Below are 70870 nucleotides of genomic sequence, written 5' to 3'. Positions count from 1 at the left end.
AAAAAATGTTGTTGGAAAGGATGCTTGCAAGAAGAAATGTGGTTTATAAATTTTCTTCGTCTCTACAAAAAATGGATCATCTTAAAACATTTAAATAGACTAACAAAATGTGCTGTTCAAATGGCAGAATCATTAAGAAATAAGTGAATCAAAGGAGAGAACTAAACTAAGCAAAGCTAGAAAATATACAAACAGACTACCTGAGAGAGGGCATAGTGTACCAATTAATAGACAGCCACTTCAGCCCTACACTGAGACACAGGAATCTAAATTAACCCAATTGCACCAACAACCTTCTCCCATATATCCAAATCAGAACCAGAATGCATTGGGACAGCATGTCGTGGTTTATCAATTACAGGATGCTTATAAAATAATGGATGACAGGTGAGCAACAAAGGTCAGAAGCAGATCCATTACCAAAGAATGGCTGATAACCATGTGGATGACTCATATGGCCGTATAATTGGAGAATAAATGGATCAGATTATCCAGAGCTTCAGGATAAAATTTCCTGGCAAATAAATAACATGGTCTTTTCGCCCCATTCCACAAACAAGGTCTCCATGTTGCGACTTTCTGCAGGAAAAGAAAAACAGGAAATAAAAGATTATCCACTTGGCATAAAAAGGACACACAAATTGCACCTTATTAATCTTCACACGTTTTTACATGCATATTTTGATCTAGAATCCATTTTGTCCTTTAGTTCCTCTGATGTACCAATAACTGATAGCTCACTTGGTTGGCAACTCTTTGAGGTAACACAAAAAGAATTGCAGGTCAAACATGTGGTGAGGAAATTGCGGTAAGATTGATTCAGAAGCTATATTGCGCCAGTGACAGATTTTTCCACTGCATTCAAGAGGTGAGGTTGCTTGGGTTACTGACCCTCTTCTAAGAGTTTGCAAGAAATGGTATAATATCCATACGCTTGGAAATAGTAGGGACACCAAATGCAGTGTCAAATATGAATATGCTTATGTGTAGCAATCCTTCTCAATACAAATATGTTACTCAAATGTGTGTATAATGCATGTATTTGTGTTTATATATCATCCCTCAAATTTATGAGTTCCAACCCTCTTCCCCCATCTAGTGGTTTTGGTGCCTGGGTGCAGCTTTTGTTAGCTGGGGTTTTGCTACCTGTTTGAAAATTCTTTTGCAGGGGTAGGGTGCTGTTTGTTGTTTTAACTTGGGGAACCATTTTTTATTCTCTTTCCTAGACTGTTCTCACATACTGTCAATATTTTTTGGGTTGTAGTCTGAGCTTCCATCCTGCTTCCTTACCTTGCAAATAAGGTGGCTTCACAGCCTTTCACTGAAAATGGAAGACTATATAATGAGCAAGCACTTACAACCAGTTAAAAGATTTAGCATGGACTAAGTCAAAGGGAACAGAGCGAACCCATGGAACAAGATGTCCTAATATAAACTAGATTCATCAATGTACCAAGTCAAGATCATTTATATGTATCACAATTATATTTGATGTGTTTCGGAATATTACCCAGTGTTTCTTATCTATGTTCTAGCATAATCCAACTGTTGAAGGAAGTAATGAATAAAAGATAAATTCAGATTCTCCAGGAGTTGTTTTGTAGTATTTATATTTTGATTTCTAATAAAATCAAAATTCTTTATTGGGAACAATAAAAAAACTTCTCACTAACATCCAGTAAAAATCAAAATACATTATAGCTTGTAATCTCGTCAATAAGAAAGAATTGAATAGGCTTCAAAACATTTTATGGTTCCAAAAATTGGGTGATGAGGGGGTTCAAGCAAACAAGATGACCACGGAAGAAACAAGAATTATGAGATAGATGCATGGAAAAAGTATCAAGAATAGAATGTGGAAAGATTAGCTTATAGAAGCTGTAGGAATTGCAACGATTTGAGGACAAAGTGATTGAAAATTGATCAAGGTGCACAACATGTGCAACAAGGAGGCCCCAGGGGGGAGAGGCCTATGAATCTTTGTCAAAGAGTCTAGAATGCTTAGCAGGAGACTAAAGATTACTAGATGAAAATTGTGAGAATTTGGGAAAGCATGGAACAAAACAAGAGGTATCCCTAATAAGAATGATCAGCAAAAAAGGGATTTAGAAGGTCGACAACAATTTATTGGACAAAGGCTTGATGGTCATGATTTAATCACATCAATACAAGACGATCCACATGTACCTTAAATATGGATGCTGTAAACTAAATTTCAGTTTATCAAAAAATCTATCTGTTTTCAATCATGAAAAAGGTGATGATACATTCCTATCCATCTGGGTATGAGGACATAGTTTACCATTCAAGAATGACAAAGTAAAAAAAAAAAAAGAATGCCCATGTAAAGTTTGAATGGTAGTGTACACGTGATGTCCCATCACACATACACATTTTTTGTAAGGGGCTGCCTACTAGGTCAGATGACATGGGCAATTTGCGTGAACCTCACACAAAAAAAAAACACAACACTGTTTGGGCTGTACAGTCCATCTATATGGTTTTAAGCAACACAGCCCTGTGGATCGAGCATTTCGCCTGCTATGACCCAACCATTTGGCTGCAGCTTGCCCTGAGAATCCATGTCAGAATTTTGAAGACAGAATTGTTGCCTGATGCCAGTCTATAGCACATACACATGCAGAGGCAACTCTGGACAATAAAAACCATTAAAAACATGAATGTCATCTTCCAAATATTATGCAACACTTACCTAACTGAACATCTTTCGCAATATCAGTTTCGATACCCATACTAGTACCATGTCGATACAGTGCCAGTACAGGTCGGTTTGTTATACCAACACTCGGTACACCCCCGTACTAAGTATGGGTTCACCACCGGTACAATATTGTATGCCCAATACTGGGTGGTATGGTCTGGTGTGGCGAACTATGATCTACAATTCTTATGCACACCATAAATTATAGAGACCCTTCAGAGCAAGAAAAGAATGACCTTTTGCTGGTTAAAATAAAACTGTAAGAAAAACATATAGGAAACAAAATTTGCTAGCATTACCTTTGCATCACTTGTAACATGATAACTCGCATCAATAGACTGCAATTGAATCCAAATTAGAAGAATTAAATTAAAATCCGTGAACCTCAGATTAAGTTGAACCTGTGATGAAAAGGGCAACATTTTTCTGGGGGAAAAACACACTGTTATATTCTTCAGGAGTTCGTAGGTAACATCTCGAGCTCGATACGCTTTTGGGTGCCACTTTCCTTCAGACCAATCTACATGTGTTGCTGACCAATTGGCAATTCCAGAAGGATCAACCATCTAAGAATGCATAAATAAGTTCATGTAGTTAGCAGCAATATTAAACTGCTTTTCCAAAAGGAACTTAGCAAAGCCCACACTGTAAATGGTCTTATGTGCTAACATGGAAAAGGGTTGGCAAGTAATGCTCATCAGCATAGCAATTGCGTCCATCCATATTTGGCTGTGAAAAACAAAATAGATGGAATATCAGTATATGTTTCATTAAACTATGATCCACCAAAAAAATTCTACAGGCAAAGATTTATCTTATATTTAGAAGGTGAAGAACTACAATCGCATGGTTGTAGATGTCCCGATGGGACCCAAAAGGAACATGACACAAACTTAACAGATTACATAAAAGTATATGCATGCTCTACAAACAAGTGGTTGCAATTACATACAGTCACCCATTTTTCTGAACCATTTTGCTTTTCACAAGTGGCAGAAATTTAACCAAAAGAATGAGAAGAAATGGGAAATTACAGCCGAGCTCCAACCAATAATGCTAATCAAGGCAACATGGTGGCTACAAAAGGCACATATCTACTGACATTATCTCTTGGAGGAGAATCTGCAAAAAGACTGGCCTCTCAGAAAAAATCCCAACTAATCCTTGATTTGTGAAGCAATATCTGGTAGGAAGTCATGATTTGCTGCTACTACCATCCTATAAGGTGGCTAAGAAATTGGTAAATTCGGACTAGCTGTTTATTGGGAATGTCATGGGTAACTTGTATCATATAAACATACAGAATAGTTTCAAAACCATGATGAAAGTTTGTCAATAGATCTTGTGTTGCAAAAATAGTACTTGCTTCGAATTAATAAGGCGGCTCTCTAAAGTTTGAATATTGATAGCAAAAGCCTTCCATATAGATCAAGAGTGCATAAAATAAATTAAAATAAAATTTGTCTCAGATGCTCTTAGAGGAGCTAGACACCTAAGCAGTAGGTTGCATATACTGGAATGAACTTAAAGATCCTAGTCAGAAACTTGATCTAAGTGGACCTTTATTATATCTCTAATCTGATAAGCCCAGCTGTCATGTAGTAATACCCAGTGCAAACTCAATTTTCTGTTGCTATTGGATGATCTTCTTCTCCTAGGTCCTAACCGCATTGGCACTTGGCTAGATTATTTGACACAGAGAAAATTGAAGAAGAAAATATTTACCTTGCAATAACGCTTGAATTTCATGTAGTAAAGGCTGTCTGCTAAAATTAACAAAGCATGTTGCCGCTTGACTGAGAACCACTGCAATATGCATAAGACATAATTTTTGTCACACCAATAATATAGATAAAAGCTCCTACATAATTAAAGTGTGATTTCATCAACACAAAAAGCAAGAACGATTCTATCTTCAAAAGTTATTGATAGAAATAACATAAGCATAAGAAAGATAATATATCATTTTGGTATCAAAAGAAATTAATATGAGCATTTTCAGCCGAACAGAGACTCATTCAGTAGGATATGCAAATTGTTAATAGCTACAACGGCATCTTGAGGGCGCATAACTTAATTATAATGCATTCTCTTTTCTCGGTGCATCGTTAGTTTCTGGACAGTATTGTCCCATGTTTCTTCTTTCTTCTACTCATTATTTTTCTTGTGCTCTGAGTACACAACTACTTTAAGCATCCAACAATGAAAGTGTTAATTTTTGGGGCAGCAACCAAGAAAAGTTGATTGTGAAGTAAACATCAATCACTTGGTCTGCAAACTATCGAGCTGCTAATGGTGGGTTTGTAGTCTGGACTGATTCTTTTGCTAAAAATGTCTTATATTGTGTTATGTTTGATGCTTTAGGTTGTATTTATAAGAAACAAGTAGAGGATCCTAGCTACATTTGGCTAAAAAAGAAACACCTCAATCACAGTGTATCAACTAAGAAACAACTGCTCCAGAGCAAATTAACTTTTAGCATATAGAATATGTGTAGAAAAACTTCAGCAAGCTTGAATACAACCTCCATCTGCTAGGGAAATGAAAAAACTTCTTCTACAACTAAAGACTACAAAATTCCAAAGATGTCTAAATAGGACAATGTCCATTGATTAAGACAGTAAAGCACAACTGGTAAAAATTTTGTTATATAGAAGTTTTGCATGCCAAAGCAAAGTGGATCTCAAACTCCCATAACTGATAATATCCTACATACTTGAAGAGAGGAGGCAGAAAGTTGAAAACACAAAGTAGAGATAAAAAACAATGATGTATTGATAACACTAGGTCGCTAACAGAAACCATGATTAGCAAGCAAACAATGCATTGTTTGACTATTTGTGGCCACCTTATGAATCTTGCTTAGCTAATCATCATGACAACAAATAGCATAAGTCCAATACAAACTTTATTCTGTATGCCAAACATCAATACTGCTGGAGAAACAAAAATAAACTAATTTACCAAAAGTGCCCCTTAGCAAGTAAATTTTAAACATCTAATAAGATGCTCAAGCATCTTGTCCTTATATCACATGAAGGAGGATCCTTGTCAAATAGATTTAGCCCATGATTATGCTCATTCCAATGTCTACTTCAATCATTTATGATCGCAGAAAGCACCACTTCTTAAAATAGAAGGCAGCACTATGTGGCCACCTTTCACTCCTAAATGAAGAAATATGATGCTCCACATGATACACAATCAGCTAATAAGGATTGGATTAGCTTCAGTGAAAGCAGATATGAGATACTCTGAGACATTCCACTTCCCACTTCTACCAATACCAATAACCAAGGCTGCAGTCAGTTACTTCAGATATTACCAATCATCTTGCCCAAGGAAGAATGCTAAGTGCCAAGTGTAAAGGTTTACATCTTCCAATAATAGCAAATTGCCTCTTTATTTATTTATTTATGAGAACACCCAAAATCCAGAACTAAAAACACCACTACCAAAATTGTCCAAAGTCCGAACTTTTGTCTTCTATATGGCCCATGAGGCCAAGATTATTCATGTGCTTCGCAAGGGGCTAACATAAATGCTAAGTTAGGACTACACAAAAAATGGAACTCAAAGAAAGGATCAGGTGCTAGGTTCCCCTTTTTTTTTGAACATGCTGTCTTAATTACCTCTGGACAAATTAGACTCATAAGATCTTATCATGCAAGAGTCCACTAACAGAAAGAAGTTCGCTAGTAACTTAACTGAGCAAAAAAGCAGAGAGAGAGAGAGAGAGAGAGAGAGAGAGAAGAGTGAAGCATTTTCAAACTGAGAATAGATGTTAGAGCAAGCTCATATATTTGCAAATGTGTCATTATTGTTAAAGGTAGTTGCAAATATTTACATTTCTTTCAAGAAATTCTCTTTTGACAAAAATCTAGCAGTTTGGCTGACTTGGTAGATACAATATTTGAAAAAAGTAGGATACAATATAGCCCAACTTGATGTATTTATACTTATATACATTCACATATAATATATAAACTATATATAAACTTAAGCATGTGTATAGCACATATATGCTAATAAACAGTTGACAAATAATAAAGTTAAGTGGAAAAGGAATGCTCCGCAACACAATTTAGAATGCAGCCTGCCATAAGTCCAACATTATGCTTGAGTTAAGGAGGCAATGGAAACTGATGTAACACAAGGTGCGGCTAGCAAGTACTATGACCAGTTCGACCATGCCAAGCTTCTCAAGAGCCATTGGATTCATAGGCAAAGACTTTGACAAGAAAATATTTGATTTTATTTCTTATAAATTTTCCATTGGAGATAGTGTCAAATTTTGGCAAGGTTTCCATATTTGCAGTGAATAATTGTAGCATGTTTCCTTATTACAAAGTCCTGTTTTGAGTATAATGTTGTATTGGTTTTAATGCCCGAATAAGGTTAGGGGTCAGGTCCTATATACACTTCTAATACATTGTACGAAGGCAGCCTTTTGACATAAAAATAAAAAATTTCTTGGAAAGAACTTCATCAAACGAAGGGTTCTTCAATCCAGTTTGTTTCAATTATGTGTTGAACTTCGAAGTGTAATCACAGTGATCAGATCCTTCTTCACCCTTCTTGCCATGTCAGAAACCACATGCAAAGAGTGGATGGCTTAAGCCGTGGCGAAATTGTCCATGTTAGTTATAATTTCTTTAAGGAAGCAATTGCCAGCATCATTACAATATATTTGGAGAAACATTTTTTATTTCAGGAGTTACTTTTCTAGTCTCACATCATTGCGATTTGCATAATCTTGGTCAACTCAGTAATTGGTATCTCATTCTCCCTTGATATATTCTTAGATACTGCAACATTTATGGCAGATCGTATAAGATGCATAAAAAGGAGCATTTTCATTGATTAAACATAAAAACCTAAACAAAGTTACACTCATTACTGTCAAAAATGGATTGATTAACAGAACTTATGGCCTCATTAATAGGCTTCAACAGGTATAACAGTTGCTGAATTGGAAATACTTGCATAAAATATCGTGGTTTCTTTTTTTGTTTACATTCCTCTTTTTGGTTAGTTGATTAGGTTCATCACTTTGTTGCATCTTTAAGCCATTTGGGCACACTGATCTTTCATTTTCAATGAATAAAATCTTTATGACCAAATATAAATTAAGTTTACCTGTGCACCCTTTCTAAAGTCCCTTTCTTCAACCTCAGGCAACATATGCTTAGAGTACCTTCCATTTCCATGTGGGCCAGGATCCTGAAAGCTGACAATAGAGACAATTTCGAACAAGAATTGGAGATCGCCATCCTCAATAACCACGTTAAGATTATGCAGCAACAAGAAAAGATTATTTATTGAAGTGGTAAAAACACAGAAGTGCTTGGTAGAGTGGTCATCATGAATTTGTAAGAGAAATCGTCCGAATTTCAGTAAACAAAATTCAAAACATCCCACTGAATGAAATTAAAACAGGTTAAAATGCAAAAGTTTTAATGCTCTTACCAGTCAATAAAGCTGACGTTTGTTCCCATCAGATAATTATACACATAATCAAAATCACGTAGTGGAACACAACTGTCATATAAGAAAAATAAGCATTCAATGTACTGATAAATGCATGAAAAAAAAGAACCACAGCAATGAAAGATTTATTCAATCACCTGTCAGAAAGCAATACAAAACGCTGATTATCAGTGTCCTGGAGTGCATTTGCCAATAGTCTCTTCTCTGCATCAACCATAGAAATCGTCCCCCACACCACCTATATGTACAAGTGCTTATTCCAACACTAGTTTTAAATGAGAATATAAAGCAAAGTTCACAAATTAATTATTAAATAGTTCAATCAATTAATTGATGAAACAACCATTCTAGTTAATATGACAGCTACAACTAGTAGTTGCATTGCATCAATTTATATGACTTCAACATTTAAGTCCCAAATGTTTATGTAGTTCAAGATCTCAAAAAAAGGAAATTAAGGTCCTTCCAGTCTAGCTGTATCGTTGCTCAAAAATATCCAAGTCATGATCTACAATTATTTTCACTGTTAAAAATAGAAGAAAGCAGATTTTTAAAGTTAGAGAAACCTGCTAACAAGACCTGATTAGACCCAAACTTATCCCTCTTTAAGGAAGCCCATAACCAAAGGATCTATCATATTGTTTTACTCTGTTGCAACCATAGACTCTTCTACCTTTGCACTGAAGTGTACTATTGCTAACTTATTTCATAGACTTCTCAGAACCCCGCTGTCTGCTCCTTAATTATTCTCAATTCTGCTGATTGTTGTCCTCTAGGATATTGAACAGTTGGGTTGCTACTTCTTAAATATTTAGGTGGCTTTCCGACCATAAAAGGGTAATCATTGTTAAGGAGAAATCCTAATTCCTAATTTACTCATCATTTCTGTTTTACTGCTAGACAAACTAATGACGCCCACTGGAATTTCACCTAAAGCCTTGCTCCGCTGAAATCAAACCCTCCCTAATTACACTGAATATCCTTAATTAGTTATATGGCCTAATCCACGGTATCATATCTCTTCCAGACAAACAGATATGCTGCTCATTTGCTCATTTGGCAAGCCAACTCTCTGTATCCATCATGCGGCTTCCACAATATATAATATCTCAGGAGGCTCTACCTACACCCTCCTCTTCTTTAATGCCTCCCTGTTAAAGGTTTGGCCTTCACTAATTCTATTGGTGATCCTATTGATTAACATCATATCGCTACATATGCGTCTTCCTAAAAGACTATCATCTACTCAACAAGAAAAAGGTGAAAAATTATCTCTGACTCTTTCTAGTGTCAATGCTCGGTAACATGCAATGGCCCATGCAATCATAACAATCATCTAATTAGGGCACTGTACTCATAACATAACATTTAATTGTGATAATTGAAGTTTTATTCAGATTGCTTGTAGAATATAATGTTTTGCATAGCATACCTATTCTCTTAACGAGTATATTATGATCTATGATAGTTTTTCTGTAACTATTATCCTAGCACTTCATCATTTCCTTCCATCTTGTTTGTCGAACAGCTAGCAGATTTCTTCATGAGGGCCTACCAAGATGAGGCCACCCATATAATATACCAATGCCTCAGCCACAAGCAAATATCGTTAACACCAGCTAATTACTTGAGATCTGTTAGCCAATACAATAGGTAATTTGTTAACATAACCTACCTTATTATATTGACATACATCTTCATAAATTGTTCTAAGATGGATCAACAGTAAAACTAAAAGAGAGTGGGAAAGCAAAGTAGACAGGAAGAGTGAAAATGAAAAGAAGAAACTATGACATTCAGAGGGAACAGATGGCTTTTTATAAGAAGTGAATAAAAGGGTCCTTTTAGAGGAGAAATAATAAGAGAAGCACATAAATAATATTCAATGTTTAGAGAGAACTTGGTATGTATCAAATTGATGCGTCAAGAAGGAATACAAGTACACAAGTGAAATGCCTTCTTAACTTCATGCTTAAAGTTGCACAATGTCATGATATTTATACCTATCAGCTTGGATACCATGATAAAGCACAAAATCTTGGATAACACCAGTAAGTGAAATGTGCAACCTGGAACAGTGCAATTGTATTGCTTGTTTTTTCAATTTTACGGTTTAGGCTGCAAAAAAGCATCATAAAATATATGATTACAACACCTATATATAAATAAAGCTTTTTATCTACAGTCTACTAACATGACATACTTGCCCTGACACCTAAAGTTTGCACGCCACACTGCAAAAAGAGTTTTTAGCCATTAATGTAACTTGCTAACTTCTTAGTCAAATGCATTCATACACTGACATAAATAACTGAGCAAGATAGGTCATCTCGGTACTGGGGTTCCGTACTGGTGCCACGCTATCATAGTGTCAGTACGGTACGGTACGAGGCCGTTCGACATACCGAGCGTCCATGCGCCTCCGTACTATGTACCGGTGCCAAACCAGTATGGTACGATATGCTCCATACCGTCCAGTTTGGTAAGGTATGGCATACCATGCAACTGATTAACTTTCCATGGTTCATATATGATACAAGCAACAAATGGTATCCATGCTGATCTTTTTTTTTCCTTTCTCATTGGGATACCAATTCCTAGAGACAGAAAGATAATTCTTCCTTCCCCTCACATTCTTTTCCTCATGTTTGCATGTGTACAATGCATGTGTTTAGTTGAAAGAAGCAAGCAGAACATGTGGTGAAAAACTTATACAAGAATATCAGAAAATAGAGGGGTTGGAGTACCTTTTCACTTCGAATGTCTCGACCAATAAATAAGGGACTCGCATGTTCTGGCTTTTCCCTTGATGCATGTATGTAGATGGAGAATCTTCCCTCATTGCCCTGGAAAACAGATAACTTAAATATATAAAAAGCACATATATCCCGTTACAAATTGTATTATTGGAGGATATTCTTTCAGTTCATTTTATTCTGACTACTATAACTGCAATTAGCCACCTACAGAGAAATGACCTGGTCTGGATCAAGACATTGTCTCATGCAGATACTTCCTGTAGTAGGTAGTTTTGGGCATAGAAAACTATTGATCCTGATATATTTTATATATTACTCTCCATATTACCATTTTATGTATCAGATGACAAGATTTTTAGATGAATAACTCCATACCCTTTTCTTCCTTTTGCTAAAAGATCTACCGTGCACGGAGGAGTGAAGCTTTGCTTTGAAATTTTCACCAGTGCATGATCAGATTTTTGTAGGCGATGAGGTACAAGAGAGAGCACTTGAGGCTTTCCCAAGTTTCCAGAGATAAATGAAAGCTCTAAGATCTTCACTTGAAGAATGGGTTTTGTGTTCAGTCCTACAATGTGCAAATTGGATAAGATCCTAATTCCTTCTACTAGGTTAACCAATTCCAAGCATGAACAAGTCCTTCAAGGCACCTCCTTCAGGGTTCAGACGAAGCACCAAATCTCCAGCATTTGGACATGAGGCTTCATTCATATATGAAGGAAAGAGGTCAACTAACAAAGAGTTCTGGCAATTTTCTTTTCAGAGTTGTGATTCATGATGGTGACATCAGGCCATTTTTTTTAATTAATATCCTTATACAGAAGGTAATCTTCTTAATGTACAGACAACCACTGCATCAACGGACTGTTATATGTTTTTTATGTCTGTTTTGTATGTTTCATACATTCGAACAAGTAGAAGCCATTTCCACTTTATGACAAAATTCTAAGCAACCTGAGGAAATGCCTGTAATAGTTCTGTCCATCCCTCTGAATTGAATATGAAAACACACAAACAAATAATAAATGCAAGCATTATAGCATGGGGAAAAGGGCCTAAACATAAATATAGTCAAATTTAGAGCCTTACCAGGAAGAATTTCTCCCACAGCCTTTCAAAGGGCAAGGATCCTGGTGTCAAGAACATGAAAGCAATTTTGGGATTCTTTGATGGAACCAATGGCATTGAAAGGATGTCTTTAATGACAACACGAGAAACCATCTCATCATCAGTAAGTATCCGAGCAGGCATAGCAGGATACCAGTCCTTAAAAGGAGCGCAAACACTAGAAGCAAAGAAATAGCACTCTGGATAATGCCGAGCTGGATAGATATAGGCCCCTATCAATAAGACGCAAACAAGAGATATTAAAACAATTATCCAGAGAGGCCTTCTTGAGGTGGGTCTGTGGCGCGGGGCCGGCATTTTATATTGATCCCCAATGCATAGCTGCCACGCCTGAGGTATCTTCATTTGTTCTCCTCATGACAACAACCTGAACATCATCATTCCTTCTAATCTCATCAGCTTTAACCATCAGACACCAAAATACAGAACATTATGCAGAATCTACAGAGTAGCACCAATGCAGCGTGTGTTATTGATTAATTATAAATTTACTGCAAAAATGAAAAGAGAACATGTCTCACTGATCAGAGCTCTGGAAAACTGCATTTTTCTATTATGAGGAAGCTAGTAAAAAAGTGAGAAAAAGATAGCAAAACATGAGGGAGAAAAAGCTATCCCATCAAACAAATAGTTAGTGTCCATATAATTCCTCCTCCTACAGGAGGTTGCAACTCCTTATGAAACATAGGTAGCAAGTCTGTTATCTTTAGTCCACTGGAAAAGAGAAAATAACCCCATAAGAAATCATACTAGTCCGTTACAATTCTTTTTCGGAGTTCTTCTCCTCTCTAGATGAATCTTTTTCTATAAGAGGTTCTTGAGAGTCTGCAAAACCCTTGAGAAGTCAACTCCAACCCAAACCGTCGGACCAAAACTCCGAGCCAAGAAATTCCTTTCTATTTCTTTCTAAAGAGTAAAATCCCTTCTGATAAACATTTCCAGCTGCCAAACCTAAAATTTCAAATGCAATGCAAGAAAGGCACCAAGAGATCAAACCAACATTCCACGAACACCCACCCAGCGTAACGTGAAAGAAACCTCTCAAAACCCCCCAAAGCTCCCTCCTTTCCAGCTCCCAACAACCAGATACCAACCCCCAAACAACAAGCCGAGCAAGAACCCCACAAATCCAATCCAAGTTAACTTTCCCGCAAAAAGAACCACAAGAACTGATCTTTACGCTCTCCGGATCGACTTGAAGCGCCAATCACATCAGAATCCAGACTGAATCCGCAGGAAAAAACAAACACAGGAATAAAGAACCAAAAAGAAAAAGCAATGGGCAAGGGCAAAGAGAAGGAGATCGATTACCTTGGAAGCTGCCACAGCGGTGGAGATCATCGGACAAGAAGATCTGGAGTGGAATCGAGAGAAGCTAGCGGGGAGAGCGATCCGTCAACTCTCGAGGCATCCGTTAGGGTAGTAGGAGAGACGAGATCAAATACAGAGAGCGGATTTGAGGGCGGAGATTTCAAAAAATCGGGAAGCCTTTTTTCTTTTCTTCTCTCTTGTTCTTATGGTTCTCTATGTCGCGGTCTCTCTCCTCCGCTTTTTTCGCACGGCGGAAGCAGTCGTTCGGCTGGCTCGCTCGCTCTCCCTCCAATAAGAAAAATTTTACCCGGAGGAGGCGGCTTAACGTATATATATAATTACCATGCTACGATCCTTATAGCCGTAGGTGGATATATAACGGAAACAAAGGGAATGTGGACCAAGAATCGACGAATAAATTGTACTCCTAGTGGTGCGAGAAAGCGGAAACACAACGTAGCCAACCAAAAAAAAAGAAGAAAAATATCTTATATTTGGTTAATTTTTTTAAAAAATTAAAATAATATTTTTATATTTTATAAAAAAATATTTATTAAGATAATGGAAAAATTAAATTCTTACCGGCTAAGAAATAGGGTTTTTTTTAAGAAAAATATACTTCTATTTTTAGATAAAATAAATAAAATATTTTTTTAATTAAGAGTATAGTAAGTATTTTATATAAATTTTAAAAAAAAAAGTAGATGTTTGATAAAATATAAGTTATTCTGGAATATGTTATTTTTCATTGTCAATCAAATATGTAAAAATACTTTTTCAGATATCATATGTTCATGCATCAGCTTTTCAAAAAAATATATTTGAGTGATGAAATTTTTCATAAGAACCCAATTTTGGTTTGAGCTTCTTAAAGGACAGTAAATTTGGGTTTTTTTTTCTAGACCGCATTCATCCTCGAATAAAACAAGTGATCTACCGGTCGAGCAACCATCAAAAAATGAGCATAAGAAAAGAAATTTGCATGCGTTAGAGATAAGGAACTACCTACTTGCAATTTTTTTAATAGACAAAAATGTAGTCAATTATGCGCGAAATGAAAAAAGTATTACCTTCTGGAATAATTCCAGATGTCTGAAGAATGTTCATTTTTTAATTCCTAAAACCGAATGCAGCCTTGCATATGATTCTTGGAAAAATTCTTATTTGGAACTTTGTTCGGACTTTATGGAGGGCTTGTAGTTAGGGCTGAAATCGGATCAGATACTAGTATCCATATTGATATTTGTTTTGTTTGGCGAATACAAATATGGATATAGATATTAGTCGGATGTAAAGATTCATATCTATATTTATTTTAAGCGCATGTGGATACAAATCGGATATTGAGAGTATGGATATAAATACAAATATAAATCAGATAATTAAACTTTATGGCCATAAAATCAAAGATATTACTAAATGGATTATAAATCATGTTAATATCATGGTCAATTATTTTTTAAAAAACTTTTTAATTGTTATATAAAATTAAATAGGATTACAAATAAAATTAGATATTCAGATAGCTGTCTGTCCATATTCATATATATTTTTGTTTGACGGATAGGGATACGAATAAGGATATTAGTCGGATACTCAAATTTCCATCTATATCCAGATAGATTCGGATACAAAAGTAGATCCAGACGGATATTATCTGATCCACTTTTATCTCTACTTATGGTATAACAGTTACATGAGTTATGCGGGAGGAACTAGGGATCCACATTCCATCATGTGTTTCCATCTTGGCCAATCCAAACCATGGGTCTCCGCATGAGAAATGCTGAAGTTACCCTCTTATTATTTTGGTGGGTAGATGTGGTTAAGGTTGTGGTGTTTATAGTTGTCTCTTTTTATTTCTCGCAGGCACCTGTGTCCTCTTTTGCAAGTCACACGCAGGGATCTTGGCAATGTTCGTCAAGTGTCGAAACTGGAAATAATATTGCTTTTCAAGTTCAAAAGTAGTAGATTAATTTTATCTATAAAATAAATAAAGAAAAAAAATAGAAAAGTGTTATTATTTGCTGCCGAAGAGGCAAGCATAACTGCAGCCTTTAGCTTCAAAAGCAGCTTCTGTCTTCCACCGCATCTCTGGTCCAAAAAATATTTTACACTGCATTGTAGTCAAGATCTGGATTTATTTATCATTTATCGAGATCTAGTAATCATACATTAACAATTACACATATCTTAACATGATTTAATCCAAGTGGATATGGAAGGATGCGAGAGTGCACTTGATTATATAATTTTTAATCATAAATTCAGTCCAAATGGATATCAAGGCATCATCATCTGAGATTGTATTCAAGGTTCCCTGAGTCAATCACCTTGCCTATGTTATCATCCATATTTCTGGCTGCTATTAAATTCATCACCTTGAAATTCTAGAGAGAGATTCAAATCTTCGACTTTGAAATAATGATAGAAGATGGAGCAGAGGAGGGGTGACGGATCTGCCTTTGTAACCATTCTTCTTCATCACAAAGACTGTATTTGATGTGATGCTTCTATTTTTTTATTTCTTGCTAATGTCGGAGGGGTCCCCTAGCTGCAGCTATAGAAATAAGATTGTGTTTGGCCTACAACCAGAATCGAAAATTCGAAATCCAGTTCATAATCTATACAGATTGAAATAGAAATCGGAATGATTACATTCTTCAACGTGTTTGGAATCGAAATCAAAATAGATTTAAATAATAGGTGAGACTCTGGATTGAATTTTGAGAGATCGAGAAATTCTCATTCTTTCTGAAATCGGAATAGAAATAAGACTCCCCAACTAAACTGTTAGAATAGGAGTCACTCAGTTTCATTTCTATTTTAGAGCCTAACTCTCCCAACCAAACATGCCCTAGGTTCCGATAACACCATTATTTGCAAGTTGGAGCAAGTTACAAGATTATCAGGTAGACAGTGAATTGAGGGAGACTGCCAAATTGGTAAGATGGCCAGCCAGCTCGTTCCCTTCTCTGCAAACGTGAGAGGTATGGAAGGACGGGAGGCTAGAAATAATATGACGGAGATCATGCATGCAGGTATGGATGTTCATGAGAACTTCCATGTTATCTCCCAAAACCCACGCAACGACCGTTGTTAAATAACCCTCTTGCCAAATTCGGGAGCTTAAGAAACGGTGGTGGCTGCCGTCATTCCCTCTCGAGCTGCAGTGACATCTACCAAAAAGCCCTCAAATGCTTTTTTTTTTTTTTTAATGTTACGGACAGACTAACTAAGAAGAGCAAGAAGAAGAAGAATGACGTGCCCTTTAAATCTTATTGTGTACGTGGTTGCTAAAGATGAGAACGAGTGGTGACCCAAGGAAGCTATTCCAAAGGGTTAGAGGCTGCTTCTTTTTTCTTTTTCTTTCTCTTTTTCTTTTTGACTCGAGCATATAGCGTTTCAAATTCGATTGTTACAAAAAGGAATTGGCCGGCAGAAAGATGAAAATATTATGAAAAATTTATAAGTTGCACATATAAACCATTCATTCAAAATATTGCTAAAGAAAAGGAAAACTAGAAAAAGAAGCAAATGCTCCATATACTTTGTCATGTTTGACACAGACAAACTGTTAAGACTTTTCAAAAGCAAAAAAATGAATAATATATTATGATATGATCCAAGCTGCTATAGCTTAGTCCATTTGTGCACCATTGATCTTGTTTTCATGAACCATACTCAGACGTATAAATGATACCCGAAAACTCAGTAACCCGGCTTGGTTATTTTAAAATAATTAAGTATGGATCCAAAATTCCAAATTAAGCTTTTGATAGCTTTATTGGATCAAATTCGGATTCTATACAGGATCTAATTTCTTAGCACATATTCAAATTCAAAATCCTGATATCCCATACTAAAAATCAAAGGATACATGTGTAATATATGTAAAAATAGAAGTATAAAGAAAATTAGCTACATGATTTGTGTTAATCCATTTTCTCCATATTTGGATTTACAGTTTTTATTTCTTGTGCAACCTTTCTTTAACTCTCACTCATTGATATTTTAGTTCCAAAATCCCAACCAACATTTAGATTTTGATATATTTCAATCAAACTAAACATTAAAAAAATCAATTTTATTTTAAAAGTGATCGAATTTTTTTTTAAAACTAATAATTGACTTTCAATATCATGCTCCTTTCATGCATATTGTAATATATCCCAAACTATCATGATAAAGAGTCCTTTTGGTTTTGGAAAATATTAGTCCCCCGCTAATTGGTCCATTAAAATCATGTACTAAATTTAACATCTTAAATACTCGAAACTGATTATTAATTGAGTTTGCATGTTAGTTTGGAGCTTGCTTATTTTGATGGATTTGAACTCGATTTCTTTTATCAAGTTTGGATGGGATACAGCACGGATCTGACCCAAATCTAATTTGTTTACGGTCATATTTATAGCACCTAAATCAAAATCGGAAAGGGAAATAAAAAGACAAAGCACTCAGAAACCAGGAGATCATGGGTTGTTTTATCACGCTTTTTCAAAAGAAAACAACCATGGGGGACCACCAATCATCCCAATTTTCAAATAAATAATATTAGAATTTTTCTATCCCGACATGGAACCTCTTGTGCATGGTGGATTGTTGGGCAATAGCCACTTTAACAAACGGAAATCTATCCAAGTTTAAGTATAATAAATTGAAAATGAACGAAAATTTTAGGCATTATCTTAGATTATTTTTTAGGTTTCATATTGTAATTCCATTTTAGCAAAAACATATATACTTCAATTGCATGCATGCACTTTCAATTTATCTGGAATTGGGCATCTAGAAGCCTATAGAAGAACACATATAGTTCGCTCATTTAACTATCTCTACCATGCCAACATCATGCCATATACTGGAACATGACCACTGACTGTAAGGTGTTAGTGTTGGCCAAACTGCAAAGAACAGTGATGTTGCGGGGTTTCGCCTAGCCCCCACCGTCTGGACAGAGAAAGCGACTGCGTCCCTCCCGAGGTATTGTTCGCTCTGGAAGGTTCGTGGATCGTAGCCTGCGGAGGTCCGCGTAGGTACTGCCCCCTTTTTTTTTTTTTTTTGCTAAAAAATAGGGGAAGGGGGGAGGAAGGGACAAGCCCACCCCCGCGTAGCAGCTCCGACCACTGGGCCCCCACCCCGCCAGGAGAATGTTCGATGCGGGTAGACCGAGTCGTGTGTTGGGCACTCCGACCTATTTTACTCATACCCTCCCCACCCGTGGGCCGGCTCAGTTACCCGACCCGACCCTCCGTGTGAGTACGTCACACCTGGCACCACCCAGGCTACCAGCCGACCAGTAGCGCTTCCAGACCCCGTGTCCAGGCATGGGGCATCCGGTCCCCAAATTTAATCGACGCCCGCGCGTTTCGAACCTGGAACCACTTGGTTGGAAGCAAACGCTCCGTTCCAACTGGGCTACCACCTTGGTACTGCCCCTTTTTTGACAGGAGCCACCAGCCCTCCCCTCACGATTTTGCCCCAAAGGGCGCCTCGAGAGGAAAGGTTTTAGCCTCCTCATTATAAGACACAGACCTTTCCGCTATCCGGCGATGTGGGACTAAATTCGAGAACCCATCCCACAGCAAGTGAAGTCGCTACAAATAGCTTGGCATGCATAGTGGTCAAGTACACAATAGAACCAGCAGCCCCACACGTATTTTACTTGGGATTCTGGTGAGGACGGCTTCGTACTGCACTTTGATCTGCAAGCCATGCTCCTACCAAGCTTCTCTTGTGCTCTTCTATTGTATGGCCAAATGCTATTGTCTTAGATCTGCACAAAGCCTCACTATCTCTGAGTAGAAGGCTTTGATGAAATTCCACTAGAGTCACATAATCAGACTGTGCCGGACAACTTGAACATGGTGAACATAATCATTAAAACAAGAAATGCCATGGAGGACCTGCTCCTGTTTGGTGCTCTACAAGAAGCTAATCATCCAGCTGATTGGTTAACTATGAGAAGTTTTTTTTCTAAAAGCTGGGAAATTTAATTTTTCAATCCTGAGCCCGATTAAGCACGGCAAGTAACATCTCTTCAATGGTTTTAATGGATTTCTGAACTCAGGTATATACTCCATCTCTTTTCTCTTCTGTTGGAACTGGCAATGTCCAAATCACTGGACTCGCATGTCCAAGCGCAAGCAAGATGCTGGTATCATGCAATAATAAAGTGGCCCACCAGTTTTGGAAAGACTTGGCTGCTGGCAGAATTATACCGTTTGTTCCAGCTGAAAATTTGTAAAAGCTTGACCAAGTCACAGGTGACAGCACACTCGAAAGAGACGGATATGCGATCCTTTTCTTGCTACTAGTTGGATACCATAAATATTGAATTATGGACTAAGGTGATAAAATGCCACCATTACACAATGATTAAAGCTACAAGTCAGCTAACCAGTATTAATAACACCATCACACGATTATTAAAACTACAAATATGTTCTGACACTGCAAAGAAGGCTAAACTCTGGCCTAGATTAAATGAGGACGATGATAGAGATGCCTCGTTCTGGTGGATCCCAAGATAGAGGTGCCACCACTGGACAGGGCTGATAACCTGTGAGATCAAAGCCTGCTAGACTCGGATTCCAAACATCATTAGGCATTTTATTACAAAGCATGTATACTTGGTGTAGAGTAACATGTTAGCATCCAGCTGGTTCTAAAAATTAAAGAGGATGCTGCAACCCAAGCGTTCAACCAAATGGTCATTTCTTCATCGTTGTAAAAGGCCGTTTTTACTTGTTACATAAGCACTAGATACCTAGGGCATGGAATAGAAGAGAGTAAAAGTAGATTTATCCATTAGTTATTCTACCCTTTTTCCAGAAGGGCAAAATTCTAATATATTAGTACACAACCTTTTACCTTCTAAACCTACTTACTCCACTTAACTCATGAATGAATTACTCTACCGTACAGAGTGAAGTAATTTATCATAGAGTAAAAAGAGCAAATTACCATATTTATTATAAATTAACTTATTCACTTCCAAATAGAGCCAAAAAGTAGAATAAATATTCTAAATATTTACAAGAAGAAAATCCTACTACACGAAGCTCCCACTATTGTGAGTGTTGTGGTTCAGTTTCTGCCCGAGGGTGATCATGCCGGAGGAGTCGGGGGAGCTACCGGTCGGGATGGAGTGGGGATGCCGCTTCCTGCACACCGGCGGACCTACACAAAGTCTCACCGGTGGAATTCCGGTAAGAGCCCTCCAACGATTAAATTAGAGTGGATCTTAGGTGGTCCAGCTAAAAGTCTTTAGGCGTTACCTGATGAGACTATTTATAGTCCCTGCGGAGGTGCCCAGGTAGCGTGTGGCCACGGCTTGCTTTGGGCACAAGTTTCGAGCTGTTCCTGCGCACGGTATGGCGCTGCAGGCATTAACAGGGTATGGCCCTTGGCAGCAGGGTATGGCCCCTGGTCGTCATGTCGTAGAGTGGCCAGCAAGCAAAGCATGACGCAGTGAGGTTGTAATGTACGGCCACATATGCGGACGTAGGGGCGTGCATGTATACGCGGCCGTAGGCGAGATCAAGCTCGCTTAGAGACCACAGCCTTTACTTGGTGAAGTTAGCTTGATGAGCACTGAGGTCAGGACGATTTGGAGGGCCGCGGCATACGTTCGGTGAGGTCGGCTCGGTGGACTCTGAGGTTGGCCCAGCCTCCGTGGCTTTGAAGTCAGCTCGGTAGGGGGCCCCGAGCTCGGACTGGGGCGTCATTGTGGATACCTACGGTCGATGGGGCCTCTTTGGCTCTTGGTCGATCTTGCAGAGCGCCCCGAACCCGGCTCAAGAGGCGTCATTGTAGATATCTGCGGTCGACGGAGCCTCTTCGGCTCTTGGTCGATCCTGCAGGGCGCCCCAAGCGGAGAGGTCTGGCCGAGGTCGACTCGGCCTTTTGTAAGGTCCGGGGTCGGACTGATGCTCAGCGAGACCGAGGTCTGGCCTGCTCCGTGTTAATATCTATTTGGCTGAAATTAGGTGGTCCCATGTTGTGAGAAGGACGATCCATTTTGCCCTCCATCATTTGCTCCCCAACTTCCAAGGTAGAGTCGCTCTTTGGCTCAGGCGAGGGAAGTAGCTGGACAGTTGGTCGTCCTGTCATAACCAAGTGCTTATGAAGATGTGGGCACTGAGCTGGGTATACTTTGCATAATTGAGGGCTGGTTACTTCAGGCCGACTCCTGCAAGCCGAGCTTGAGTGGATCAGGTTGCCACGTCAATTGAAGCGGGAGCGGCCACAGGAGCTCTTTGAAGTGTTGCGTGCATACTCCTTCTCAAGACGTCGCTGAGTGAAACGCGAGGAGTCAATCATTAATGCTCCGTTCTCCAAAGCGGCTCTCATGACCATTTTGGTCTTCAATGCTATGATCCAGAAAGATCCGCTGAGGGAGCTTCTAAATGAGGGTACTCCGGCCGAGGATGGAGCACGCTGTGTACCGGAGGCGGAAGGCCGAGGCTCGAGCAACGGCCGCCGAGCAATAGCAGCCAGAAGGCCGAAGAGCGGGCGACGACTGCCGAACAGCGGCAGCATGTGGCCAAGGAAAGGGCGGCGACTGCCGAGCAGCGGCAGCAGGAGGCCGAGAAGAAGGCAAGGGCAGCCGAAGTTCTGATCAAAGCCGGGCTCGTCCAAATCCGTGACATGGAGGTCGAGCATGCCCGAGCTTATTCGGCTGCTAAGGGCCGTATTTCTGAGCTTGAAGCTGCACTGGGCGGCCAGAGGCACGAAGCCGAGGTTATAAGGCTAAAAGCCGAGCGGCTTGAAAGGCGCATGGAGGAGCAAGTCCGGGAGGCCGTCCAGAACTTTGCCAGTCCGAGGAATATGTGAACGAGCTGGCGGAGGGGGCAATTGACGCTCTGATCCAAGGCTTTAAAAACTATTGGGATCAGGGAGTTGACCTCAGCGGCCTTCGTCCAAATCTGTGGGGTCGCCGAGGAAGCAATTTTGGCGGAGGTGAGTGAGCCAACCGAGGCATGCGAGCTCATCACCGATGCTGCGGATGAAGACGTCGCAAGAGCTACTTCCGAGGTCGGGACTGGAGCCGATCCTGAAGTTGCCGCTGGGACCGAGGCCGCTACTGAAGTCGAGCCCGAGGCTGCCCAAGAACCTAAGCTTTGTCCTTTGTACCCATTTTTCTTCTTTTTTGTGTATTCAATCCGGCCTCTTTTGTATTCGGCCTTCAGCCTTTAATCATCAATAGAACATACATCTTTAGCATTCCGTGTTTTTGAAATTTAGCCAAATACTTGGGCTTGCCTTGCTTTGCGCCTTGTGTCGAATCACTGTGCTCGACTAACAGAATCCGAACTTCATAACAGGGGCGCCGACTTAGTTTTTACGCTGTTAGATAACTTTGGCCAAGTTACTATGCCCGACCCTTACCTCCGACTTAGTCATAACCTTGGAAAGTTGGTAAAGAGCTAGCTGCTCCCAAGCTTACCCACTGGGGCACTTTGGGCACCCAAGTCGAGCATCAGGTTTGCTTTGGACCCTCCTATAAAAATCGAGATCAGGGTCTTTTCACTTCTGTACCACAGTGTGCCAGAGGACCTTTTAGACAGGGGGGTCATCATAAGCTTTTTTGCCTTGTAGATTTCCATAGGCTTTAACCGGGGCGCTCGATCTATGGTCGGGTCGCCCTCGAATATTTTTCTTGAAGTCGAAGGAGTCTTGTTGACTTGCGGCCGTTACAGCAGGGCGCCCGAGTTTGGGCTTGGGATGTCCTTCCATGCGATCAATGGGGCCTCTTCGGCTCTTAGTGCCTACGATCGCGGGAGCTCTTCGGCTCGCGATCAACACAACGCATGGCACCCCGAACTCAGGTCGGAGGGCATTGTCGAAAAATACTTGGTGCCCTGAGCTCGGGTCGGGGCGCATTGTCGAAGAATACTTGGTGCCCCGAGCTCGGGTCGGGGCGCATTGTCGAAGAATACTTGGTGCCCCGACCCGAGCTCGGGGCATATTGTTGGAGAATAATTGGTGCCCCGAGCTCGGGTCGAGGCGCGTCGTCGTAGATGGGCGCCCAGAACTCGGCCGAGGCGCGTCGCGTAGATGGGCGCCCCGAACTCGATCGGGGCGCATCGTCGTAGATGAGCACCCTAAACTCGGCCGGGGCATGTCGTCGTAGATAGGCACCTCGAACTTGACCTCTTCGGCTCTTAGTTGATTGTGCAGGATGCCCCCACTCAAATCAGGGCGCCTGTGTTGATGGGCCTCTTCGGCTCTTAGTTGATTTTGTAAGACGCCCCCACTCAGATCAGAATGCCTATGTTGATGGGCCTCTTCGACTCTTAATTAAGATCATTGTATGTCGTTGAATGTCGTCGAGATAGCGTCGAATGTCCTCGAAATACTCCTGTGATCGCAGAAGCTCCCTGGCTCGCGATCGACACAACGCAGGGCGCCCCGAACTCAGGTCGGTGTGCGTCGTCATGATATTTGGCGCCTCGAGCTCGGGTCGGGGTGCGTTTGTCGATAATATTTGGTGTCGTTATGTCGTAGTTATGAGCTCGTGCCGTGGAAACAACCAAGTCGTGTCGAATCCATTAAGGCATTTCAGAGACACATTCTTTAAGGCCTAAAGGACAATTTTCATTGATAATATACTTTTAAGATCAGAGTTCTAACCTAAAGGAGCTAAAATCTCATCTAGGGGTGACAGCCTGTGGGCCCTAGGCCGCTAGACCCAAGCTAGTGGGGATGAGGCCTTCGCCACTGCCCCCCGAGGTCAAGAAGTTGCCAGCACGTGGGATACATGGCTATGTTGTTGATGGTGCCCGCGATGGGGCGATTGTTGTTCTGCCCCTCGCGCAGCTCTGGGCTCTGTTCCTCAAGCTCTCACAAGTCGGCATGGGCACGGACAAACTGACCTAATATACCTCGACGGATAAATGCTTCGATCTCATCTCGGAGCTGGTAGCAGTCCTCCGTATCATAGCTAGGGCTGGAAGTGGGCTTCGGGTCGGGCCGCCCGCGGGGCGGGCTATGGGCTAGGCCCAATGCATTTCGGGCTGGGCTCGGGCTGAATGATTAAGCCCATTTCTATTTCGGGCCGGGCTCGGATATTTCATTGGCCCGGCCCGGGCCCGGCCCAGCCCGAATGTGTCTGGCTGTCTGCTAGGGCTGGAAGTGGGCTCGGGCCGCCCGCGGGCCGAGCTATGGGCTAGGCCCAATGCATTTCGGGCCAAGCTCGAGCTGAATGATTAAGCCCATTTCTATTTCGGGTTGGGCTCGGTATTTCATTGGCCCGGCCCGGGCCCGTCCCAGCCCGAATGTGTCTGGCTGTCTGCCGATTGCCGAATGGCCCGAATCACGGCTAAACCCAGTTGCCCGAGGGATTTGCAGAGGCGCAGAGGCAGAGCGATGGAGGCGACGAGGCGTGGAGCTAGGGTTTCTCCGCTTGTCGGCTAGTCGTCGGTCGCCACTCGCCAGTCGTCGTCCTCGACCGTCCAAGCTCGGCGAAGTGGTGAAGAGGAGTCCCGACCACCCTATCGTCGGCGAAGCTAAGTTTTGAGGTACGATTACGAATGAACTTCTTCCTTTTGGTTGAGATTTGCAGAGGCGCAGAGCGGACGAGCGGTGGAGGCGTGGAGCTAGGATTTCTCCGCTTCTCCTTGTCGGCTCGTCGTCGATCGCCAATCGTCGTCGTCGACCGTCCAAGCTCCGCGAAGTGGTGAAACCCTAGATCCGAGGGCTCGTCGACCGTCCAAGCTCGTCGACCGTACTCGACCGTCCTCACCCCCATCGCGATTTGAGGGCTTTCACCCCCATCGCAATCTGAGGGCTTCGATCCCTGAAATGCATTTGGTTCTGAACTCTGATCTCTCTGATCTCTGTCTGGAATTTTGGTTCTGGAGTCGGATGGTGGTGTTGTGTACTTGTGTTAGTCTAGCAATTCTTCTCATTATCTTAACAATGATTCTTTGCTATGGTGTTAGAGAATCATCAGTAGTGAACTCTGTTATGACAGTAACAAAGGTAATCCTTTATGAACTAGTATGATTCTCTTCCACCAGTTTGTTAAATGGGTAATATTTTGTCTATCGTGCAGCTTGGCTTCTTGCAATGGTCAAAAGAAGTTCTTCGGTAAATTTTTGTGTGGATTGATGTTCTGTAATAGTCATCTATGTGTAGGCAAAGTAATAGAAAATTGTGTGCAACATAATTAAACTATACAAGCCCTTTTCATAAAGATATTTGAACTTATCCACCAAATGGGTCCCTTTTTCATGAAGAGAGCTTTTCCTCTTTCCTCTCTCACATGAGCAGGCACATAAACACATATTATTTATTTTGTTATAGGTTAAATTTGTGATATTTATTTTGTTATTTGGGCAGGTTATTTTTACTAATGTCTCATTCTAAAATGGGTGAAAATGAGATTATTGAAGATTTAAGGGATGAGGATGATAGAAATGAAGTTACTGCTGAAAATGATTGTGACAATTCTTCTAGAAAAAAATCTTGGGTATGGAATCACTTTATCGAGGAAAAAAATTCTGAAGGGTCAATAGCTAAGTGCAAATATTGTAAAAAAATTTTAAGTGGGAGCACTAAAGGAGGAACGAGTCATCTAAAACGCCATCTTGAAAATGTTTGCAAGAAGTATAGAAAGAATCCGACTAATCAGTTGCTCTTACTACCAAGTTCAAAAAATCCGATAAAGTTTTTCAAATTCAATCAAGAAGAGAGTAGAAAAATTCTTGCAAAATTTATTATATGTGCTGAGCTTCCACTTCGTATTGTTGAGCACACTGTTTTTCTAGATTTTATGAGATCTCTTCAGCCATTATTCAAAATTATAGGTCGTAAGACCGTAAAACATGATTGTATGGCTTTATATCAAGAAGAGAGGAAAAAATTGCATGATGTATTCAAGAACCTAAGTTCTCAGGTTAGTTTCACTACTGATATTTGGACATCAAATCAAAAAATTGGTTACATTTCTTTCACAGCACATTATATTAATTCTGATTTTATTTTACATAAAAAGATTATTAATTTCAAGAAACTCTCATACCCTCACACCAGCTTTGCAATTGAAGATGCTATAAGAAAATGTCTTGTTGAATGGAAATTGGATTGTAAAATATGTTGTATTACTTTGGATAATTGCAGCACAAATGATACTGTAATGAGAAGGCTCTGAGATCACTTTTGTTATGCAACGTTGTTTGGTAGGGAGTATAGTCATATTAGATGTTGTACACATATGTTAAATACCATGGTTCAGGATGGAATGAAAATCATTCATGAAGCTATTGAATGTATAAGAGAAATTGTTAGATATGTCTCTGCATCCCCATCTCGAATGCAAGCATTTAATGAAATTGTACAACATATGAGACTTCCTGCTAGAAAAGGACTCACTTTGGATGTTCTTACAAGGTGGAATTCTACTTATGAAATGTTGCATGATGCATTTGGTTATAAAGATGCTCTTATTAGATATGCAACTGAGCATTCATGTGTATGCCCCACCAATGATGAATGGAAAAAGAATTCTATAATTCTTAAATTGTTAGAAGCCTTTCTTGATGCCACTAAAGTATTTTCTGGTTGTAAGTATCCCACATCCAATTTATACCTAAAAGAAGTTTGGGAAAATAGAGCTTTATTGATGGATGAAAGTATCGATACTGATGAAACAGTGAAGCAATTAACAAATGAGATGCTAAAGAAGTTTAACAAATATTGGTCTCGGTGCAATAATTTGTTGGTAATTGCTTCTATTTTGGATTCCAGATCAAAGTTGATATTTGTAGAGTTTTGTTATCAAAAGGCATTTGAGTTGGAGTGCAAGAAAAAGATTGATGATATTCGTGCTTGTCTTTTTAAATTGTATAATGAGTATGTAGATGCAACAAGGGTGCAGCCTTCTATGAGTTCAAGTGAGCGAACATCTAATTTTGGTGGACAAGGTGATATAAGTTCTGTTTCTTCCAAAAAGAAATTTGGTATGGATTTTGCTCAATTTAGAAGTCAGAGTTCTTCAAAACGCCCAAAGAGATCCGAGCTAGATAGTTATTTGGATGATGATGTGCTTCCTGATTTGGAGAATAAGGAGTTTGACATCTCAGCTTAGTGGAAGAGCAATGCAGCAGTCTATCCTATACTATCAAGAATGGCTCGAGATGTTCTAGCTATTCCAGTCTCCACTGTTTCATCTGAGTCGGCATTCAGCACTGATGGTAGAGTTGTGGATCAGTATCGAAGCTCTTTGAGCCCATCTACCGTAGAAGACTTAGTTTGTACCCAAAATTGGCTTCGTGAACAATATGATGAAGGTATATAAATCTTTTAAATTTATCTAATATTTTTTATTTGCTTATTGTACTTATAATTTAAACATTTATGATTGATTTGTGTGTTAACAGTTGCAAATTGCTCGAGTTCTATAACGTTGAATGTAGATGACGACACCCTGGAGTGGGCAATGTAGATGAACTTTTCAATTTTTCTCTATCTGATTGTAAGAGATGCTGCCAACTTATCGCCTTTAAAATTTATGTTTGCCATCTTGTACATGATATATTTTTCTAGACATCACTAATTGCTGTTTAGTGTTCCAATCATTATTATCTGCACTTTTATTCCTGAAAACTGTTATCACGATCAGGCTGTGTAGGCCTCTCTCCTCTAGCTGCAAATTACAGGTCAAGCATCACAGGTTAATATTTCTAGCGTGTTTGCATTGATTTTTTTTTGTTGATATTGACTTTTTTTTAGGCATCTAGCCTGCTATTGTGGTTAACCCTGACTCGTGAATTCATCTAATGGCTTGCTTGAACTTAATGTGCATGTTAGAGAGCACTATTTTTTTTAGCAACATTCAAGCTGTGAAAGCTTGGAAATGGTAGCCAATAAAAATTGGTGCGTTGAATCAAACGGGTGTGTGATTTTCCTGTGTGCGAACATGATAAATTTGTTAGCAAGCTTTATTCTGCACCCAAGGTTAAGGCAGTTGCAGTCAGAGAACATAGAGGAATTGAAGTGCTCGGGTCGGGCTCGTGATCGGGCCAGGCCCAATCGGGTTGGCCCAATCGGGCTCGGGCCGAGTTTCTGTAAAACTGTTCGGGCCTAGGCTCGGCCCGAAGCCCGAAAAATAATTCCGGGCCTAGCTTGGGTAGGGATGTGGCCCGGCCCGGCCCGGCTGGAAGCCGTGATCTTTGTGGAAGTGGCAATATTTGGCCGAGCGCTTCCGCAACTCGGACGGTTGCATCTCGGTGATGGTCAGAGGTAAGCTTGACCCTCGATTTCCATGAGGATCTCGGCTCGGGTAAAGATAAGGGAAGTGTATTTTCCAAACTTATGGAGAGACCTTGGACGAGCCGAGCTCTTAGGCCGAGGAAAATTTCTCTCAAGCCGGGGAGATCTACTCCTTGGTCGGTCGTATTCCCTTTCAGTGAACCATCATGTGCCGCGTGGCAGGGGAGTAATGTTGCGAGTGTTGTCCTGAGGGCTTGCGCCCGCGAAGAGGAAGTGTAGACTAGGCTACCGTCTGCTGCAGGCCTTGAATGGCCGCAACAAGCGTTTGGACTTGTTGGATGAGCAGATTAAACTGCTCTGATTGGACCTGAGGAGTTTGGTCGCCGGTGCAGGTGCTACAAGAGGTGGACTTTGCAACGAGTTGCCGAAAGTTGGTGCCCAGCTCCTCGATGTGTTTAAAGCTCCGTGGCTCCTCAGTCTCATGATCACGACTTAGGCCCTTCCTTTAGCGTCAAATGTTGTGGTTCAAATTCGGCCCGAGGGTGACCACGCCGGAGGAGTCGGAGGAGCCACCGGTCGGGATGGAGTGGGGACACTGCTTCCTGTGCGCCGGCAGACCTGCACAAAGTCTCACCGGTGGAATTTCGGTGAGAGCCCTCCAATGATTAAGTTAGAGTGAATTTTAGGTGGTCCGGCCAAAAGTCCTTAGGCATTACCTGATGGGGCTATTTATAGTCCCCACGGAGGTGCCCAGGTGGCGTGTGACCACGGCTTGCTTGGGGCACAGGTTTCGAGCTGTTCCTGAGCACGGTATGGCGTTGCTGGCGTTAACAAGGTATGGCCCTTGGCAGCAAGGTATGGCCCCTGGTCGTCATGTTGTAGAGTGGCCAACAAGCAAAGCATGACGCGGTGAGACTGTAATGTACGGCCACGCATGTAAGCGTAAGGGCGCGCATGTGTATGCGGCCGTAGGCAAGATCGGGCTCGCTTGGAGGTCACAGCCTTTACTTGGTGAAGTCAGCTTGATGAGCACTGAGGTCGGACCGATTTGGGGGGCCGCGACATACATTCAATAAGGTCGGCTCGGCAAAATCTGAAGTCGGCATAGCCTCCTCAGCTCTGAAGTTAGCTCGGTAGGGAGCCCCGAGCTCGGGCTGGGGCGTCATTGTGAATACCTGGGGTCGACCGGACCTCTTCGACTTTTGGTCGATCCTGCAAGACGCCCCGAGCCCGGCTCGAGGGACGTCATTGTAGATACCTGCGGTCGACGGGGCCTCTTCAGCTCTTGGTCGATCCTGCAGGACGTTCCGAGCCCGGCTCGAGGGGCGTCATTGTAGATACCTGCGGTCCACAGGACCTCTTCGGCTCTTGGTCGATCCTGCAGAGCGCCCCGAGTGGAGAGATATGGCGGAAGTCGGCTCGGCCTTTTGTAAGGTCCGGAGTCGGACTGGTGCTCAACGGGACCGAGGTCTGGCTTGCTCGGTACTAATATCTATTTCGCTGAAATTGGGTAGTCCAATGTTGTGAGCAGGACGATCCATTTTGCCCCCCATCAGTAAGGTATGGCGAGAAACTATTATACATAGTCTTATCCACATGTGCATAGACTATTTTCATGTTTCGAATCCGTAACATGTAGATCATAATGGAGCAACCTTGCACTTGTGCCAAGGTCATTCCAGATATTCACATGTGCTTATCAAAATTTAGAAAGATCTGAATGCAAGCCTTTTTTTTAAAGATGAAGAAAATAGCATAAAATTTGATAATCTACATGCACTTGCGTACTTGTATATGCGACAAAAATGGGATGGCAACAGATAATCAGTGAATAAGTAGGATATAATAATTCATAATTAGGAACAATATTTGAAATTTAGACATTGTTGTGACTGTTCAGAAACAAGAAATAAGACTGCAAAGATAAGAAATTTAATGGCATTGTATACAGACAGAAGCAGGAGATAATGAGTAAAAACACACTAGCATCACCAGAACCAGGGCTGGTTGGAAGTCTGAGAAATAAGAATCAGTAGCAACCCATCAAAATGGTTGCAATCCAAATAGATGGACTAATTCAGCTATAAAATTATCAATACATCCACCTTTTATTACAAGAGAGCATATAAATGGTGATCTTCTTCATCCATTACTAGCTTGAAGAACAAAAAAGGCAGGTCTATGAAAATATAAAATGTCAAAAGATATGCAAAACTTCGAGGCACAGACTAGCAGCATGGTGTGTATACACATGCTACAAAGAAGGAACCAAACTGCTGCTGAAAATCTTACCAGGTAATGTAGAGACAGACCACCTCATCACTTTCATCTCAGACTCTACATAATAATACATCACCGTGTTTCATCTTCTAGATTACGGAACCCAGCAGTGAGGTCATCATATAATTTCTTGAACTTTGCAACAAGGGCTTCCTCGCCTTCTGCGGGATCTTCAAATTTCTGGGACCTGGTGTAATAAATGAATACATTCATATTAATGTCATTTCTAACATCAAGAAGTATAGCTTTTTGACTAGCCTTAACCAAGATACAACTTTCTGTCACAAACGGCCAACTCAATTTATAATGAACTTCACTGATCTGATATGCATTGCAATTCGTGGATTTGCTTAAGTTTAATGGAAAGCAAACACTGTCCTCCAGGAAGAATAGCAACATTACCCACAGAAAATTTAATATTTTTCTTTTACCAACCAAAAAACCATATAGGATTGCTTTTGTACTGACATGTTTGAAGCAAAGCTTTCCAAGCTTAATGAAGTTGTTCCCAGAGGAATAAGATAAGAAGACCTTCATCGAGAAAGGATCTCTGTTCTTCGCTTGATGAAATATCTCTCATGAGAGTTGTTACTATTTAAAAATACGATAGTAACACAGAAATTGGTGTCTGTTGTCCTGCACTACTTTTTCAAGCTACACCAACTTTTTTCACATGTCTATTTACACATGCCCAAAGACCAAAACAAAAGACATTTGACATGGTACTAAGCAAGGGCTAAAAATGTTAGGAGTTAGGATGTGCCATTTTGATAAAAATGCATTGAGCCAGTTACTCACACTAGACGATAGAAAAGATCACCCAAACGATGCTTGACGACACTGTATGTTATCTTCTGGCCTTCAGAACCTGCTCCTCGCTCAACTGCCTGCAAATAAACAGCATAAAGTACGTATGGAGAATCAGAGAATCCATCATGTAAATAAACAGAACAAATAAATTTATGGAGCAATAAAATACATTAGAAGATAAAACACATAGAAGTCAACAAAAGTATAATTCAAAGAACCCCTTAAAGCTGTTTCGTAGATAAATCTTTTCATCAGCATCAGCCAGAATTCGTTTGTTAAAATGAGGTATTATATCAAATTCTTCAACAACACATCAAACATTTGAGAAAGATATTTTGAACAGCTTTATGCAACAATTTGGCAAGCCAAATCCAAGCAAAAGATATCAAGAACCGAAGTTAAAACACTGGTACCAACCAATGAATCATCATTGGATTTTTGTAAGGTAAAATAGTGAATAATTTCAGGATTTACCTGATTTGCCAGACTATTAAAATGAATAATGTTGCGCATCATCCAAACTGATTTATAGAATGGGCAGAATTTATCATACCTGTCACAATTGCCATAAGTGTCTTTTATGAAGAGATTGCACAAAACTACTAATATCGAGGGACAGAAGCAACTGATAAAACAGCAGAGGTAGCTTATTATGATGAATTAGTATACTTACGGTGTAAACGCATTCTGTGCGAGGTAATCCTCCCTCAGAAGCTTTGCTGTCTCTAGGATGATTTTGTCAGTTTCCGCTAATGCATCTTTGCCAACAAGCTGCAGTATTGCCAGTTAATCAGACAAAAGGCAAAACTTGATAGCAATAAAACAAGCGATTGGAGATCTAATCTTCTCATCACTAGCTAGCATAAGACATCCAAAGCATGCCTCTACAGGTCTAGAAGTTTTCATCAAAAGCAATAGCAGATGCTGCATGACAAATAGAACAGATAAAGATAAAGAATCACTGAACAAATGTGATAATAATAATATTCTGCTGCAAATTATAGTCTCAATAGAACTCATGACCATGAGAGACATGTTTTAGAATTGTACGCATAGAGATAACAATTACCATTATCGTCATTTTGGGCTTGTTTCCATGGATAAGTCTTTTACAACTCCTGACAGACTTGACACTTTATATCTCAAATGTGTTAGAGAAACATCAAATATAGGAGTTACAAGGTCATCAATATTGTGGAGAAACTGATTGTGGACAAGTAGATATATTGCCTACAGTGAATGTTAACATTTGCAATACATATCCTTCACAAAAAAACATATTGCCTACGAAACTACAGTAATAATATATTCCACACACTGAAACCATGAAAGACTGTGTCTTCCTTTTTCAGGTTTCTGCATTATGATTTGCCAGAGAGAACCCAAAATAGGTGATGAGATCAATGTAGTTAAAAATGGCAAGCCATATTAAGATTTGTCAAGCTGGAAAGAATACCTGGACAATTTCATTTAGATCATCCTCTCTCTGCAACACCTCACGGGCTTTTGTTCTGATGTCAATAAAATCTGGATCGAACTTCTCATAGAAAGATTCTAAGGCCTGCAGTACATAACATAATGAAAGAACTGAAATTAAACTTAGCTTAAACAGTATATCACTTGAATGTGTTTGTGAGTGCACTCTGAGAAACTGTGATTAGATCATAACATATAAAACTTGTATGAAGTAAGTGTTGCAGATAAGAGCAATGGAGGGGAAAACAGGAAACTACTGTTGCTTTCTGTGCATTAGTGCCATATTCGTGGAAATCCTTGATATGGTTTGCATTTCTTTCTTTTTCTTTCTTTCTTTTTTTCCATTCTTTTTTGAGGCTCTCTAACAAACAAGAGTGTCATGCTTCCTCGTAATAAATTATGTCTTAGGCATAAGAAATATGGTACAATAGCAAACCTTTGAGTACTTTGAATATGATATAAGCCAATTCACTGATGGAAAATGCTTCCTCTGAGCAAGCTTCTTATCCAGGCCCCAAAAGACCTGTAGAACAAGGTATCAAGGCAATGGACAAATAAAACAGGATCAACAAATAAAGATTATCGTATCTTAAGCTAGTAGTATTTCCTTTCACCTGAACAATACCAAGAGTTGCAGAAGTCACTGGGTCTGAAAAATCACCACCAGGAGGGGAAACAGCACCAACAATTGTGACACTGCCAGTTCGATCTGGACCGCCAAGGCACTTCACTTTACCAGCACGTTCATAGAAGGATGCTAGACGTGCTGCAAGATATGCAGGATAACCACTATCGGCTGGCATTTCAGCCTGTCACAAAACATGGTTACCATTAGTTGCAAAGTTAATAACGCACTATTTTTTTCCTTTAAAGTAGATAAACTCGAAAGACAATACATAGAAGACTTGAGATGGGATATATATTAATTAAACAACTTCCTAAAATAAAATTTCTGATAGTTCGACCTATGGGAAAGTGAATTGCCACATTCCACATTAAACAGCATTGTCCTGTTTAAGTTGGCTACTTAATTATTTCTTCACAATCCTTTTAAAAACCAGATAAGATGGTTTATACATATATGATTAGTTCTCCTGTATATAACAATAGCTATATACATATATATAACTTCAACCATCCACATTTTTCTTGTAATCCAAAATGCTTTTCATAAAGTTGGACAGCTAATATCTGCTTCGTTCCACAAAGATGTGCTCCAGCAGTGTCTTCCAACTTGAAGTACCAAACATGCATTAAGCGCAGGTAGAACTTAAGCAGTAGAGGAACAAGGACATTAAGAAAAGAATCTATATTCTCTATATTCCAGAATTGCTTGCCTTTAGTTCCTCACTACTGTATAATAGCACACATCAAATGAGTGAGAGAGTGTGGAGTCAGCATGCATGCGTGCACAGAGAGAGAACTGTCACAGGATAGGGAAAATCTACACAGAAAGAGAGAGAACACAGAAAGAGAGAGAGAGAGAGAGAGAGAGAGAGAGAGAGAAATCTGTCACGAGATAAGAAAATCTAAGGTTAATTACCAGTCGGCCGGATATTTCACGCAATGCTTCTGCCCAACGAGAGGTGGAATCAGCCATCATGCTAACATTGTAGCCCATATCTCTAAAGTATTCAGCAATAGTAATTCCTGAAGACAACCAAGATCATTAAAAATCATTTTTCAGAAAATATAAAACCAAGGAATTAATATATAATATTACAGAATAAATGTTTAACATAAGCTTCTGAATAAAGATAACAAGCAAAACAAATTCATCATGACACAGTGATGTCCTTGTTATCTGAGGAATGAATCTAAGATTTACACATTCATTGATATCGAACAAGGGAATATAGCAAAAGCGCTCCATATATTAAGAAACATCATAAAATATAACATTCTCATGCACACCAAATTCCACTCAAGTTGATCTTTGATCTTTAAAGCCCCTTTTGGCTTCTGGCTAAGAAAAAAATGAAAGTGAGAAGATTAGGGTTGAATGATTGATTATGTTCGCATTGATAAAAATTATGTGCATCCTATGAAGGCTTTATCAATGCTATGAAAGAAACTAAAAAGAGAAAATGGGTGTGTGCCCAGACTGGGAGAATATTGTGTATTCTTCCCTGAGTAAAACCTCTAGTTTGATCTTTTTTCCTGTGCACATTTGCAATATTCAAAGAGATACTAAGACAACAGGTATCCATAAAACTTAAGAGGTGCCAAACAGAAAGCATGCACTCTATAGCATACTTGGTCTGGTATATCAGGATTTACAGTATGGTTCTGTAAATGTTCAACTTTTTAGGTGCATCGTTGCTTTAGCATGAGCCATTGCAAAATGTCCACCACTCTGCATAACCCGTGTTTGCACATAAAAATCAACTATTCAGTAGCATTCATTCCCATGTATGTGAGAATGAGCGAGAGTGAATCGGTGGAGCAGTGACAGAATTACATAATTGGTCTCGCATATCAGGATTTACAGTATGGCTCTGTAAAATGTTCAACTTTTTAGGTGCATCGTTGCTTTAGCATGAGCCATTGCAAAATGACCACCACACTGCATAACCCGTGTTGCACATAAGATTCAACTATTCAGTAGCATTCATTGCCATGTATGTGGGAATGAGCGAGAGTGGATTGGTGGAGCAGAGACAGAATTACATAATTACAGAAAATGAAATGCCAGAGACATCTCAAATCCTTAATTTGGTCAACTAGTGATCATTAAGAATAGCAAAGCAACCAAAATTCAATAGGATATAATCAAGTTAGAAGACATTATATTTTCTAATAATCCTTAGAAAATTTAACTATCAAAAATAGTAATATTCTGTAAGCAGAACATTCGTGCAATAAAATCACCTATGCAAATATCATTGAACATGACTAGAAAGACAAAAAAAACTCATATGTTTATAAAAGTCTAATATTATGCGTAGGGCTGTCAGTTAATTGGGTTCTGACTAGAACCTGATCAGGTTAAGCTGGATAAAGTCAATATTTATCACTCAAATGACCCACTAACAACCCCATTAAGGATGAATGGATAATCTCAATATTTATCAGACTGAACTCAGGATGGTGGTCAAGCAATCTGGTAATGACCTGACCCACCTATCTTACTATATGATATTGATATATCTTAGATAATATAACTATATCAAATATATGAAAATCAAAACCCAATCAATGCTATTTCCATGTCCACTTCTCTCACAACCGACACTATCCTCATCTCCTCCACCCTACTCCTTCCATCAAGGCCAACCACCTTGCTCCCAATCCCAAATCCTAAACATTAATGAGAGTTGGACGGGTTAAGGTAGCTTTCTCTCCAATCCAACAGGCTGTCACATCAGCTCATTTTTGGATCAGACTTGGATCAACCTCAATCCATTAGCAGTCTTTTTTGTTTGGATCAGCCTCAATCTGAACTAAATTCAATCATTAGCAGTCCTAGTTAAGAGCCCACTCCACATAGTTGTTTGTTTCTCCCTAACTGGACAAATAGAAGCGATCTGACTAGAGTATTCAGCTCCAATTTGTTTATGGTTGCCTCGTGCTTTTAATTCCACCAAGCAGATGTTTTATCCTCTCTTGATTGAACATATGAATCATTTGCATTGGGGTGCAGGGATTGGAACTGATACCTGTATAAATAGAAGCCTCTCGAGCAGCCACAGGCATATTGGAAGTATTAGCCACAAGTGTAGTCCGTTTCATGACAGATTCTTCACGTCCATCGGGCAATGTCATTGTCAATTGGGGAAAATCCATAAGCACCTGCATAGCAGTAAACATTAGATATCCAGAAAAACTGAAATGAACAGGACAAGGTAAACTGGAGAGGGGGGATGCAAACCTCAGCCATTTCATTTCCTCTTTCTCCACAACCCACATAAACCACCGTGTCAGAATTGGAGTACTGGACAAGTGGGATCAGGTCACAAAAATAAGTGAAAGGTCATGTTGAGACAGAAAACATAAAACAAGAAATAATCATTCAATCAATGGTTACCTTTGACAGTGCCTGACTGATGACTGTTTTTCCACAACCAAATGCTCCAGGTATAGCACAAGTGCCCCCAAGAACAGAAGGGAAAAGGGCATCAAGTACACGCTGAACACCATTTACACAATTTGGTAAATTTAGAGAAATGATATGCAAGGACAAATGAGGTCACTAATAATAGAAATAATATTAAAACTATAATTCATTTTTACCTGCCCTGTTAACAGAGGTGTATCAGCAGCAAGCTTTGCTGCTACAGGCCTTGGTGTACGCACTGGCCATGTCTGCATAAAAGGACATTAAGTAAAACTGGCAGAAATTCAGCATACCGCTAACAAAAACCAAACTCTGAAAATAAACAAGTTATTAACCTGAAGCATTGTGAATTGCTTTTTGACACCTTGAAACTCAAGCTCAAGAACTGTATCCTGAATAAATCACACAATAATAAAGAAAAAGGAAGCAAAAGATGATGAAAAGTCATATAAGCTTGTTTAACAAAGATTAAAAGCCTTAAAATTCAAAAGCAGGGAAAACTGATTACAGACCTTCAGGCTGTAATGACCAGCAGGGGCAACATAAGTGACCTTGCCCATGGAACCTGGAGGAAGTGCAACATTGTGTTGCATTAAAGTGTTCTCAAAAACAGTCTGCATAGTAAATAATCAATGTTATGCTCTCTATAGAACTGAAATAGAGCTAAGAATTTTTCTGCCATCAATTAAAAGAGTATGCATTACAAACTCAAAAAAAAAAAAAATCATCCAATATTGCACAACTTACAGCATATAGATCTCCACCAGTAAGAAGATCTCCGACACCTGCAACAAGTGCAATAAAATATCAAGATTCTAAACTATACAAATAGCTGCCAAAAGTCTAACAACTGAAACAAGTGTGCTGGAAAACAAAGGCATGACTCAGTCAACTCACCTAATTTCTTAGGCTCAAAATCCCACAATATATCTTTGTCAAGGGCAGGGACAGAAACACCACGAGGAATGTAGACATCACCAGACTTTAAAGCAATAGTTTTTAGAGGGCGCTGTATTAAAGGAGAACAAAGAAATGCACTGTTAGGTAATCATTTACTAACTGCATCACTGCATGATGGTTAAACCATATTAGGCATCTAAAGCATGATGCTTGGAATAGCTGAATCATCCGAAGAACAACAACCTACAAGACAACAAATAGCCAAATAGCTTTTGAGACACAAAAGAAAATGAGTTACATGGCCAAACAGCAGCTGCACCATATGCTTATTAACAAGTAGCAAGCATCACGAATATAAGCTGCTAATTAAATTGAAACATGCCAAATGTACTTAAGTTCTTAAATTCATAGGCTAACCTGAATCCCATCAAAAATATTGCCCAAAATACCAGGCCCAAGCTCCACGGAAAGAGGCTGCAGGAAAAAACATCAAACACATAAAAGGGAGCACACTACAATCAATCAATATTGATTGCACACAAGACACCCCCGCATATATACCTTATGGGTTCGCAAAACAGGGTCATTTACCGTCAAACCAGCAGTTTCTTCATAAACTGAAATACAAGCAACAATGTTTATGTTATAGCAACTCCGAATTTCTCATGCACTATCATGTACTAAATCAAAATAATTCCACAAAAGAGAAACAGAAACACACAGAAATAAGAATATGATTAAAAGTCTATCAAGCTTTGTACCCTGAATGGTAGCTGAATCTCCCTCCAACCGAATAATCTCACCAATAAGGTTATCATGACCAACACGAACCAATTCATACATGGCAGCACCTCCCATTCCATCTGCCACGACAACTGGCCCAGAGACCTGCAAATTTTCATGGAAGAGTCAACCAAATAACACATCAAGGCTCAGTTCCACAATGTCGTCCCATTACAGTCAAGGAAATGCAAATGAGCTTGTGCATCTGTCTGGAAGTCCCACTTCCAAATGTCAAAATAGAAGTATATTCAATAATGGAGATAGGCATGATTGAAAAAAAAAAAGCATTTTGGAACATAAGTAATTGGGATTGTTCGCATGCAATGGAAAAAGAGAAGTAATTCAAAATAGGTCTAAGAGTAAGTTGTTTAGAAACGTTTGCAGCAACCAAAGAGTATAAAGCCTTTTCACCCATAACTGAAAACAAATTCAATTGCTCTGTAAAAATATGTAGGTTGCTACATTTCACAAGCCCATAATGTAGCAACACTTCTAATGTTTTTTTTTCTGGACTTACTGGTGACAGGCAACAGAATAAAGCTTAAAACACTGCTTAGAATTAGGAGAATTGGAAATAAAACTTTCTGTTCATCTCAGAGTCTATTATGAATTTGAAACCACAGATGGGCCATATTGCATGGAATCTTTTACCTACAGTTTTGGAAAACACATGGTCATTGAATAAACAGATTTATCATAGTTTAGTTGAGCACAACGTTTCCTACAACAATTCACAAATTGATGAGGCCAAAAAAATGTGATAAAACTCAGCTAGAAAGAAAATGGTACTTCATAAGAAGCTGACAAAGGACAATCAACCAACAGAAAACATTTGAAAACGTTTGAAGATCAATCCAGCAAGTTGATGCTGACAAAATGTTGAAGTCATTCTGTTTATTTTTTTCCCCTAAACTTGAACATATAGGATGGTACATTTCTTTTATCTATGGCATTCAGAAAAGCAGTCAAGTACACGAATGTAAAAGCATATGATGGAAACATTTCAATAAGCAGAAAGTCTCAACCAAAGTAATATTGAAACAAGACCAATAAAAGACCTGCTAGCAAACATGATATAAAAGTAGTATTCCTGGCTAAACAGAGATAACCAAGAATGCTTTTGCATCTGATATAACCAGGTTCAAATTCAAAACTGAGCTGGTCTCAAGACATTTGTCTGGGAATATGGTTCAAAACTAATATTCCTAAGCACAGTATTAAAGGATCAGCTTTATCTGTACCTCCAATGGATCATTTTGTACTAGTAATGATATTATGAAATACCATTTCTCACAGTCCAGCACACACCAATTCAGATGAAAGAGATATTCCAACCATAAGAAAGAAGATTTTAATTTTCGAAAATCTAGATGAGCAAAGACCAAGTTTTCAATTGAAAATTGACACCTGAGATGTAAAGAACCTGAGCACCTAACCATAACTAGATCGTAGCCCTTGCCCTCACTATGTGAGATCCACTTTGTAGATGCCTCTTTGTCATTCATTCTTTCAAAGGCACTTCATAGTTCATACCCTAGCAAAACTCTTCCCGTTTAGAAAATTTATAACCCAATAACCTTAAGTCACCTTCTCTGTTTCCAGAATTTTAGATAGACACCGTACAGCTCCTCTCAAAGAAATCTCCTAAAAACTTTGATGCACATGCCAAAACAATCTTAGTGAGTTCTTAACTCTTTCATCCCGAAAGGCATGCTCTTATGAAAAGGAAAACTTTGATAAGGTGTACAAACTAGATGGAAGACAAGCATTCAAATAGTCATGGTGGATCATTTGAAACTTGAAAGAAACTATCATGACCACAAATAAAAGACCTCATATCCTTGCTTATCAGGGTGCTTCTTAAAAGATATACTTTCCATAGTCTAAGCCTTACCATCATTCATGAAAACTTCTGTGAAGCTACACGCCAACAAACCAAATTTTTTATTCATTAATTAAACTTTTAAAAAGAAGAAATTCAGTTTTTATTTCATCAAAATATAATGAGAATTGACCTTCATGGTTGAATCTCATGAGGGGGTGAGACCTGGCTTTTCAAAAACCAGATACAAGAATGTGGTGGACAGGTCTCAGACTGGGCAAATAGAAAAATGTTTGAGATGTATTTAATTGTTACTATCAATCATACTAGGTCTTGGGGCATAGCAAAGTGTTCTAGTTCCCAGGGTGCATCATAGTTCATAGAAGTTAATGTTCACAACCATAAGAATGTGCTGGAAGGGTCACAAATCAGGGAAAGAGCAACATGTTTGAAAATGCATTTAAATGTTACAACCAGTCATACTAGGTTTCGGGATGTAGCAAAATGGTTTGATTCATGATACATAGTCCTTGGTCATAGAAGTTAATGTTTGCAATAAGGCCACCAACTGCAGTGGTTAGATACATGTTAATTACAGGCAACTCAAAAGAAAGGAGGGGGTGCAAGTTTAGCTTCTGAAGGAATGATTCAGTAGAAAACAATGGAAGTGCAATAGTCAAACGGTTTGCACTTAGCAGATCTCTTTATCTTGTTATCACACTAAGCATTTGAGCAAGAAATTTCCTTTTCTTTTAACATAATTGAAGGCATATAATTTTTGAAGAAAACCATAATAGCAACAGTCCATATACAATGTCCCTCTTCATACAGAGTATCTTTCAAAAATATATTCGGGCCATTTTTTTTCATCTAATAATTAAAATCAGAGGGACAAAGGGAGAATGTTGCCAGTTAAGGGGAAAACAAAAGTTATATTTATTATGGTGGGATGAAATTTAAACTGCTCCAGGTACATAAATGCAATAACTTATTTGTAAGTTGGTTTGGACATTCAGGGTTAAATATCTAGAAGGCATGTCTTCCTCATACAGACCAGAAATTTTACAATGATTAATTGTCGACTGAGAGAATTATGCCGTCAACTGTATGTCTTTTCTCTCAAGAAACATAAAGTGGCTCTATACTTCACAAACAAACCATATGACGAAAAATCTCTCTTGACATGAAGGCTAAGTGGAAAACATAAAAAAATGCCGCAAAAACAAAAATAGAATATTTAGCGAAAAAATTCCACATCTTGCTCTCAGGTAAATAGTCAAATTAACACAGCATTTGCATGAGTCAGATGACGTCGGAGGAAGGAAGGGAGGGAAAAAACTGCAAAAATCCAACATAAATCATGATACAAATGCGTCACTACCGGGAACTTGGCAGACATTCCGACACTTCTAACAGCTTGATTACCAGATAATTTTGATCCGTCGAAATCAAGTCCAGAAAATGATCTTGAAAAGTCCATTACATTCAAAACCCACTTAGAGATGAAACGATGCGAAACGTCCAACAAATCTATTACCTCTTTACAAATTTTTTCTTTAAAAAAAAAAAAGAATGAGAGAAAGAAAGAAATCTCACAAAAAAAAAAAAATCGCCCATAAAAAGCTGATCCACATAAAATCTGGACATCTTTGTAATTTCTAATCGCATATTAAAAAGAGAAGCCCTGAATACATCTCAAGATTTGAAAGCTCAAATCAATGAAATCATATACTCCATCAAATCTGATCCTCGTAAACAGAAGAATAAATAAGAGTCCAGAAACGATACCTTGCGGACATATCCATACTCGCTTTCCTTCTCCGAATCCTCGAAGGTCGTCATCCGATCGCCGTAGGCCATCTCGGCGGGTCGAGATCAAGAATCAAGAAAGAAGAACCGATCGGAAATCCAAATTCCACGATCCGAGGGAAGACTTCCTCGGAGATCAAGGGCGATCGCAGCGAAAAGAGAGCAAAATTTAGGGTTTTTTTTTAGAGAAGGCGAGATCTGGAAGCCCAGGGCCAGAGAGGATGACAACGAGCACCCCGTGGGGATATACCAGGAATTGAGACCTCAGAGAGCGATCTCCTGCACGCTAAAAAATAATGCGAGGGCGATCTGATTTCTTTAATTAAATTTACCATGTTGCCATGATTGATTGACTGTTAGATCGGCTGTCTCTCCTCGAACAGCATTACAGCAATCTGCCGCCGTTCGATGAGATAGCAGGTCAGAGATTTGGCGGGACCTCGGACGAAGATGTGGGCCCACAGAACCGACTTTGGGATGTCGCTTGAGTTCCTGCCACGTCGAGAAAAAGAGAGCGCTGTCCGCTGACTTGCTGTGAGCCAATGTCCTTCGCCCACGTTTAAATCGTGTCTCATCGAAAGGGACTCGAGGAAGAATTAGAGGGAAATGGTGCAGCTCACGGGCTGCGGAGAGATACACCTTGGGCTTGGCTTGTGGAGAGATGCGCCTTGGGCTTGGCTTGGGAACCGGTTGGGCCTGGAACATTCGTTCTCTACAAAATTGGGTATGTTAAGGATCGCCGGAGTTGGGCCTGAAACATTCGTTCTCTAGAAAATTGAGCGTATCAAGAATCGCTAGATCCAAGACAGCTTAGTCTTATCGCTTTAAAAAGTTGTATTGTCAAAATACTGATTTTTTTTCATAAATCCGATTTATTACATAAATTTAGTGTAAATATATCCATAAAAATTTAAAAATAAAATATTTAAAGATTAAAAAAAAAATCTAGTATATATTGGGATACGGTGATCTAGTATATATTGGGACATCCAGTTTGAAGCACTATTAGCTTATCTATAGGTATGTATCATCTCATAAGAAAATAAAAGTTCATGTGACTAACGAGAGAACAACTTGTTCTTCTTTCTATCTGCTTTCGACATCGTCTATCCTCCTTTTTTTAGCATAGCTCCACTTTAATAATGTTAAAGAGCTCCTTTGGCCCGTCACAACTCGCAACTCTAACTTTCCTTCGACGTCCTATCTTTCTTCTCTTCTCATCAAATCCCGATGACCTAAATTTTCATAAATTGGATGTTCTTTGCCTCACAAACTTGGCTCATTGCTGTAGTCTTCGAAGAGGTGCCTAAAATTAGATTGTCATTAGTAAGACAAGTGCGTGCTAGCAATACAATAAATGTGTATCAACGAATAGTTAGGTATGCATTAGAGGAGACTTAGGTGTGTATTATGTTGACAAATATTATGTATTAGCTAAATAACAATTTAGACTTATATTGCCGTTTCATTCTGATCTCTTTCGGCATCCATTATTGCCTTTGCCCAGCCCCCTAGGGCCTCTTTCCCCTCCTTGCCTACTTCCCCCAGCTCCTTCCCTCTTTCTATTTCTCTCTCTATGTGGGCCCCCTTCCTCGATTTGTCTCTCCTCCTCTCTCGTTCTCTCTCTCTTTGTAAGTGCACCTCCTCGATTAGTTCTTCTCCCTCTCTGCTAGCTCTCCAGGACCATGCCCTCCTCTCCTTTCTCTTTCTCTCTCTTCAGTGCAGATATCTCCCTCTAGTTACGTTGAAGGAAAAAACTGAGAAGTGGTAGCAAAGGCAAGGTGATGCCGTGATGGTGGCAGGGAATGGTGGTGGAGATAATAATGAGTGTTGGGGAGATGGAACAACTGAAGGATGGTATGAAAAATAATGTAAAGTTGGTGCAGCTACCAAAGAATACTGCAAAGAGGGTAGATGGGTAGAATACAACTAGATTCATTTGAGTTTTGAATTTTGAACTAATATGTGGCTCGTTGGATAAGATCATTGTGTTGTTTAGGTTTGTTCAGCATTGTTGGACTTTTCCCTTTCCTCCTCCTTTGTTTTGTTTTTCTTTTGCTTCTTGAGTAAAACAATTGAAGGATGCCTAGAAGGATCACTAGAATTAACTGAAACAAAAAAAAGAAAGTACACACACACACACACACATACACACACACAAAAACAAAAAAAATGACTACCTTAGTTTGTGATATTCATCAATACACCATAAGGCGTGTCTTAACAAAATAATAGATGCATCAACAGACGGTTGGGCATATATCAGCATACGGAGAGTTTGTATTGTAGATGGTAGTATTTTGGTGCTCCAGTCGAGTTCTAGAGAGAAGATGGGAGAAAGATGTGAGAGAAGAACAGACGAGACGAGGGGAGGAGACTGGTGTCTTTGCATGCACGACGATCTTGATAGGGTTCCTTCCCATAGGCTTTTTATTCACTAAGAGGCCTATTACAAGAGTACATTATGTACGGTCTATGATACTGTATAGGAATTCTCATGCAGAAGTACGTGTTTTCGGTTATATTTGTGGTTGTTTCTCTGTTGATACAATGGGGCTTAACTAGCACTCACGGAATGGGTGGCCCTGGTTCACAAGCGTCACATGCCCGACTAAATGATGATGACCATTTTCTCTCCTTAGTAACGGAATCGTTTGATGGATGCCAATCATTGATCAACTTTGCCGTGTCCATATTCATCATTTCATATCCGAGGTTTTAGGGTAATCAGCTCTTTCTAGGTCAAGCCTGAGATTGAATCTAGGCTTGCACTCCGAGCGCAAGCTCTAGACTGTAGACCAAGCCTCGACAGAGTTAGGATTGACCATCCGGCCTCGAAAATTAGGGTTTTTGTTCAATGACGGGGGCTTGTGCTAAGGAATGCATGATGATCATCGATGCGAAATGGCAGGATTATGGTGTTCGAGATTAAGTGGTTTTGGATTTAGTATTTGTTTCGCGAACATAGTTTAGTTAAGTTCGCATTAAAAGCAAATCAATTAAATTCCAAACACTCTTTTGTTTGATATTGGACTCAAGAGAGACTCCTTCGTGCGATCATGGCTATTTATGTACTGATTGTATGATGAAAAACACATGCCTGCATGCTCTCTCTCCCTCTCCCTGTTTTTACCTCTCTTTTTTCTAGGTAAATCAGTTAAATTATTAGAAACACAATCAGAGGCCCATGTCAATTGCAGGCTAAAATCTTTTTGGCCATAGCAATGGCTGGAAAGAAAATGCCTTTTCTATCAATCAAGTACCCTACTTTTTCTCAAATTCAAAAAAGGGGGGGTGGGGGACGCAAAGTGGCTTCCTTTTTCTATCAATCAAGTAATGGAAAAAAAAAATACCCTACTTTTTCATATGCGTGCGTTGGGTGGGTTGGGTTGGGGTGGGGTGGGGTCTTGAAATTTTTGGAGTCACATTGCCTTGCTATTGGGACGTAAAGTGGCCAAGCTGCAGACCACATTGAAAATTATTTAGGTTGGATCTCAATACTTAACCTATTAAGGGCTCATGATTTTATTATTATTATTATTTTTAATTTGTAGAGCTACAAATTGCATCTAATTGCACCATACATGATATGCTCAATTATAATAGCATACCCAACTCCTAAATTACATTCTGATCACATTATAAACTATGCATATCGTTTTGCTTGCTTATAGAAATATTTAAAACAGCCCAAGGCACAATTTCACAAAAGAACCAAACATCACTTCTTTATTTAGGAGGCTAGCTAGTTTAGATAAAGCTTTAACTTGCCGTTAGATTGTAGATTGTTAGATCAAGATATCTTTTCAAATCATTTTTATGGCCAACATTTAAGCATACATGCGCAAATATTAGTCCCAAGTATCCTCTTCCTTCTATGCCTTTTACCTGTATAGCTGTTACTTTTTTCGGTCACATGTCCTTCATTTTTATCCAAAAGATATTGCTTGTTCTCTCATTTTATCACTCAATGATCAATAGGTCTTTACTACATGCGCAATCAATAATTTAGGAATCTAGAGCATATGGATATTCTCATGCATTATTTATACATTAAAATTTAAAGCCACATTTATATGTGCTAATTGAGACTTACAGCAATTCTGAGTTACTATTCCAATATTTTATATGTGCTAGTAACATCCCCCCCCCCCCCCCCCCCCCCCCCTCTCTCTCTTTTCCATTATTTGCTCTTATACTAGGACAAACAAAGCAACACTAAAAATGAATATCTTTACTTACGTCAATCGATTTTCGCTAAACAATACCCAGAATAATGTACTCCTATTTTCCATGCTTTTTCCATGGTGTTTCTTTTCTCTTTTTTTTTTTTTTTTGAGAAAACATGTTTTAGAAGCCGAGCAAAGTTATAATTAAAGTAATTATGGATGCAAAATTTATCAAGTATGTTGATGATCACAAATAACTTATTGTTATGTGATTTCTAGGAGAGAAAAGGGGCCAGGAGAGCCATCTTTAGCAAACAAATTTCAAATTCAAGTGAATGATTTTTTTATTGTGCTATTTGCTATCTTAAAATGATATGTGAATCCAATTAAAAAAGAAAGAAAGAAAGAAAAACACTCCTCGATGCATCGATAAATCAATGAACGTAACTTCATAAAATGATCATCTGGACATCCCAAACCCTCCTAGATTAATGGAATGAATAGCTACTAATTTATGGTTGAAGAAGTTTGCATGCTGAGTCACTAAGATATAAAACACATCATTTTGTTTAATAAAAAACAGATGCCTCTCAACCATCAACCATCAACCATCAACCATCAATATCTGAACTAAATAATAATATTGCCCATGATAATGCACTGTTCAGTGTCACAGTCTATACAAGCATTACACATCTATGAGAATAATACTATTCATGATAACGTAGCAGCGGCAGCGGCGGCACCAAAATTTCCAAGGGAAGACCCCCAAAAGAAGCGGGGACACGACAACGGATAGGGTGGCAGGAGACTGGCTCCAGAGGAGAAGGGAAAGCGATATTTGGCCTCTTCTTTTTATAACACTTGCCTGACTTCAACCACCATTATTTCACCAGTGGAACTTGAAATTATTGAAAAAAGGGGGTGTATACATCAACGAATCCAGTTATTTTTTCCCGATGGTTCGCTTGTGGGGGAACCAACCGCCCGATTACCCGGTCCAGCGGACCGACTGTTTCCCGGTCATAGCGGAAGGAGAGTAAGGGAAGGGCCCAGCTGACGTGTCGAACAGGAACTGGCGGGATTCGGTTGTCTGTTGGGAGGCCGGTGGGCCCTGACACACGTGGCTTGTTTCCCGACCGCACGTTGGGTTTGGTCGGAATCCAAGGGATCCCACCAGCGTCTCCACATGGCACCCCGCCTATTGACTTGACATTAGCGGCTTGTGTTCCTAATGTGCCCCTAAGAGAAAAATTTGATGTTGAAGAGTTTTTTTCCCAGATTTTTAAAACCACCTTCTTTATTATGGAGGTAGAATCGGCTACTATTATTGGGTGAATCCTAAAGGATCCGAGGGTGTCGGAATACGACCATCCCCTACTCTGAGATATTTGGGTCATGGGCAGAGATGGAGAGACCTTTCTAGCCAAGCATGTCTATATGGAGACTAATGGAGCCGCGGATTGGATGGCTTCTTACGTGGTTAGTCATTCAGGCAGCACTCTATAAACACAGGGTAGAGAGCTACTCAGTAACTCAGGGCTCTCCGCGATATTTTATTTTCAAACTTTATTGGATATGTTCGTACTCGTGAGGCATCCACCTAAATGCAAAAAAAAAAAACATCTTTGTTTTATCTACGTTCCTTAAAAGAAAATATGGGGCGGGGTGTTAGAGGATGGTCCTCTATTTTTTCTTCAACATATATTTTCTATATGTCATCTCTTCAAAATCTAGCCATAAAAAAATATCAATTAGAGAATACATTTAACCTATAGATAAATCTAGAATAACATAAAAACTTTATAAGGTAACATTAAAAGAAATTTCTTAGGATGCAATTTTTTTTTTTTTTTTTTTGAGAGAGAAAGGAGACTAATGGATGTAATCCCTATTAGTTGCCAAAGTTTTATTCAAAATAAAAGAAGAAAGAAATGTACATTTAGCATAAGTTACAATATAGAAGAGAAGTAGATAATGCTGGAATATACGGGATTATAAGAGAAACTGAAACTGCTGCTTCTACGAGATTCCAAAAGAAAAACATTTTTTCATGGGTTGAAGACAAAAGAGAGACTCATAAGAAAAGAATCTGAGTGCAATCAGAATGCAGCAAGTAAAAATATCCTATGGATGATCAGAAGGCTGCAGGATTCTCTCCATAATAGTTTCTAGTAGAGATAAAGATTGAAGGTAACGTTTAAAATTCCCAAAAGTGATGAGAATGAAGCAGCTTTCCAATCATGAAGCTAGAAGACTTCTCCATTCGGTTATGTATGAAAAGATAGAAATAAAACAACAACAATCTTGGATATTTACTTAATTTCTGAAGAAAAAAAGAGGGGCAGGAGCCTCAAAAGTGCAAGGCAGAGTAACTAGTATCAGTCAGACTAGTTAGATCTGCACCAATGTACCAATATTTATTTAAAAAACAGGGATAAATAAGTAAATATCAATAGCAAGAGGAGACAGCGAGTAGCTATCCTCATTTTCTGGGGCATCTTCAGCTGTAGAGGCGATCATCTTTTGAGTGATAAGTAGATATATATATATATATATATATATATATATATATATATATATATATATATATATATATATATATATATATATATATATATATATATAGTGGCTAAGAGCTGCAAATTAAGTAGAGGAATTCACAGCCTCAAACCACCGTTGTCATGCAAAGAAGCCAACCTTGCTCCACTTTCCACCAGAAAATTAGAACTTGAGAGTGTTAAAATACCTGGTTTTTAGCATTCAACGACTCCTCTATTCTTCTTCTTTTCTTTCTTTTAATTGATTCCACTAAGGTAAAGCCTAGGCCAACTAGGATGATATCTCAGCCTCCTTTTTAAATGATAATTCCGAGTCTGATCTGATCAGATGGTCATTGACAATAAACCCTAGTGAGCAGTTAATGTCCATCTTGGGCTCCATGGTTTTGAGTAATAGAAGGAAAAGTTGCATGGAATAGAGCTAGGAGTACTCTGCGTTTATCAACATCCTTACATAAAGTTAGCTAGAAATTAAGGCAGAATATTTGCGCCAGAAGAAATTGTGAAGTGTTTTTTGTTTTTGTTTGTTTTTGTCTATTGGAAAGAAGGGACATGGAAGAAGAAGATAAGGAGCAGGTCTTGCCTCCTGGCTTCAGATTTCATCCCACTGATGAAGAGCTTGTCAGTTATTATTTGACCCACAAGATCTACAAATCCAATTTCACAGCAAGAGCTATTGCAGTCGTTGACCTTAATAAGTGCGAGCCGTGGGATCTTGCAGGTATGTGAGATATCAATTCATGGTTCCAGTCTGAAGCTTATATTACTACTCTCTTATTCAATTTGAGAACTTTAAATTTAGTTGTATTATAGAATATTCATGTCGTTGAAATATGAGAAAGAGCGTGATCGCATTGAAGTTTGTTTGAGTAAGAATTTCGAAGCTTGGTTTTTGGATGCCTTGTTTTGTGTAGGACTTAACAGAGTAAGTTTTGTTTTATTTCTTGTTTGGTAACACTACTATCTCTGCTTCAATTTGAGATCAACTAGCTTCATGACAGACACTTAATTGAGTTGTACATAGATTATTCATGTCATTGAACTTTGAGAAAAAAGCTCTATGCCATAGAAGTTTTGTTTAAATAAGAATTTGAAAGCTTGCTGTTTTGATGTCTTGTTTTGAGAGAAAAGCTCATGATGCCTTGTTTTGATGGATTCAAAGAAATTTTTCCTCACCAACCGTTAATACAGTTAATTGGAACAGAACCAGAGAGAGAGAGAGAGAGAGAGATTTCTCTCATGTCAAATTTAGTGCAAGAATACGAGGATTGATGTCCAAATTCCCATGAGATCTAGTTTTTTTTTTCAAACTTGACCTCTTTAGGAAACAAACATTTCAAGATAGATTTCTTTAGGGAAATCTTATGCTAAATAGTCCAACAAACATTCGGTTTTCTCCACAAGCTACACATATGATGATAATGCTCATGATTGTATGAGTAGGGAAAGCAAAGATGGGAGAGAAAGAGTGGTACTTCTTCAGCCTAAAGGACCGCAAGTATCCAACTGGACTTCGGACAAACCGTGCAACAAGTGCAGGTTACTGGAAAATTACTGGGAAAGACCAGGAGATCTTTAATAGACATACTTCAGAGCTAATCGGAATGAAGAAGACATTGGTCTTCTACAAAGGCAGAGCTCCAAGAGGGGAGAAAACTAGCTGGGTCATGCATGAGTACTGTCTACAGTCCAAAACCAAAACCACTTTTGAAGCCCAAAAGGTAATCATCTTTTCCCTTTTTTTTCCTTCTTTTTTTTAACAAGAATTTAATCTAATCAGTTTGCTTTGCAAACACTTAGGTGTATGCCACTCATTGAATGCACATTGTGGCCGTTTTTTTACTTTCGTTTAGATTTATTAGGTTTCAAATTCTGCAGTCTTTTGGAGCTAAACATCGATGAAGTCAGAAGATAGATAAGAACCTGAACCTGAACTTGCTTTTTTCCTTTTTCTCCTTCTCTTTGAGTTGTTGATAGCATTTCTATGCCTGCAAAAGCCATAATTCAGACAGAGAACTGAAGAATCTTCCTTTAGTTTATGTCAGCTTCCACCATGCCAAAACTCGATCAGTATTGACTTCACTTCACCTCAGAGTTATTTATCAATGAATTAACATCCATGAATCCATCAAAAGCTCTAAACTTAGACTCAATTATATACAGTGATCTGTATCCAAACAAATGGCTGACAAACTAATGAAATAATGAAATCAGCAACCACTTTGATGATACGACTATCTGGACATGAAAACACTGGGGAAGATTTTGCGCCGGCAGGAACGCCGTATTTTTTCTTTCCAATTTCGATTCCAAACAAAAAAAATTAATATTGGCTATTCATCGACCACATGTTTCTCTACAAGACTTCTTAAACTCCACAGGAGTGGGTGGTCTGCCGAGTATTCAAGAAGAGCTGCAGAGAGAAGAGATGCCTCCCCAGCCAGCCTCAGCCTGATCATCAAAAGCTTCAAAAGAGTTCTGCCTTCATGCCATCAGTGACGCAGGCCAAGACGTACCAAGTGGCTGGCAGCAGAAAGGGCTATACAGAGCTGACAAGGCCATCTAAGGCAATTCTAGGCCTGAGCCCACCGAGCCAGCCACAGTTTGGTTCAGCTGGGAGCTTCACGCTGTCATCAGGTCTTGGATTACTCCATCCCACGGTGGCTGCCATGGAGGCATGGACCAACTGTATCCTCTCAAGTGCTGATATGGAGGTATGGCTGCCTCATGTGGATTCTAATGTGGAGCTTGAGAACTATTGGCCCCCTTGTTTGAGTGGAAAAGAGACTCATGAGAGCCTAATATAAGCTTCTTGTGCAAAAAGAGTTGAGCTTTCCTTCAGCAAAGAAACCTGTTGTGTTCTCAGATATGATATGATAATACGGGTTAAACTTAAAAAGAAGAAAAGATGATACTTGGGTTCATTTTGGAACTCCTAATTGGAAGTGCAGCACAGGGGATCTGATACTAAAATTGTGGTGTAATATTTTGAGTTATCATTGCTTTTCTTCTCTGTTTACTGGAGATTAAACAATGCATTTAATAAGATGGATTTCGATCTTCCTACTAAGCTTTCATCGATTACAGAGAACACTCTGGTGCTTAAATAATTTGATTAGTCAAGAATCAAACACCATTCCACAAAATATGACATCAGGCCATAAGCCAACTGACAGAAGATCAAAAATATAATTTCAAGCACTGGTACAGCCAGCACCGTCAAATGCAAAAAAAATTCATCGCAGCTACATTGCTACATTGTTTCCATACGTTCCTGTGCTAACTCAAATGCTGCAGATTTAGCTAATGCTGCATCTAACGATGCAAATTTTCACTCAAGTAACAACGCCTGGCACCAAGTTTGGCAATATCGCCCTCTACTGAATACACAATAGCTTAACATGGTAGCCAAGTATCTACATCGATGTCATAACATGGTATAGGAATGGAATCCGAAGTTAACACCTCTGTTACAAACTAATTGCAAATTAACTAAAATTTAAAAACAAATACAATTCAGCGAACAAGAAAATAGTAGAAACATAAAAATTGTCAGTATCATTCATAGGCAAACGTTTTCTCGCTAAACCAAAGTAAACATAGCACAAACCTACGGCCTAAAGGGCAAACCATTGCCTCTGTCCGAGTCCTCTTGCATAAATTGGCTTAAGTTCAATTTAAAATAGCATTAGTCTTTTACAATGTCATGATAGCTATATAAAGACAAGATCGAGTTCTCACAAAAAAAAAAAAAGAAAAAAAATGCAGAGAATTTTTCTCATTTTCCATAATAGAAAAAAAGAAATCCACAGAGAAAAATGAATCCTAAAATGAGAAATACAACCCCTCAACCCCATAAAATATTAGCAAACCGTGCCACAGGATAGTCAGACTTCTAGCAAGGCGATTGCCAAGACTAATGTTTTATGTTAAAAAGAAATGACGAGCTTCGACTTGTCCCGGTAACTTGCCTGCCGAGACTGGCTCATATTTGACAAAAAGCCTGGTAACCGCAGTCCCAACAAATCCCGGAACAAGTTCACATATGACACAAACTTGTTATGGCGAGTTCCAACCAGTCCGGGCATACAAAGACGCGAGCTAACAGCTGCAAGCAAACCGATAAAAAAAACTAATATAAGTTTTAAAACAAGGCTGATGAGAAACCATATAAACTTTTTTTCTTCCAAAAAAAATTGAACATTTTTTAGGTGAAGAAACAGGTAGTAGGGGTGGCCGCTTATGTGGCTAATTATTCTAGAAGTACCTTGTAGGAGAGTTGCTCCAAACGCTCCGTGACATTTTGTTTTTTAACTTTATTGAATGTATTCGTACATGTAAAATATGAGTAGCCGCTTAGGTTAAAAAAAAGAAAAGAAAAGAAAAGAAAGAAACTTGTGGTACCATCAGATATTACATGACAACAGCACGTTCCATAACCTTGCTTCAGAAAATTATAGCAACTGGTCGCACGACGTTGCCTGCCAAGACTAGTTTACACAGCACACTGCCTCCCAAGACCAGAAGATTTATATCTGAAGATCAGCAAAAACTTAGTCACAAGTTACACAGCACACTGCCTCCCAAGACCAGAAGATTTATATCTGAAGATCAGCAAAAACTTAGTCACAAGTTACACAGCACACCCCCTCCCAATACTAGAAGATTTTTATCTGAGATCGCTATGGCGCCCTTGGTATTTGGTCTGAGTTTGTGGCAGTAAACATTAGTATTTAGAAAAGTATTCGTTCAGTCCCCATTTTTTCCTAAATCAGTGATATATCTACACACATTCGCAATAGATATTGACATAGATCTAGCAAACAAATATATCACCAAACGAAAATAATTTAAAATGACACACACAATCCACGATCCCAGGAAACGCTTATGAGCATAGGAGCTGCACATTTCAAACATGTAGGTCAAGAAGAAAACGTAATTTTTTTCCGTACACGACTGTTAAAGCATCTTTCAGTGGGGTGTCTCCGAACCCCAGAATTCATGGCCTATCACCCATAACTGGACCAGACCTGCATGGAAATAAAATATAAGTATTAAATGTGTTCAAAGAAAAGAAACACTGTAACAGTTTAACAGATTGAATTAAGAGACTATCAGACGGTAGACAATCAAGCATCTTCTGAAGCACGAAAAACAATTATCCATGTTCTTGGCTCATAACTTCTACGCATAAGCTGAATTTTCCAAATAAGTTAAATTTTGAGTTGACAGAGGAGCTTTTTAAGATTTGTCGTATAACATACATACATACATATCAAAAGGAGGACAGGAGCTCTCTCTTGGATTACCACCGTCCCGAAAAATCCAGAATGTAATAAATATGAGCTGGGCATCATTAACTTCTATGTTTATGTTATTGATATGGAGAATTTAGGGTTTTTTTATGAAATGGTCTTATTAGGTACCATTATCTCAATGCACATATTATTCCCATTTGCCTTAGTTTGCTATTTGATATTATGGTAGCTCTATGGTAGAAGACGGTCAATGATATTTCTTACTTAAGAAAAGAGCAAAACGCCTTGATTCAATGTTAGCCAGTATGAAACCTCTGCACGATCTGCTTCCAACTTGCTGATGACATCACTCTTATGTCAGGGTAGCTAGGAGCGGCTCTCGCATGCTCAACTAAGTCTGTGTGGGTGGAGGCGGAAGAAGCTCTCAAAATCAACATAAGTCAACATAGGCGAATGTAAAAAAGGATGCTTACGACCAAAGTTTGCCATGCCAGTTGGCATTGTACCATATCAGACGTACCATATCATATCGGTACCGAACTGGTATGTAGCGTACCATATCAATAAGTGGTACGCCGAGCTGTACCATACCAAACCGCATACCTACACTATAATAGAATGGTACCGATATAAGATTCGGTACTAAGACGGTGAGCTTTGCTTATGACGATAATGTAAGAATTTTTTTTCCCCCGAAAAGATGTTGGGGGGGGGTAAGATAATGCAAATATCATAAACATTGCAAAAACTCCATTTGCAACTTTGTCATGTTCTGGTGAGATTATTTGCTTAGAGCAAGGCAATCTGAGGAACTCCTGCTGTAAAGATTGGGGAGGCTGGGAGCTTCAAATCCTGGTGCATCTTGCTCCATGCAATCATCTCACAAATCATTTCCTTTTTTAGGTCACATACGGCCTTAATGAATGAAGTTCTCCTTTTTATGGTTTTGGATGCAATATACCCATTCAAATATGAAATATAAAGAGCATAACAAAAGAAAATCTCCTCATTACCAGGAAATTATCTGCAGGATCAAAAGGAGGAAAGAGAAGCATCAAAATCATCAAGCTTAAGTAAAAGCAACGCATGTACAGCAAGACCAAAATTGCAAGCTTTATCTTCTAAAAATACTGTTTCAAATTCAAACAGAAACACTAACTAGACAAAACTTGGTTAGCCTACAACGTCCGTAGGTTTAATCAAGAAGTCAATTTTGAAGAGATAGCAATAATGACCCTGTTTTGATCTACAAATGGTGCAAACAACTTAAAGGACTATGAAGTGTACCTTTGAGTGTAAAATAGTGCAGAAGCTCGCCTATATCTTTGATTCACTCTATTTGCCAGCATGCCTCCTTTTATGTTTATGAGATGCATGACGGGAACTGGCATTCCGTGTGGTCCTCGTCTTTTTGCTACAAAATTCAGAAATTTTAAATGAGAAAAAAGTGAAAAAGATGAACGGACTCAGAACACATTGGGATGGGCCTCTAAAGAAAAATAGTTAAAAAATACTAACCAGAATATGGATGAAAAGATTCTGTAAATGCAGAAAACAGGTAAAACCAACAAAGCAGAGGCCTGCAATAATAAAATTGAACAAGTCTTACAGATGCATTCTTTTGGTCAAACTCTCATATTAAAAAAAAAAAAAAAAGGTTACTGCAGATAAAAATGGAGCACTTCATACCATGAACCACACCAGCTCTTTAGTTGCAAGAGGTTTTGTGAGTTTATGCTTCACTAATTTCTCATGGACAGCAGCTTGAACCTACAGGATGGGGAAAAAATCCTCTGATACATGCTAGGTGTTCTAGATTCACCAAAACAAAGACTACTTTAACTTCAGAGAAAAGGGAATATTGCAATTTATATTAGAAATTATGACCATACACACACACACACACACGCACAGAGAGAGAGAAATTGCATATGTCTACCACTCTGAAGCTAATTTATTATGTCTTTATCTCATAACTAATCTAGGATACCCATATGGATGATCTAAAATTATTCTACAAATATAGATGCAATGAAAAGACAAGCAATATCTGTAAGGATTCCAAATCCCGGTAAAACATAATTGTCTTATACATTGTTTTGCATATACTGAAAGCACTGATCTACCGATGATGAACAATACAATTAGAAGTTTTTAAAGTGAAGTTATAGCAGAAGTAGGTTTGCATACTGAATGCCATCAACTGCCTTCCCTTGAAGGGGTTGATAACATTATAGATTATTTACATTACGATATTTACATGAAATTCAGAGCTATGCCTCATCATAAGCACTAGTTTACACAAATAGCTATGCCTTTTCACTGAATAACATATAATAGTTCATAAAACAATAACCTCCTCAAGTCCTATAAGATGTTCTTTGTGATCCACTCAGCTTTAAAACTTCTTTTCATTCTTTATCTGATATTTTACAATGCATTTGGAGCGCACACAGTAAAAGATCAGAGAAACATTCTGCAGGCCAATTCAACATCCTTGTTATCGATGTATACATATCTGCAAATCTAAAACATCATAAAAATATTTCACTATCATATCTTTGACCTACTTTGCATGTTCTGTACTATAACATGTAACAAACCTACACTACATTGACTTAGGCACGTGGGGGCATTTTAAGGAAATCACACTTACGCAAGACAGTATCTCAATAGAAGTCAAAAAAGGCGGTTCAAATTCAAAATTAAATATATGCAAGGTATGATCGTTATAATCCAAGATGTTAACTTGCTTATTCAGGCGAAAACTAATAGCCATGTAGTGCGCCCCACAAAGTCTCAAAATACAAGAAATATTTCAACCAATTAAAAACAAATAATGTAGGCTTAGAGTAAAGCAACAACTGAAAAAGGAATACCTGATGATGACACGCAGTCGTTGATTCCACCGACTTTCCATAAGCATGGGCTACATATTTTGTGTAAGGTTTCAAAACAAGACGCACGTTCTCAACATGAGGTTTGCTGACAGCAGCGACTTGGTTAACATATGGTTTAGAAAATTTCTTAGCTTCCTGGCAAAAATTTAGCAGTCTATATGAGAAACCAAGTCGCAATAATCATGATAGACATTTCACATAAGCTGTAAGTTACAACCTTAAAGAAGACATATAGTTGCCAGTTCATAAATTCATCATGAAAGATACCTGGAAATAAGGATCGGCAAGTTCTTTTACTTTCACAACATGAGGTGTAACAGTATTTGTGCACACCCAATAAGCCTCGATAGCTTTAGTAGAGACCATTTGCACATGGGGCCTAATATAAGTTATCAAGGTCACCCATTGTTCCTTGACAGCAGGGATCCATTTCTTCACAGAACAAAGATAAAATGAGCAAAGAAACTTCAATAAACTTATAATATCTACAAAGTGAGACATGTTTTTTAAAAAATAAAGTCATCTACAAACTAGCAGGAATATATGATAGAATAGGTACAGGTTCAGATAAATAACAATAAATGTCTTCCATTATATACCACTGCAACAGTAGCACAGAAGATGATTAATTCCAGCAAAAACATAAGAAATGAAGCTCCACAATGAATATGATATTCCAATCAAAGAATTTATAGTACACAAACATATATTAAAATCTGATAGGAATATCATATTCATAAGGTATATTTAGCAACTACTTACTGTTTTAGCAGTTTCCAGGTGGGGTTCTACCCATTTCTGTGCCTGGGTTGATTTCTCTGATGCCTGAAAAAATTTTCGGATCCAAGAAGCGGTCACCTCATGCAAACATTAGACATCTATAAAATATTATGTTCAAATAATGTACATAAAAACACTGATGTAGTCAAAAAAACAAAACTTGCAGACCCAATTTTATTACAATTTCTCCATTAAGTCATGTGATTTTGGATAGGACAAGCATGGGCACCTTTTGTAGGAAAACATCCAAAGCAGGTTTCCCATGCATATTCCAGTGACTCACTGCAAGATCCTACAAGTCACAAATAAAACCAACTAAGAGCTAAGCTGAGGATATATATATATATATATATATATATATATATATATATATATATATATGCATAGGCTTGTTCAATATGAGCTGCACAAGTTAACCTGACAACGAGCAATATGGTTTGCCAGCCAAGGTGGTAGCCATGCCCCATGAACCTGAACAAAAACATAGAATATTAACCTCACTCTTGAGTAAGCTTTTACTACTTGTGAAAGCACAATGAATAGAAAGCAATAATTCCCACGTAAGCCAGTAAGGCAACCCAAATATATGCAACTAAAGGCAGAATTTGAGGGTTCTAAGAGGTCAGACAAGAATGCATGTTGCTACCCTAAAAAGTCTAGCTCTGATTAAAAGAATCCATCACCAGCTTCAGTATGTTAACAAAAGGATTCTAAAACTCATGTCCTTTAACTCTTCCTTAAGTTGAAATTTTCAGAATCTGAGACTTTTTAAGTGTAAATATCTGGGTGTAAAACCAAAGGGAGGTTAATATAGGTTTAGTCAGGAGAATGTTCAGAAAATTATTTTAATAATACTTAAACTAGAAATGTCAAATTCTTGGGATGTATGTGTCACGACCCCCGCCCCGTTCCCGGCGGGCCGCCGCGACGGTCCTAGGGTGCGGGTAGGCATAAGGCCACCAGCCACCGCGTAGAACCCTACTACCTATCAATCATCAATAAATCTTGAAAAATTTGGCATGATACATGCACAAAATGATCACTTTTTCTATAGTGACCTGTCAGGATTATTTCATTACATACAACAACGCTACCTGTCAGAGCAGCAATCACATAATCCGTCACATAATGAACCTGGACAATATATATCAATACATTATCTCAGGCATATAACTCATCTGTATAAAAATCTGGTTCCCATTCCATCCATGGTCAAACCCATATCCACAACAGGATCTATGACAGTAACTATACACTATATACAACAGAAGGTTTATAATACACCAAAAGGGTATAAACCTTTATCTACATTATACTATACTATGGAGCGGCACAGCTAGCAGGCAACCACTAATCCTGCTCCTCTATATACAATATCTGCCCTGCAATCAAAAATATCAAACTGGGGAGTGAGTATATGAATACTCAGTGAGTGGAGTAGAGTACTATGCACATGAGACAAGATATAATCATGGCTCGAGGTGAAATCTCAAGAGCAATAATAAGATGAACATGATCTCAACATAGAGAATATGGAGTAAATCATCAATATCACCACAATCAATATCAACTCATCTGAAGCATATATGGAATAATCAAGTAAACATATATGCTACTCATGAATATGCTCAACAGATCATAATGCTGGAACATACAAATCAGGTGTCAATATGCTGAAATCATCACTAGACAGCTGTCGGGAGGTGGGTTTTACGCCCCAGGCGAACCAGCAACAACTCTCTACTGTCACATGCATATGCAGGATAAGACACCATATCGATAATGTAAATGCTAGACAGCTGTCGGAAGGTGGGTTTTACGCCCCAGGCGAACCAGCAACAACTCCCCACTGTCACATGCATATGCAGGATAAAACACCACACTAATCATGTAAATGCCGGCCAGTATCCAGAACAGAAATCCATCTCACATCTACATACTAAACGGCACCTCGCGGGAATTCTACATCCGCGGAAAGCCATACTGCATCTCGCGGGGTCTTACTATGCCCGGCGGCAAGCAGAATATAAGTCGTAGGACCGGCCGATCCTACGCCTAGGGCCATGTCCCCCCTAGGAAGGGACTGGGTTCCGCCCACCCAAAAGGCTACTATGTGCACAAAGGCCGATGTTCAACCCCATCGACTATAGGTGTCCTGCAGATACTGCCAAGCCATGCATAAATGCCATAATGCACCCTCCCAATACTCTACTAAGAAGGAGCATAATCAAGACTACCACTCACGCGGCCACGACCCAATTATAACTAACATCAGGGTTGGGAGTGAGGAATCACGGGAGTACAATGCAACTCAATATACCATGAGAAGGGCTCTATAAGTCTTTGAAATAGAGGAAATGAAATCAATTTACAAAAGAAATCATTTCACAATTCGGAATCAATTTGATTACTTTTCCACCCCTTGTAGTTCCTCTCAATGTTCCCTCAAATGCGTGCACAAGATAATCAAGTATGGAGAAACAAGATTATAGAGGAATCTACAACAATATCAATCAATATGCACAAGTGGAATCAATTCACACTTGGCGGTATTCATGAAAAAGAATTAAGGATGCTCATGGTGCAAAGTACATGACTCCCACTCACCTGTCAATCCGGCACAGCCCTGATACGCCTCCAAAAATCTACAGCAGGCAGTGGAAAACTTCTTTCTCTTGTTCCCTAGCTTCTTGCCCAACTGTGACATGCATTTACAATACATTTAGTCTTGTATCAAGGACTATAATCTACGTGCCAATTATAATATAGGGGACTTTAATTGATTCAACTCCCCCGTTCCCTAAATCTTTTCTTTTCTTTCTTCTTTTTCTTTTTAATAAATTAACTCACCATTTATGTGTATTAGGGACTCCTTTGCATGAGTACAAGGTCCCTTTTAGCTTGATCTAGGCTTAATACTCTATTATAGCATGAAATCCCTTATTTTCCACCCGGATGAACAGTAACCCGGACTGACAGTGGGTTACTTCATCCCGGTTTTGATCTACTTTCAAGACTCCAAATTTGATGAAATTTTTACCTAACATTCTACACTCATAGGAGATTCTAAAGAGGTAACATGCATTGCTATCGGAGGTCGTTTGACCCCCTAAATAATTCGCCGAAGTTGGGACTTCGACACAGTTTTTCCGTAGTGCCGGAAAAATTTGTCAAAATCCGATTCTTCCTCTTTTAACCGCCTCTACAATCCTTATCCGACCCCTCTAGACTATATCCACCCTTTGTATAGCCTAATGTCATCAAAAGACTAGATAGGGATGGATATTTACCTTTTTCTTTTTGGAAATCGAGGTCCTTGCGTAGAGGGAAAGGAGATCTACGTTTTTCCCTTCAGCTAGAAGTGCAACCGGGATCTCCTTCTTCTTCCTTTCTTCCTTTCCTTTCCTCTTCCTTTCTTCCTTTCCTTTCCTCTCCTTCTTTTCTTCCTCTCTGTCCGTCTGAGACTCCCCTGTGACTCTCTCTCGGTTTCCATCCAAAAGCCACACAAACCCCCTAATTAAATCACATCAAAACACTATTCACCCTTTGTTTAATATTGTTAAATTTCCATTTTGCCCCTAACACTTCAACATATCTACCGTTATGCCATTAACTTTTGATTCCTTCCAATTTTACCCTTACCACTTCAATGCATCTACAACTATGCCATTATCTTTTGATTCTTTCCTATTTTACCCCTTATATTAATTGAAAAGGACTATTCTATCCCTTTTTATATAAAAAAAATATTTTGAGGTTATTACATCCTCCCCCCTTATATAAAATTCGTCCTCGAATTTAAAAGAGTAAATTACCTGATTACTCAAAGGGATGAGTATATCTACTCTTCATATTCTGCTCGGTGTGGTATTGGGAATCAAATAAATTGGAAGTGTTTTACCTTCTATTTCTACCACACAGGTAGGATACACATACTTCGCTTTTATACTATCCCCTACAGGTGTACTAATAGCTAAGGGAATATGCATTAATATGTTATCCTAAGCTAACTTTTTAGCAAAATAAGGGGATACAAATGAATGGGTAGCTCCAGAATCAAATAACACTCTAGCTTTAATCTTATCAATGAGGAGTGTACCTGTCATAACTGCATTCGATGCCTGTGCCTCCTGTGGATTTACCGTGAACACCCTTCCTTGCCCTCTGCCTACTGGAGCTGACAGTTGAGATGGTCCAGCACTCTGCTGTGATGTTTGTGCTTGACCTCTACCTCTGCCTACAGGCTCCCTACTACTAGGCCTGTCCATCTGCACATAAGGGTAGGATACCAAAGGCACTAACTGCTGGGTGGCACCCTGCGGGCATTCTCTGACAAAATGACCCGGCTGTCCACATCTGTAGCACACTCCCTGACCCATTCTGCATCTGCTAGGGTGCTGCTTCCCACATATGCCACATACTGGCCATTATTGGAACCTAGATTCAGTTCTGGCCATAGTGACTGGAGGACGAGGTACTGATGGTAGAAAAGTATCTTGTGATTGACCTCTTTCCCTCCACTTCCTCTTACGCGGGGCAGGTGGAGCTGAGCCTACAGACTGCTCCGTCGGGCCCTCCGAGAGATCTACTCCCTCAGATCTACCTCTACTGCTTTGCTCCTTCCCCACACTCATTTTCCTTTGTTCTCTTTCAGCTCTTTCCTCTTTGTTTCTGGTCTCCCACTGTTTTGCTTTATCTATCAACCTAGACAAGGTGGGGACCTCTACTGCCAGTACTGCATTATAAAGCGGGAAAATCAAGCCCCGCCTAAATCTTTCTATCCTGGCAGCTTCAATGGGGATGATGTAAGGAGCATACTTCCCCAAATCTAGTGAACTCACGAGCGTACTCAGATACGCTCATTCCGGGCATCTGCTTCAGCCTCTCAAACTGAAGAGCCCGATTCTGCCTCTCAGCCGGAGACAAAAACTCATCCATCAAAGAGATCACATAGTCATATCATAATAAATCTGAGAATCTACAATATTCACCTTCTCTTATTAACACAAATCTTCATTATTGAAAAATCTAGTCTCCCATCACAGTCAATATTTTTGACCAATTTAAATTGATTCGATCCACTATACTTTCGCCACACAACTCTGATCAATATCCTCCGAATTTATTATTGACTTTCTGTCAAAATATAAATCTTGATTGTAAACTGAATGATATACAATTTTTTCTCAAGTAGAGCCAAAAAGAACTCTTAAGTCTCATCCCCAAATATATTTTACAGAATTGTATATGACTCATAAAATAACATATAGAAAAACCCTATGCTCCATAGTATAATCCTATACTTAATCCTGACTCACCCTATTGCTCTGACAGGACTCTTCTTAACCTTTGCTCTGATACCAAGCTTTGTCCCGACCCCCGCCCCGTTCCCGACGGGCCGCCGCGACGGTCCTAGGGTGCGGGTAGGCATAAGGCCACCAGCCACCGCGTAGAACCCTACTACCTATCAATCATCAATAAATCTTGAAAAATTTGGCATGATACATGCACAAAATGATCACTTTTTCTATAGTGACCTGTCAGGATTATTTCATTACATACAACAACGCTACCTGTCAGAGCAGCAATCACATAATCCGTCACATAATGAACCTGGACAATATATATCAATACATTATCTCAGGCATATAACTCATCTGTATAAAAATCTGGTTCCCATTCCATCCATGGTCAAACCCATATCCACAACAGGATCTATGACTGTAACTATACACTATATACAACAGAAGGTTTATAATACACCAAAAGGGTATAAACCTCTATCTACATTATACTATACTATGGAGCGGCACAGCTAGCAGGCAACCACTAATCCTGCTCCTCTATATACAATACCTGCCCTGCAATCAAAAATATCAAACTGGGGAGTGAGTATATGAATACTCAGTGAGTGGAGTAGAGTACTATGCACATGAGACAAGATATAATCATGGCTCGAGGTGAAATCTCAAGAGCAATAATAAGATGAACATGATCTCAACATAGAGAATATGGAGTAAATCATCAATATCAACTCATCTGAAGCATATATGGAATAATCAAGTAAACATATATGCTACTCATGAATATGCTCAACAGATCATAATGCTGGAACATACAAATCAGGTGTCAATATGCTGAAATCATCACTAGACAGCTGTCGGAAGGTGGGTTTTACGCCCCAGGCGAACCAGCAACAACTCCCTACTGTCACATGCATATGCAGGATAAGACACCATATCGATAATGTAAATGCTAGACAGCTGTCGGAAGGTGGGTTTTACGCCCCAGGCGAACCAGCAACAACTCCCCACTGTCACATGCATATGCAGGATAAAACACCACACTAATCATGTAAATGCCGGCCAGTATCCAGAACAGAAATCCATCTCACATCTACATACTAAACGGCACCTCGCGGGAATTCTACATCCGCAGAAAGCCATACTGCACCTCGCGGGGTCTTACTATGCCCGGCGGCAAGCAGAATATAAGTCGTAGGACCGGCCGATCCTACGCCTAGGGCCGTGTCCCCCCTAGGAAGGGACTGGGTTCCGCCCACCCAAAAGGCTACTATGTGCACAAAGGCCGATGTTCAACCCCATCGACTATAGGTGTCCTGCAGATACTGCCAAGCCATGCATAAATACCATAATGCACCCTCCCAATACTCTACTAAGAAAGAGCATAATCAAGACTACCACTCACGCGGCCACGACCCAATTATAACTAACATCAGGGTTGGGAGTGAGGAATCACGGGAGTACAATGCAACTCAATATACCATGAGAAGGGCTCTATAAGTCTTTGAAATAGAGGAAATGAAATCAATTTACAAAAGAAATCATTTCACAATTCGGAATCAATTTGATTACTTTTCCACCCCTTGTAATTCCTCTCAATGTTCCCTCAAATGCGTGCACAAGATAATCAAGTATGGAGAAACAAGATTATAGAGGAATCTACTACAATATCAATCAATATGCACAAGTGGAATCAATTCACACTTGGCGGTATTCATGAAAATGAATTAAGGATGCTCATGGTGCAAAGTACATGACTCCCACTCACCTGTCAATCCGGCACAGCCCTGATACGCCTCCAAAAATCTACAGCAGGCAGTGGAAAACTTCTTTCTCTTGTTCCCTAGCTTCTTGCCCAACTGTGACATGCATTTACAATACATTTAGTCTTGTATCAAGGACTATAATCTACGTGCCAATTATAATATAGGGGACTTTAATTGATTCAACTCCCCCGTTCCCTAAATCTTTTCTTTTCTTTCTTCTTTTTCTTTTTAATAAATTAACTCACCATTTATGTGTATTAGGGACTCCTTTGCATGAGTACAAGGTCCCTTTTAGCTTGATCTAGGCTTAATACTCTATTATAGCATGAAATCCCTTATTTTCCACCCGGATGAACAGTAACCCGGACTGACAGTGGGTTACTTCATCCCGGTTTTGATCTACTTTCAAGACTCCAAATTTGATGAAATTTTTACCTAACATTCTACACTCATAGGGGATTCTAAAGAGGTAACATGCATTGCTATCGGAGGTCGTTTGACCCCCTAAATAATTCGCCGAAGTTGGGACTTCGACACAGTTTTTCCGTAGTGCCGGAAAAATTTGTCAAAATCCGATTCTTCCTCTTTTAACCGCCTCTACAACCCTTATCCGACCCCTCTAGACTATATCCACCCTTTGTATAGCCTAATGTCATCAAAAGACTAGATAGGGATGGATATTTACCTTTTTCTTTTTGGAAATCGAGGTCCTTGCGTAGAGGGAAAGGAGATCTACGTTTTTCCCTTAGCTAGAAGTGCAACCGGGATCTCCTTCTTCTTCCTTTCTTCCTTTCCTTTCCTCTTCCTTTCTTTCTTTCCTTTCCTCTCCTTCTTTTTCTTCCTCTCTGTCCGTCTGAGACTCCCCTATGACTCTCTCTCGGTTTCCATCCAAAAGCCACACAAACCCCCTAATTAAATCACATCAAAACACTATTCACCCTTTGTTTAATATTATTAAATTCTCATTTTGCCCCTAACACTTCAACATATCTACCGTATGCCATTAACTTTTGATTCCTTCCAATTTTACCCTTACCACTTCAATGCATCTACAACTATGCCATTATCTTTTGATTCTTTTCTATTTTACCCCTTATATTAATTGAAAAGGACTATTCTATCCCTTTTTATATAAAAAAAAATATTTTGGGGTTATTACAGTATGGGTCTTCTTTTTTGGAAGGGGAAAGACAAAATAATTGGATTCATGAAGTTTAGCATGTTTCTATCATAAATTCAGAACACCTTTTCTGTTCTCCACATAATTTGAAGTTTTTAAATATTTGGAATGTGACAAATTTTTAGGAAGGTACTTAAAGATGTAATAAACACAGTCACACCTAGAAACTTACATTCATAAATTTTTAACTAGTTTCTTCATGAACGAAGCAAATCCCAATCATTCTGATGTTATAATACATTCAAACAATAAATGAGGCCAACCGTGTTGTAGATAAAAAAACATAGTTTAGCGTGACTTTGTTAAATGAGTTTATGTAGGTTTTGAAGCAAGTTTTAGGGGTTTTTTCTTTTGTTAATTTAGGATGACTTATAGGACGACCATGGAACACCATATAATGAGGAAATACTTGACTTAAGAATTAGGGAACAGGTAAACACTCGCTATTGTGTTCAGACAAACAGAATTTCAGATAAAGGTTCTGCTCAAGCTGACAGAAGATATGGAACAAAATAATTTTAAGGAAGCTTTAAGGGCAATTTCATGTATCTGTAATTTCATATGAACTTCTAATTTCACAATTACTCCACAGATAGAACCAGAACCTTTTATTCATATTCCCTCTGATACTGGGAACTGCTCAGACGATAGTTAAGTTTCCAGTTGAACATTCAATAAAATTCTTTAGTTGCTTTCTGGAAATAAGGTGATCAAGTATCCTTGATAATTAATGAACATTCGCTGTTGATCAGTTCGAGATTAGGTCCATCGTTACTTGTTGGAAGTCTAATTACTGAATGCTACAGAAAGTACTAAAAGAAACTAAAGCATTATGATTCATATTCTCACCTCCCTCAACTTGTCTGATTTTGATCTTGCTTCTAATTGCGTCTTTGCCAATTGCTCCTGTAAAATAGGAGAAAAGGGTTATTTTACCGTGAGAACAAACATCATGTGTTTATTCTGGGAGGTACCATATGGTGACCCTGGAAAGTACAAACAAACCTGTGCCACTTGAAGAGCTTGTTCAGATTTCTGAAGTCTGAGTCTCTGTTCATCATTTATCCTTTCAAGCTAGAGAGGAGAGAAGAGAGAGAGAGGGAGGGGGGAGAGGTGGAGATTCAGTGGCATCATAAGTACAGAAAATTCTGGAGGCAAAATCAACATTATTTATGCCCTATTTAACCAAATCTTACTGCTCAAAAGTAAAGCTTTTGACAATAAAGAAAGCAAGCATCTTATACCTTCATTTTATGAGGCACTTGTTTATCTAGCATATTTCAGAGAACAAATCTTGCAAACAGATGATATAGTTATCTGTCTATTTTCATGTGACTTCTCTAACTAGTGCTCTTTATACCTCTGGAAGACCTATCGAATGGCAAAGTCTTCTTAGTTGGTTATGGTCTGGCAGTATAAAATGAGGAATCAGCAGAGTCCAGGACCTTCCATATCATTTTCTAGGATCAACCACAATGAAATTAAATAAAATCCATCTTCTGGCTTGTGGGAGTAGAAGCACCTATTATTTTACATATCCAATGGTGATAATATAGATAAATAATTTGCAGAGGAAAAAAATTGTTGTTCAAGTCCATGATCGGATAGTTGGTCTGCTTTGCAGCAAGGTGGTCTAATGAAATATCGAGGCCATCAAGAACAACACTATCTGAAGTCCTGAGAGACAGACATCTTATTGTCGACTTAGCTTTGAACATTGTCCTATTATTTTACTCAGACCTTCGAGGAAAATGTTTTCTGATGTACTATAAGATTGTTCCTTACTTATCCATCTACCTGAAACATAATGAGTTTACAATGACCCAGATGGCCAATAACTTTTTCAGCTAGCGACTCCACAAGCTCCAGCAACTATGCATCAAATAAGAACATAGGACCAAAATCTCTAGAATGCTCAAATGAGCTTCAGCACTGGAAGCAGTGCACATGGAAAATAAACCAGATTGTACAATGCATAGTTCACACCTACCTCTAGCTCTGGTTCTCAGGAACTCGAGAATGGTATCCTTCTTAACAACTCTAGGGGCATGTTACATGTATATAAATAATACTTCCTGTTACATGTACATGTCTGAAACATTGATTGCTTAATGGTGGATACAACTGTCACACAACTAAGAGAAATGTGACATCAGGATACCAAATTGAACACGTAATTGTAAAGCTTACATGAGATAGGCTGGCAAAATTGATACCACATATACAAGGAGGTTGGGTGATCATGAAAGGTAGACAAGAGAACAAATAGTTCCATAATACACTCATGGCACTGGACAGGAAATAGCAAGCTGAGATGTTTGGAACACGCAATACTGCCATCAAACAGAAAAAAGAACTTACGTTTTCCAATTTCAGACTGAGTTCTTGAACTTTCTTCTCTGCTTCGCCAGCCCGGGCCACTAAAGCATCTCCTTTTCCAGTCTGGGCCTCTATTTCATTTTTAAGCTTCTCAATCTATGCATCAAATTCAGATTATGATTCTATCAATGCTATCGGAGTAGTCAAATACCTATTCTTCTAAGAAAAAGAAGACATTCTTTTCTGACCTGTTTCTCAAGTTCATCAGCACGTGCACCAGCCCTTCCCACCAATTCCTGGGCGTCTACAACTCCTTTTTTCTACACAATAACAAAATAAAGATGCTGACTTCAAAGAATGCAGACAAAAATATTAAGAAGTATCACATCATTGCCTTACCTGAAGCAATTCTATCTCACTCTGCAGCGAAGCCATGGTCGCCAACTTCTCCTCGACAATCTTTTCCAGTTGTGCAATTCTCTCTTCTTTTCTCTTCACTTCATCAGTTCTATCCGATAAACTTGATTCTTCATTAAAAAGGAATAGAAAGAATAATTTAACAAAAATATTGAAAACTAGTATACCAATCACTCCAAAATTCAAAAAAAAAAAAAGATCTTTTGTCATATAAACGTAAAACTAGCTAGATAATTTCAAGATCAGTTAACAGAACAGATTGATATGTATGTGTATTTCTCAAAAAAGATAACAATATGTCAACCTGCAGAGGAAAAAAAAAAGATAAAATCTCCGCAAGAAACCACGAAAAAGGAAGAATATAAGAAGAAGAAGGAGAAAGAAGAGTCGGCAATCCGCGGATATTAAAACAAAAAAGTTTCTACCTTTTTGGATAAAAATATCAAGAAATGATTATTTACTCCTTTAAAGTCCAAAAAGAACGCGAAGAACGTGTTAAGAACTTAAGCATTGGACAAACTAAATCGCAAACGCTAGTCGAGCGAATGAGACCCCTGATCTCCACGAAATCTCTCGTCCACGGATGCAAAACAAAGAACAAACAGCCACGAAAAACCCTAGCTTTCAAAAGGATTCAGCGAAGTGATCGAATCCAGGCTGACCTAGACCGGCGACCTTGGATTTAAGCTGCTCGATCTCCGGCTTCAGCGGAGAATCCCAAGCCTCGGCCACCGTCCCGTCCTCGACCTCCGCGTCGCTCCGGATTCCAACTACCAAGATCGAGAGAACGATCGAAACCATCCAAATCTTCGAAGCCGCCATCGATATCAGATTAAAACCCAAAAGAAAAAAGAAGGAAAAAAAAATTCCCCCCTTTCTTTTTTTTCTTTGTTTTCGTCTCTACGTTCCTTTCTTCTCGTCGCTCGCCGTGGGGAAGAGAGCGGGAGAAGGGAAGGGCCACGAACGAGTTATGACGAATTAATAGAGTCCGTCTCCACTTCATTAACCGACACGTGCCGGTCGTCATCTGGCGGGCTGACACGTGGTGTCGAGCGAGGAGGGAATGGATACGTGGGTGGGGACGACGATGGCGGCACCAGCGGTTGTCTTGTAGCCGTTCGTTTGGTAGACTCTCGAGAACGACGGCCGATAGCTGCCGTTCGCTAGCCGCTGGCTAGAAGTGGAGAACGGTGGCTCTGGGAAATCGTGTGGACGGTCGTGATCGGATGCCGGACGCGACATTTAAAGTTGGTAGCGGTTTCAATACTCGAGTATATATAGATGGATTCTATTTTTTTACAAGAACTCTTTATCTCCATAAAAACAGAAATATTTTTACTAATTTTGGCTGCGACTTGCAAGGACATGCAACTATTAAATTTTCCTTTTGCTATATTCTTATCCCAATCCTACTCAATTGCCATGATTCAAGCCAAAGTCAATGTGGTTGCTAAGTTCTAGCATCCAAGGGGCTAACATAATAACTATTTCAAGGTCTAGCTTGGTCTAGCTTAAGCCTTCTAATAACTAATGCTTAGGCTAACATAATAACTAATGTTTAAGGGCTAAAATAGCTTAAGCTTTCTAGCATCCAAGGGAATAACATAACAACTAATGCTTGAATAATGACACTTATTATTTCAAG

The 70870-nt window shown here is 39.2% G+C and overlaps 5 protein-coding genes across 14 annotated transcripts; 2 read left to right on the top strand and 3 right to left on the bottom strand.

Moving 5' to 3' along the window:
- Nucleotides 1-24: 24 nt before the first annotated feature.
- LOC103701472 (glycosyltransferase BC10-like) lies at nt 25-13724 on the bottom strand. 9 transcript variants are annotated; one of them, XM_039128523.1, is made up of 11 exons: nt 13411-13724; nt 12061-13323; nt 10960-11058; nt 8350-8450; nt 8192-8263; nt 7862-7952; nt 4448-4528; nt 3392-3451; nt 3022-3288; nt 421-579; nt 25-251 (listed from the first exon to the last, which is right to left on the bottom strand). In XM_039128523.1, the coding sequence occupies exons 2-10, from the start codon at nt 12442-12444 to the stop codon at nt 451-453; spliced, it is 1284 nt and encodes a 427-aa protein (XP_038984451.1). In that variant the 5' UTR covers nt 12445-13323; nt 13411-13724; the 3' UTR covers nt 25-251; nt 421-450. The 9 variants fall into 9 exon arrangements, with proteins under 9 accessions (XP_038984451.1, XP_038984454.1, XP_008781747.1 ...); XM_039128526.1 differs by having other exon boundaries at nt 25-246; XM_008783525.3 differs by having other exon boundaries at nt 25-579; nt 3022-3060; nt 3166-3288; nt 13411-13721.
- An 8341-nt stretch (nt 13725-22065) lies between these two features.
- Nucleotides 22066-27508, top strand: LOC103701579 (zinc finger BED domain-containing protein RICESLEEPER 1-like). Its single transcript, XM_039125550.1, has 3 exons — nt 22066-22247; nt 25762-25891; nt 26657-27508. Exons 1-3 carry the CDS (start codon nt 22066-22068, stop codon nt 27506-27508), a joined length of 1164 nt encoding a protein of 387 aa, XP_038981478.1.
- A 3096-nt stretch (nt 27509-30604) lies between these two features.
- Nucleotides 30605-42850, bottom strand: LOC103701470 (V-type proton ATPase catalytic subunit A). The gene is made up of 20 exons (XM_008783523.3): nt 42549-42850; nt 38917-39043; nt 38717-38772; nt 38573-38629; nt 38153-38264; nt 38003-38040; nt 37768-37869; nt 37591-37647; nt 37432-37503; nt 37226-37327; nt 37070-37132; nt 36858-36990; nt 34742-34848; nt 33813-34007; nt 33635-33721; nt 33179-33283; nt 32396-32493; nt 32197-32275; nt 31711-31799; nt 30605-31099 (listed from the first exon to the last, which is right to left on the bottom strand). The coding sequence occupies exons 1-20, from the start codon at nt 42618-42620 to the stop codon at nt 30985-30987; spliced, it is 1866 nt and encodes a 621-aa protein (XP_008781745.1). The 5' UTR covers nt 42621-42850; the 3' UTR covers nt 30605-30984.
- A 6555-nt stretch (nt 42851-49405) lies between these two features.
- LOC120111452 (protein CUP-SHAPED COTYLEDON 2-like) lies at nt 49406-52568 on the top strand. The gene is made up of 3 exons (XM_039128500.1): nt 49406-50020; nt 50743-51020; nt 51681-52568. The coding sequence occupies exons 1-3, from the start codon at nt 49852-49854 to the stop codon at nt 52104-52106; spliced, it is 873 nt and encodes a 290-aa protein (XP_038984428.1). The 5' UTR covers nt 49406-49851; the 3' UTR covers nt 52107-52568.
- Nucleotides 52569-53876: 1308 nt separating this feature from the next.
- Nucleotides 53877-70165, bottom strand: LOC120111448. 2 transcript variants are annotated; one of them, XM_039128496.1, is made up of 15 exons: nt 69888-70165; nt 69208-69335; nt 69057-69128; nt 68851-68964; nt 67495-67563; nt 67339-67395; nt 58658-58711; nt 58470-58532; nt 58223-58285; nt 57728-57892; nt 57440-57595; nt 56250-56330; nt 56079-56140; nt 55848-55974; nt 53877-54332 (listed from the first exon to the last, which is right to left on the bottom strand). In XM_039128496.1, the coding sequence occupies exons 1-14, from the start codon at nt 70045-70047 to the stop codon at nt 55896-55898; spliced, it is 1323 nt and encodes a 440-aa protein (XP_038984424.1). In that variant the 5' UTR covers nt 70048-70165; the 3' UTR covers nt 53877-54332; nt 55848-55895. The 2 variants fall into 2 exon arrangements, with proteins under 2 accessions (XP_038984424.1, XP_038984420.1); XM_039128492.1 differs by having other exon boundaries at nt 55878-55974.
- Between the last annotated feature and the right edge of the window lie 705 nt (nt 70166-70870).

Source organism: Phoenix dactylifera, chromosome 1 (genome assembly GCF_009389715.1).
Source record: "Phoenix dactylifera cultivar Barhee BC4 chromosome 1, palm_55x_up_171113_PBpolish2nd_filt_p, whole genome shotgun sequence".
In the NCBI taxonomy this organism is placed as follows: Eukaryota; Viridiplantae; Streptophyta; class Magnoliopsida; order Arecales; family Arecaceae; genus Phoenix; species Phoenix dactylifera.
This window is presented reverse-complemented; position numbering and strand designations above follow the sequence as displayed.

What these genes read in the sequence shown, in the direction of transcription:
- LOC103701472 (XM_039128509.1), bottom strand. Translation starts at nt 12,444, where the DNA reads ATGAAGATACCTCAGGCGTGGCAGCTATGCATTGGGGATCAATATAAA. An exon ending in GAGACATTCGAAGTGAAAAG is followed by an intron (nt 8,451 to 10,959) that starts GTACTCCAACCC and finishes TTGTACATATAG; the next exon opens with GTGGTGTGGGGGACGATTTC. An exon ending in AACGTCAGCTTTATTGACTG is followed by an intron (nt 7,953 to 8,191) that starts GTAAGAGCATTA and finishes CTCTATTGTCAG; the next exon opens with CTTTCAGGATCCTGGCCCAC.
- LOC103701579 (XM_039125550.1), top strand. Translation starts at nt 22,066, where the DNA reads ATGGAGGTCGAGCATGCCCGAGCTTATTCGGCTGCTAAGGGCCGTATT. An exon ending in TTTGCCAGTCCGAGGAATAT is followed by an intron (nt 22,248 to 25,761) that starts GTGAACGAGCTG and finishes TTATTTGGGCAG; the next exon opens with GTTATTTTTACTAATGTCTC. An exon ending in CTTCTAGAAAAAAATCTTGG is followed by an intron (nt 25,892 to 26,656) that starts GTATGGAATCAC and finishes ACCATGGTTCAG; the next exon opens with GATGGAATGAAAATCATTCA.
- LOC103701470 (XM_008783523.3), bottom strand. Translation starts at nt 42,620, where the DNA reads ATGGCCTACGGCGATCGGATGACGACCTTCGAGGATTCGGAGAAGGAA. An exon ending in AGCAATTCACAATGCTTCAG is followed by an intron (nt 37,504 to 37,590) that starts GTTAATAACTTG and finishes CCTTTTATGCAG; the next exon opens with ACATGGCCAGTGCGTACACC. An exon ending in AGAGGCTTCTATTTATACAG is followed by an intron (nt 34,849 to 36,857) that starts GTATCAGTTCCA and finishes GGTTGTCTTCAG; the next exon opens with GAATTACTATTGCTGAATAC.
- LOC120111452 (XM_039128500.1), top strand. Translation starts at nt 49,852, where the DNA reads ATGGAAGAAGAAGATAAGGAGCAGGTCTTGCCTCCTGGCTTCAGATTT. An exon ending in CGAGCCGTGGGATCTTGCAG is followed by an intron (nt 50,021 to 50,742) that starts GTATGTGAGATA and finishes TTGTATGAGTAG; the next exon opens with GGAAAGCAAAGATGGGAGAG. An exon ending in CCACTTTTGAAGCCCAAAAG is followed by an intron (nt 51,021 to 51,680) that starts GTAATCATCTTT and finishes TAAACTCCACAG; the next exon opens with GAGTGGGTGGTCTGCCGAGT.
- LOC120111448 (XM_039128496.1), bottom strand. Translation starts at nt 70,047, where the DNA reads ATGGCGGCTTCGAAGATTTGGATGGTTTCGATCGTTCTCTCGATCTTG. An exon ending in TCAGTCTGAAATTGGAAAAC is followed by an intron (nt 67,564 to 68,850) that starts GTAAGTTCTTTT and finishes TCTCCTCTCTAG; the next exon opens with CTTGAAAGGATAAATGATGA. An exon ending in AAGCTCTTCAAGTGGCACAG is followed by an intron (nt 67,396 to 67,494) that starts GTTTGTTTGTAC and finishes CCTATTTTACAG; the next exon opens with GAGCAATTGGCAAAGACGCA.